Source organism: Gossypium hirsutum, chromosome A01 (assembly GCF_007990345.1).
Source record: "Gossypium hirsutum isolate 1008001.06 chromosome A01, Gossypium_hirsutum_v2.1, whole genome shotgun sequence".
Taxonomy (NCBI): Eukaryota; Viridiplantae; Streptophyta; class Magnoliopsida; order Malvales; family Malvaceae; genus Gossypium; species Gossypium hirsutum.
Genome location: NC_053424.1, coordinates 87,399,504 through 87,471,592, shown reverse-complemented (window position 1 = coordinate 87,471,592; position 72,089 = coordinate 87,399,504). Strand labels below are relative to the sequence as shown.

General features: G+C 36.0%; 1 protein-coding gene and 1 non-coding gene across 2 annotated transcripts; both read left to right on the top strand.

Annotated features, from left to right (window-relative positions):
* The first annotated feature begins 30,771 nt into the window (after nt 1-30,771).
* On the top strand, nt 30,772-32,366 carry LOC121215509 (uncharacterized). Its single transcript, XM_041090222.1, has 3 exons — nt 30,772-31,115; nt 31,424-31,698; nt 31,768-32,366. Exons 1-3 carry the CDS (start codon nt 30,772-30,774, stop codon nt 32,364-32,366), a joined length of 1,218 nt encoding a protein of 405 aa, XP_040946156.1.
* A 14,349-nt stretch (nt 32,367-46,715) lies between these two features.
* LOC121206669 (small nucleolar RNA R71) lies at nt 46,716-46,822 on the top strand. The gene has a single exon (XR_005901775.1). It is a non-coding gene; the product is annotated as a small nucleolar RNA R71 (small nucleolar RNA).
* Nucleotides 46,823-72,089: the final 25,267 nt, after the last annotated feature.

The following is a 72,089-nucleotide window of genomic DNA, read 5'->3' as shown; positions in this document are numbered from 1 at the left end:
GCATAGCAGCCTGCACTTAGTACTATACATGCGACCTAACCATCTGGTACACGTAGTAGTCTGCACTTAGTACTACACACGTGACCTAAAACCATTTTAAACACATAGTAGCCTGCACATAGTACTACACATGTGTTCTCACAACGGATCATTCGTATCTTTTCTATTCCAAAGGTCCAACCTGGAAATTCCTCACTTTTCAACATTTTGCCAATTCATCCATAATCAATTTCAATTCATAATTTACATCAAGTGATCACTCAATATGCAACCCCATCTTATATAATAACAAAATATTATAATATAAATAAAAACGATATATTATTTACATACAAACTTACCTTCCTTTTCACTCTTTCACAAGTTATCCAACTTAATAAAACATCATGTTATATCAAATTCTCAATAGACTCAGCTATCATATAGCAAGCCATCAATAATTGAACCATCCAACATTTTATGTGCTATTAGTCATATATCATTGTTCTTACAATTTTTATATACCATTCTTTCATCACTTTTCAATATATTAAATCATGCCATTCGTGCAATAATAATATAGAATTTTTAATTCAAACATAGCATTGCAATATTATTGACACACGAATTTACCTTGGCACCAAAATAGCAAAAAGGAATCTAACTGTCGATTTTCCATTTTTCACCCAATCTAGGTCCAATCCTCATTTTCCTTGATTTATAATATCACACTTAGTCCAATTATTAGTCACATTATTTAATGTGATCCAAAAATCACATTTTGGTAAAATTACATTTTTTCCCCTAAACTTTGTCAAAATTACACTCTTTCCCCAAGCTTGTAAGGTGATTTTTATTCAATTTTCTCACTCTGTAGGCCTAGCCAAATCATTTTCATAACTATAGCAGCCCTTAATTCCCACTAAACCACACTTTTATGACAAATTTTGTAACTTTTGCAAAACCGTCCTTTTTGACAATTTCACCGAAAATCACTTAGTAAAAGTCATTTATTACACACCAAGCATTCATTTTCTACCATTAGACATCAAAACACATGCATTTCATCCATGGGTAAATTTTTAAACACAAACCCTAGCTCAAAATATGGGTAGAAATGAGTAGATCTTGTTACGAGGATTTCAAAAACGTAAAAATCATTAAAAACGGGGCTAGAAAGGACTTACAATCGAGCTTGAAAGCTTGAAAAACCCTAGCTATGTCTTCTCCATGCAAGTTTCAGCCATGGGGTAGAAGATGGACAAAAATTGGCTTTTAATTTTGTTTTGAATTCATTTTAATTATTAGATTACCAAAATGCCCCTAACTTAAAAATATTCTATTTCACCCATTTCATGTCCAACAAATTATCCAATGGTATAATTACCATTTAAGGGCCTAAAATTTAAAATTTCATAACAATTAGACACCTCTAACATGTAGAACTCAACTTTTGTACTTTTTACAATTTAGTTTTTTTGACCAAATTGAGTGCCCAAACGTCAAAATTTTCGAACGAAATTGTTACAAAATCATCTCGTGAAATTGTAGACCATAAAAATATAATAAAAAGAAATTTTAAAGTGTTAGATTTGTGGTCTTGAAACCACTGTTCCGGCTAGGCCCTAATTTAGGATGTTACAACTCTCCCCCCTTTAGGGATTTTTGTCCTTGAAATTCTTACCAGAAGAGTGGTTCAGTTTTCACATAAACTCCACTATCTCATAATCATTGCTAAATAACTTTTACTCAGGCTATGTTTAATACTTAGCTCTTTAATTTCTTATACTAAAGTCATGAACAATTCCGTGTTATACGACGCATCAATCGAATCTTGACTTCTATCAGAGAACTCATGTATGCAAGGGTTGAACCCATACCATCATATACTATTTGAAGTGCTACAAGAGATAGAATAGTTAAATCTGAGGCACGAACATCGGCAAGGACATATGCTATTCGTGCTAGAGAGGATGCTTCTACACCAGACGTCATTACTGGTACATTTTCTCTTCTTGATACTGATATTACTGCTTTGATTGATCCTGGTTCCACACATTCATACATATGCAAAAATTTAGGGTTTGTTAAAAATTTACCTGTTGAATTCACTAAAGTTATTGTTAAAGTTTCAAACCCTCTAGGCCAGTATGTTATAGTGGATAACATTTATAAAAATTGTCCGTTGATCGAAAAGGCGTATTACTTTACGATTGATTTGATGAATTTGATATAATTCTGGGTATGGATTGGCTAACTCAGTATGATGTAGTTGTAAACTGTAAACAAAAGTACATTGTGTTGAAATGTCAGAATGGTGAGCTACTTCATGTTGAATCTGATAAACTGGATGGGCTATCTAATATGATCTTAGCAATAGCAGCACAGAAATATATTAGAAAGCGGTATGATGCTTATTTTGCATATGTGTTAGATATTAAAGTATCTAAGTCAAAAATTCAGTTAGTGCCAGTTGTTTGTGAATTTCCTGATGTATTTCTGGAGGAATTACCTGATTTACCACTAGTTAGAGAAGTGTAGTTCTCTATAGATCTTGTTTTGGGGACAACACTGATATACATAGCACCTTACAGAATGACTCCTACTAAATTGAAAGAGTTGAAAGCATAGTTGTAAGAATTGATTGACAGAGGCTTTGCTCGACCTAGTTTTTCACCTTGGGGTACACCTGTTCATTTGTAAAGAAGAAAGATGGATCATTGAGATTTGTATAGACTACAGAAAATTAAACAAAGTCATAATAAAGAACAAGTATCCACTACCTCGAATTGATGATTTTTTTTATTAGTTGAATGGTGCCACTGTTTTTTCAAAAATTGATCACCGTTCTTGCTATTATCAGCTATGAGTGAAAGAATCAGATGTTGCAAAGATAGCTTTCGGAACCAAGAATGGGCACTATGAGTTTCTTGTAATGCCTTTTGGTTTGACAATTGCACCTGTAGTATTCATGGATTTAATGAACAAAATTTTCAGACCGTGTCTAGAAAAGTTTTTGGTGGTGTTTATTGATGATATTTTGGTATATTCTCGAGATGAAAATGAGCATGTCAAACATTTAAGGATAGTGTTGCAAACTTTGTGTGAGAAGCAATTGTATGCCAAATTTAGTAAATGTGAATTTTGGCTATGGGAAGTTAGTTTTCTCGGACATATAGTATCTGCAGAAGGTATCCGGGTGGAGCCAAATAAAATTTCAGCCATTGTTAATTGGAAGCCACCAAAGAACGTGTCTGAAGTCAGAAGTTTTCTGGGATTGGCTGGATATTATTGGAAGTTTGTAAAGGGATTTTCAATGATAGCTTCTTCGGTGACTCGTTTGTTTTAAGAAGAGGTAAAATTTAGGTGGATTGATAAATGCCAGTAGAGTTTTGACAGACTAAAAGCTTTATTGATAGAAGCACCTGTGTTAGTTCAACTTGAATCGGGTAAGGAATTTATAATTTATAGTGATGCATCGTTAAATGGTTTAGGTTATGTATTGATGCAAGAAGGTAAAGTAATAGCTTATGCTTCAAGACAACTAAAACCACATGAGAAGAATTACTCGATACATTATCTTGAATTGGAAGCCATTGTATTTGCACTAAAAATCTGGCGGCATTACCTATTTGGTGAAAAATGTCACATCTTTATTGATCATAAAAGTTTGAAATATCGGATGTCGCAGAAATACTTGAACTAGAGACAGCACAGGTGGCTTGAGTTATTGAAAGATTATGATCTGGTTATTGACTATCATCCAGGAAAAGCCAATGTGGTTGCAGATGCTTTGAGCAGAAAGTCTTTTTTTACCTCGAGAGCGATGAATACCCGATTGTCTTTATCTGATGATGGTTTAATTATAGCTAAATTAAAATCTAGACAAATATTATTGCAACAAATCTGTGAAGCACAGAAGAGTGATGATGAATTATAGGCTAAACGAGTATAGAGAGTTGGATTTTGATTCAGAATTTTAGATTGGGTCTGATGGTTGTTTGTTATTCAGAGGTAGGATATTTGTATCGAAGAACTTAGAATTTGTACAGAAGATTTTATATGGAGCTCATAATTGTATTGTACAATGATTTGAAAAAGATGTACTGGTAGCCGGAAATGAAAAGGGATATATTAGAATTTGTATCTAAATGTTTGATATGTCAACAAGTAAAAGCTGAACATCATGTGCCTTTAGGATTATTACAGCTAGTTATGATCCCGGAATGAAAATGGGAAAGAATTACTATGGATTTTGTATCAGGATTACCCTGTCTCCAAAGAAGAAAGATGCCATTTGGGTAATCATCGATCGGTTGACAAAGTTTGCATATTTTATTCAAGTACCTATAGATTTTTCCTTGGATAGATTGGCTGAATTATATATTTCTGAGATTGTTAGATTGTATGGAGTGCCTGTCTCCATTATTTCTGACATAGATCCTCGATTTACATCTCACTTTTGGAGCAAGTTGCAAGAAGCCTTGAGTACACAGTTACATTTTAGTATCGCATTCCATCCTCAGATTGATGGACAATCCAAACGTGTAATACAGATTTTGGAATATATGCTTCGGTGTTGTATTTTGGAATTTGAAGGTAATTGGGAAAAGTATTTTCTTTTGGTTGAATTTGCATACAATAATAGTTATCAGTCTAGTATTAAAATGACATCATATGAAGCTCTGTATGGTCGTAAATGTAGAACTCCATTATATTGGACAGAGCTTAGCGAGAAAAAGATACACAGAGTTGACATGATTCGTGAAACGAAAAAAAAGGTAAAGGTGATTCGAGATAGTTTGAAAGCAGCCTCTGATCGTCAAAAGTCTTATGCCGATCTTAAACGAAAAGAAATAGAATTTTAGGTTGGTGACAAGGTATTTGTAAAAGTACCACCTTGGAAGAAAGTTCTTCTGTTTGGCCGTAAAGGAAAACTGAGTTCACGGTTCATTGGGCCATATGAAATCACAGAAATAATCGGACCTATTGCGTACTGATTAGTATTACCACCAGAGCCTGATAAAATTCACAATATTTTCCATGTGTCCATGTTACGAAGGTATCGATCAGATCCTTCACATCTTATTTCTCTGATAGAAGTTGAAGTCAGCCTGCTATGACTTACAGTGAGGAACCGATTAAAATCCTGGCACGTGAAGCAAAAGAGTTAAGAAATAAAAAGGTAACATTAGTGAGAGTTCTTTGGCAACGACATAGGATTGAAGAAGCTACCTGGGAACCGGAGGATACTATGAGAAAGCAATACCTGAATATTTTTTTGGTAAGATTTTCGAGGACGAAAAATCTTAAGGGGGAAAGTTGTAACATCCCATTTTCAGTGAAATCGGAACAGTGGTTTCGGGATCACAAATCTGAGCCAGAAAGAAAATTTATTTTAATATTATTGCATGATATGCATTATGATAGGATTGTTATATGAAAATTCTGATAAGAAAATTTTACCGATTATGTTTTTAATTATAGAAAGGACCAAATTGCATAAAATGCAAAAGTTGAGTTCTAGTAGCTATAAGTATCAAATATATATGGGATTCAAAACTTGAGGTCCTTATATGGTAATTAGACCATTAAAGAAAAGTTAGTAGATATTTTTGATGAATCATCCATGAGAAATTAGAAAAAGGCAAGGACTAAATTGGAAAGTGGAAAAATTAATGGATGATAAATAATTAAATAGAAATATTATCATCTTATATCTTCTTCATCCCCAAAATAAACATGGAAACCTTAGGAACGAGAAAACAAGCTTTCTTGGCTTAATTGGGTAAGTATTCTTATCTCGCTTTTAGTAATTTTTATATTTTTGAGATCGGGATAGTCTAATCTATCTATTTTGGGGATTAATTTGAAAAGATATCAAAGTAACAAAGTTTTTCCATGGATGAATATGGTGAAATTTTGAAATTTGTGGTATAAAATGAAAGGTTGTTGATAGATAAACAACTTTCACAAAGTGAATTTCGATGAAATTATGATTTAGGGACTAAATTGTAGAGATGTAAAAATTATAGAAAAATTCTGAAATTTTTTGAAATAAATGTGCTATAAATGTTATATGAAAATTTCAATTACGCTTGGAATAAGGATTAAATTTTATGAATTTCATTTTTCGAGCTTAGGGATGAAATTGTCATTTATGAAAAGTATAGGGGCAAAATGGTAATTTTGTCTAGGATGTAAATTGAATCCAATTGAATATAAAATGTGATAAATTGATGATTAAATTCATTTATATAGATCCAGACAACTCAAATTCGAAACTAGATTGAGGAAAAGAAAAAGTTTCGGATTAGTAGATTTTCATACAAAAATAAGTGTCAAAGTAAATTCGTGTAACTTAATAAGTTCGTGTAACTTAATTATAAATATTAATATGTCTGAATCGAATGTTGTATTTGTGTGAATTGCATAAATGTTTAATGTACGAAATTAATCACATGCCCGATATTGCTTGATAAATGATAAGTTTCGTTTGAATAATGAAATGCAATGGATACATTATTTTCTTGTATTGATTATAGTCCTGCATATGTTGCGGACATTATAGCTTGGACGAGCATCCTGTTATAAGCCCTCTCGAGTGTCCTATTATATAGTTCCTGCGAGCATCCTGATCGATAGTGATCCTGCATGTGTTGCGTATTATCGTAGCTCTTTGTGAGCATCCTGTTACACAATTCGATCAGTTGTGATAGCATTTATTGCAGACACAAATGCAGCTCTTTGTGAGTTTCCTGATATAAGCTTTTATGAGCTTCCTGACATGGCTCACTTGAACTCCTTGTTATGCTATCCGGAGCTCCCTGTTAATAACTCTATGAAGTTACCTGTTAAGCTCAATGAGCTTCCTGATTAAAACTCTTATGAGTTTCCTGATTTATCCCAGATACGCTTCGTGTTACATGACTCACATGAGCATCTTGATATATGGCTCGAGAGTGTGCTTCCTGATAATGTGCCCTTATGGGTACCACTGAACATGAGTTGATGGATAATTGATTTGTATACCTCGAGTATACTACCTGGGCATCCATTGACATTTCAATAATTCAACGGCCAATATTTCTTACGTGAGAAAAATATAAGAACTAAAATGGATTATATTTTGGAAATTCCTTAAATACTTGTAAATCTATGTTTAATGAGCTTATTTATGTTTTCTTGAAATTCATTAAATTACATGACTAACTATTTTGATGAGTATATGTGATTAGGCAGTTGGCCAAAATGATTGGATGCATGTTTTGTATGATAATCTTAAATGTAAATACATGGGAAGTTAAATTCGTATTATACGAACGTACTAAAGATTGAATGCTCACTCTATTTTATTTTCTCTATTTTATAGTGCTCGAAAGCTCGCAAAGGTTGGAGATTGGTTGAAGCATCATCACACTATCCATTAGCTCGTTTTGGTAAAAAAATAGTAAACTTATTTTAATATAATGGCATGTATAGGTTAACTTGGCCTATGTTGGCATGTAAATAGTTGTTTGTAACTTAGCCATTGGAATGGCTAAAAATGGATTGTTTTGTTTTGTTATTATAAGGTTATATATCATGTTTAGCTTATATGTATGTGGTTTGGTTAAATTGAATTAGGGTAAAATATAAATCATTACAAGAAGGTAAGTTTGATCATATGAGTATGTGATACTATTTCATACATGTTAATGATATTTACTTGATTTATATGACTTGAATTGGTTGGAAAATGTATGCAAATGTTATTTTAGATTGAAAGTTAAATTTAGGTGAGAAGTAAGGCTAAGAAATGACTTTATTTTATCCACACGGGTAGACACATGGATGTATGTCTTGACCATGTGTGACACACGGCCTAGCACATGGGCATATGGTTTGGCCGTGTGTCCCCTTCATCTTAAAATTAAGAAACAGAATGCTTAAAATTGGACACACGGGCATGTGTCTCAACCGTCCCGTGTCTCTGCCTTATGTGCTACACGACCTAGAACACGGGAGTGTGTCTTAACCGTGTGAAAATTGCACCTAATTTTTGAAAGTTTAATTAACCACACGGCTTAGCACACGGGCGTGTGGCTGGCCGTGTGGCACAAGTCAAAGAGTTAAACTGGTAAGGACACGGGCTGGGACACGGACTGTGTGCCTCACATTGAATGTCCACACAGCTTGAGACATGGGCTTGTCACTTGGCCATGTGATAACACGGCCTAATCATACGGGCATGTGATCCTTGTATTAAAGAAAAATTTTTAAAATTTTGCAAAAAATTCTCTAAGTTCCCGATTTAATCCTGACTTGGTTCAAATGTTTAAATTGGGCCTCGAGGGTCCATTTTAAGGGACAATATGATTAGTTTTGGATATGAATAGTAAATGACATGATTTACATGTGATTATTCTGTAAACTCTGGTAATACTCTGTAACCCTGTTTCGGTGACCGATACCGGTTAGGGGTGTTATAGCCTTGATTCGGTTTGTTCAATTCATGTTTATATTTTTCAGTGCCTCAATTGTTTATGCTTCCAATTAAAATCATTCATGTTGTTCATGCATTAAGATATGTTTGACTGCATTAGAATTAATTGCATAATTCGACCCAGATGGTGATTAATGGACATAATAATTGGAAGATGCATGCTTAGTTTATATCCGATCAAGAATAAATTAAAGGTTCGTAATAATTTTGAAAGAACACTATTAGATTGCATAACTTTCGATTTATGTAATTAAGTTTTTTCAAACCTGACTCGTCCTATTTACTTTTCATAAATTCTAAAGGATCTTTAATTAAACGGTGACATAAAAATATGCACACTTTTTTAGGTGACAAATCTATGATCTCAAAAGAGCTATGATTTAGATTTCAAGTTCATAAATGATCGAGTTGCCATGGAATTTTTCCGAATTGTTTGTTAAGCATGATGATGAATGAATTGAATTAAGAGTTATAATTGTTCTATCTTATTCATGTTATTATTGTTAAAACTTGTGAATTGCTTCTAAATCATTTCATTGCATTTAGTTTATTTCATTACATATTAGTTGTTGATTTAATCTAAACATCCATCACTCTTAATTATTTTATTTTTATAACCAACTTGGTAAAAATTAATTTTACAATTTCTAATTATCGACACAGTCCCTATGGAGACGATACTTCTTTTACTCACTTATTACTTGATAATGATTGTGTATACTTGCACATTTCGTCACGAACCATCGTGTGACCTCCTGTTTTACAAATTTTCCCTATTTTTTGGAATGCTTCAATTCAACCCTTGATTGTTTTCGGGTTGATTTTAGTGCTTTAGTAAGCTTAATTTAAGCTCGAAATTGTATGCAAAACAATGTTGTTTGAATGGTTGTTATATAATGAATGTTTTGATGAATGTTTGAATTAAATTCACATGTTCAAGTTCTGTTTATTACTGTAGCATTCTATAATTCGATTCTAGTGACGGAGACGGGTGAGGAATGTTAGATTTAGTGGTATTAGAGCTACGGTTTATTCGATTCTAAGACTGAACGTAATTTTTTTGGAGTTTAGAAAATACAAGCCACATATAACCTGAGATAGTGTGATTCTTTTAATTTGATGTAACCCTTTTCTTGTATATTTAAAGATGTTTGCTGAATCAAATCACGTTGCCACCGAAGAAGTTGATAGTTGTAACACATGGTTTGTGCAAGTGTACACAGTTGTTATCAAGTAATAAGTAAGTAGAAGAGTTATCATCTCTATAGGGATTGTTTATGTTAATCAACTAATTGTAAAATTAATACTAACAATTTGGTAAGAGAACACAATATTTTTGAGGTGATTGATGATGAAATTAAATTAAATAATCTAGATGCAAAGTGATCCCTAATGCAAATTAACCTAAATGCAATGTATGTAATGGAATCAATGAGTTGGGTTTAGCAAAAAATTCACAAACTTCAATAATTAATAACATGAACAGGCTAAAATCATCACATAATTCAACTTAATTTATTTTCATCATGCTTAATAATGTTTTGGAAAATATTCCATGGCAACTCGATCTTTCATGAGCTTGAAACCAATTTAAAGGCCTTTCAGAATCTTTCACATAGAAAAACATGCATATTACCGTGATCATATTTAACTAAGGGTTTCTTAGAATTCATGTGAAGTAACATGGACGAGTTAGGTTTGAAACAATTTAATCACATAAATCTAAAAGCTATGCAAGGTAATAGAGCTCTCTCGAGTTATTACGAACCTTTAATTTAATCGGGTTAGGATCTAAATTAAGCATGCACCTTTCAATTATTGTGTCAATTAATCTTCATCTGGTTAGGATTTATCAACTAATTCTAATGCATTCAATCACATTTTCATGAATGAAATACATGCTTGAGTTTAATTGAAAGCATGAATGACTGAGGCACAGAACATTATAAACATGATTTAAATGAACTTTATTTAATTGATGCAATTATTCTAGCTAAACAAATTTAAGCTACCACTTTTTATGAAAAAAATAACAAAACAATTTGTGAACAGGATTAATATTAAAAGTAAAACAATGATAAGGAAGAATAAACTTTGATTGATTCGGCAGTTCTCCGAAATCTGATTGTAGCAGCTTCCTCCACTCCTCGTGTTTCTCCTTCGTAAAGTACTCCTCAAAGTGGCCAGCCAAGGGAGTATTTTCTCAAGAATTTGCTAGCTAATGGAGAGGGAAAATGGGGATGGCTATCCATGAAAGGAAGGAAATGTGATGAGAATGAGAAATGAATAATGAATGTTAAGCGAGGGATGATTGATGAGAGATGTATAGGGTAGAATTTATAGTGGATGGATGGCTAGTAGGTTTTCTAAAAATAGCTAAAAATCCCTTAGGTTTCTCTTTCCCATGGCCAGTTATAAATTATGGAGATAGGGGGTTATTTAGTTGCTTGATTCATGCATGAAATCATGATTGAATCAAGCAAGGTGATGGACTATTTCAAGGGTAAAGCTTGTGTGCTAATTTCTGAATTTTTTGCAATTGTAGGGACCTCTATTAAATCTCCCAAAAATGAATTTTGAGCTGCCCAAATGCTCTTGCCGAATTGGGCTTCATTCTCCCTTATTTGGATGGATTGATGACCCAAATGCTTTCCAGAATTGTTCATCAATTGCACCAACTTCAATTGGATCAAATTAATTTCTTCATGACCCATTTTTCCTTGCCTTTGCCGCCCATATAGAGTGAATTTGGCTCATGTCCATATAACTTTAATAAATAAGCTATGCATAAGTCCTTGCTTCAACTGCATCAATTAAATCAAAATTAATATGTAGCATAAAATAATTAAATTATGCACGAATTTAATGCAAAATAGCACAAAATTGCATTCCTAATTAAATCATGCCCATAATCTTAATATGAACAAAATTTACTCAATTAATTATTAAGTACTCATAATTAATATTACTTTTTAAGTAAAAAGGTGCCAAAAACTACTAAAAAAACCTATATAATTTAAAATTTATACACCTCCAAACTTAACTATTGTTCGTCCCGAGTAATTCCAAGCAAAAATTTAGATAAGGCAATCTTGCAATAAGTTTAAATAGTATTATTAAGTAAAATCGAATTTTGCATATAAACATGCATCAATAAGGTCATGCTCACAAACTCTTTTTGCTAACAAGTTGCTCACATGCAAACATTATTTCAAAATTTTATACTAAGTGCGGTAAAATGCTAACACAAGTCATAGAGTGCATGTTTTTCAAGGTCATTCATATCATTCACCATTCAATCGAAGTTTCCTTATCAATTAAATAAAACAATCACAAGGTTTAATTAATGGTCCTCATATGTTGAGATTAGTGATTCCTCTTTCCTAATGTAGTCGACATAATTATCAAAATCAATAGGTGTTTTATAAGGTTTAATGGGGCTAGGTTCAATGTAGGGATAAAGAGAAGTGAATTTCTAGGTTCAATAATCTTACCTTAACTTTGCCTTGGATCTTTTCAAGGTACATCCTTCCTACTAACAGATTTTACCTCCCCCAACTTAATTTGAAGCTTTATGCCCAACAATACTTCTCAATATTTTGAGTATTTATTTTGCTCTTTTTGATTTGACATTAAACAAATATTTTTCTCTTGTTTTTTGGATTCATACATAGAACATATACATCTTTTGAATTTTTCCTCGATCTTTGCTCACCAAGACTAGTATAGTTAAGATTGGTGCAAAAAAAGAAAAGGATAAAACTTAAAAAGATGGTAATATAGCTTATGATGAAGATGAATAAAAATAAAATAGGCTTAAAGGCTCAAACTAAAGTTTCAATGGTCAAATTCATATGGTAGGCTTAAAAGACTCAAACAATCCAAAGAAAATGTGTCTATATCATGTTTCGATTCTTATGCCTCCTAGGACTTCGCCTTAAGAAAGTTATTTAATCAATTCTAAGGACTTAAACCTTCATGCATGTCTATTTCTAAGGAAATTAAATTTTCATGGTAAAAGCTACATAAGACATAAGAACATACAAGCATTCCATACCTTAAGGTAACATAAAAACTTAGATAAAATCAGAAATCATAATTGCATTTGAGCTAACTTATGAACAATTTTTTTTCTAAACATTATTTTATTTCAGCATACTTATGTGTAAACATTGAATCATACTTAAGAAAAAAATTTAAAATTCATGCCAATATTACCTTAACCCCTTTAAAAAGAAGAAATGTTCTCATTGCGGAAACAAAGCAATAAATGAAAACTGAACACCGCGTAGGATAGCAAGAAAAGAGAGGTGTGTCATGAAGACTGCTTAAATACCAAGTCTTTCTTAACAATCTAATCCTAGATATGTTCATTCACATTACCAAACAACTTCGCTTTTTATAATGAAAAGGTATTGAGTTTAATTTATTCATGTTTTCAATTTCCTATTTTTTATGCAAAGCAAAAGATTAACTAAGAAAAAAATATAAATGCTTAAAAATAAATACTTAAGAAAAATAAAGTTCCCCCCTTTTAATTCGTGTATTCATTTATGTCTTTCTCTTTGCCCTTCTTGGTTGCACTTGATTCCATAAGCTCTTCTTGTCATGTCTCGAAGAGATGATTTGGGAACTTAGGAAAAAAAAGTGTTCGAGATATTCTTAAAATGTATTCCATATGGTATCATCTCTAATTTTCGTATATCTCTAGTAAGCTTGTTGTTGGTTATGCATGAATTTCCACATATCCATCATAATTGAAAATTTCAATATCTTCATAGTGTTTGAAGTAGGAATGGTCAAATCATGATTAACACTTGGCTCTACTAGTTCAGCAACATTTGGTTCCACCCTCAGTTCAGGGTTGTTTGGTTCCTCTTCAGTTTCTGCTTCTTCTGTTTCATTTACTGAGTCAACTTCCGATTCAGATTTGGTTGAAAACTCTTCAGATTCAAGTTTATTTGGTTCATCTAGCTCAACTTGGTTCAACAGTTCAACATTCTCCACTAACTGTTCAAGATCATGCTGTAATGCCCCAAAATCTAAGTAAGTATTTTTGTATGTTGTGTGCATAAATACATGTCTACTTCAATGGTTGAGTGTCTTGAGGAGTGTTGAAGAAGTCCTGAGTTCAAGCCTTAGCTTGTACAAAATTCTGTTTTTACTTGAATAAACCCTGTTTCTAGTCAGTAGGCTTCTTTAATATATATGGGTAGTTTATGTCATAAAAAGCTTACTAATCTAGGGGATGAGGGCGTGTGGAGTGTTCTACGGGATCTAAGGCTTGAGTCTTGGCAACGTAAAAGAGTATTTTATTTTGCTATTGACACTGGGGAAGTGTTGTAGTTGGACTGAAATTGGGGTGTTTGAGGAGTGTGGCGATTTGTGGCCAAATTCTAGAGACTTTTTGGAGGGAATTTTGGCTGGTAAGGATGTGGATAGGTGGTAGATGGTTGAGAGATATTAGAAGCGATATGGGGAGAGAAATTAGGATATTTGAAGGGAGTGGAAGAGGGTGTGCCAAATTGGGACTCTCACTCCTTGCAATTTTTAGTTTTTGAGTATTCATTGTGGGTTTGGTCATTTTTCGGTTCTTTCTCCTTGGTGCCGAATTCTTACCTTTTCGTTTTGGCTGTTTCATATTTTTCTTTTGTGGGACGAATTGGTAGTGATCATTCAGGGTTTTTCTCATTTTGGTCTTTTTCGGGTTTGCTCTCCTCTAAAGTTTTTGATGATGGATTGCCTCTGCTCCTCTCACATCTCATAATCAAATCTCTCATTGGCCAAATACATTTGCCTTAGTTGTCAGTTGACTCTTTTCTTCCTCTTCCTTACTCCAACGATTCCCACTTGATCGAGTGCACCTTCTTTTCTTCTCATTCCCTCTTTTCTTTCTCTCTATTCCTTTCCCTTTTAATTTTGGTACCTTGGCCGAACACCCCATCCCACCTTTCTATTTTTCTTTCGGTTAACAAGTGTGTTTTGATCAGTTGGGTTCAGGCGCACGGTTCTCTTCTCTCACTCTAGTGCTTTTGCATTGGCCGAATATTGATAGGTAAGCCTCAACTTCACTTCTTCCCCTTTCGAATTTCCACCTTCTTGAACTATCTTTTTACTTTGTCTCTTATTACCGATTACCCCTCTGTTTACCATTCAGATCAGTCCTTATTCTTGGTTCCGTGTGCGTTACATCATTGGTCTACAATCTGCGCAGTCGTTGTTGGCAAGTGTGGTGCGGTTGTGATGGAATTATACTTCAAGCGGGAGTCTAATATAGAAAGGTGGTGTCATTTGTGTAGGTTGGGGTCAAAGTTGATTGGCACATCCCCTGAGAATCAAGGGTGCGATTATTGTGGGCTTTTGGTAAGAAGATTTTGACTGTTTTGGACTTCGTTAGTTTCCAATTGGATCATGGGTTAAAAAACTGATTAGATGATATATTAATTGTTCTTCAGGTATAAGAGTGTTCAGAGCGGGGGTTAACTCCAAATCGCATTAGGTGTGTAACCACACTGTTATATTCGTAAATCTACAAAAGCTAAAAAATATGACTATTGTAGCTACACGAGTGTGCGTTCGCTCGTGTGGTAATTCGAATGTATAAAACGTGGGCGTTTGATAGTAGAGGCCACCATGAGAAATTTCATGGGCTTAGGCCGTTTTGGGCCACGTTGGGGCGAAATAGACTGTGTGGGCACCACATGGGTAAATCACACAGATGTGTGGAGATTACTAGGCCAGGCTATGTAGTTCACACGACCAAGGTCAATTTTGGGCTTTATGGACCACACGAGCGTGTGGGCCCACATGGGCCGCATTACCCATTTTCACTGTTTGACTGTTAAGGTTGTAGCGGTCGACCGAGACGAGTAATATACCCTTATGATATGTATGATTGTAATCGAGCATGACATGATTTGCATTCATGGATGATATTATGACATGGCATATTGAATGGGGATGGGCTATTATATTTGGAGGAAGTGTACTGTACTGGCAGCTTTGCTGCAAATACTGTTTAGTGCCGCAACCATTGCTATATTTTAGAGTGTAAGGATGGTTGGGTCGATTTTATCCCGACATGGAGTGTAGGGCTGGACGGAGTGGAGTGTAGAGGATGGATGGGTAGGACTTCTAATTGCATTTCTGTTACTGTTATTAAAATAGGCTAAGGCCCATACTGATACTGATGCTGTAATGAGATAAGGCCCTAGCTGTTACTGGACTGTTACTGTAATGGGCTCAGACCCAGATTGTGATTGCGTACTATATGACTGACTGTTGTTAAGGGATTACAAACTAAGTTTCATAAACTCACCCTTTTACTTATCAGCGCAAGTAATCCTTGGGTGGATCGTTGCTGCGAGGGACTAGAAACAGGCCACACATTTGCTCGTGCCTATAAGTTGGGCTTTTAATTTAATAGTAATTTAAATTTTGGTATTTTTATGTAATAAGGCCTCTTTAAATTTTTAACATTTAACTTGGGTTTTTATTTATTTTGATCCATATTTGCTAGTAGCGGGATGAGGGTTTTCAAAAGATAAAAGCTTTTCAAAACACCACGTTTATACTGCATAATTTAAAAGCTTCCGCAATAAATAATGTTTTGAAATGTAATTGTAACACCCCGAACCCGAGACCGTCACCGGAGTCGAACACGAGGTGTTAACAAACTTTAAAAAAAATTTCCAGACACTGCCAATCTGCGTAATAGTCGCTTTAAAAATCATATCTTGAGTTCAGAAACTCGGAATCCAGTTCCGTAAATTTTCCGTGAAACTAGACTCATATGCCCATCTACATATTTTTTCTAGAATTTTTGGTCGGGCCAATTAGTACAGTTTATTAGTAAAAGTCTCCCATGTTACAGGGATCGACTACCCTGGTATTTGCGCATTACGACTTGGATATCTCCCTGTACAGGGCTTCAATACTGATGCCGTTTGTTTCTATAGAAACTAGACTCAGAGAGGAATCTATAAATATATGGATTGACTCCTAATTGTCTCTGGTTAATTTATAATGAATTTCCAAAGTCGGAACAAGAAATCCAGAAACCGTTCTGGCCCTGTCTCACGATAACCTGAATATCTCTTAACATACTGTCCGTATGATTGTTTCGTTACTTTCCTATGAAAATAGATTCATCAAGGTTCGTTTACATAATTTATTCACTATTTAATTCCATTCATACTATTTTTAGTGAATTTCCAAATCTACATCACTGCTGCTGCCAGCATCTACCTTTAAGGTAGACTTTACCTATTTCATAGTTTCCATGATTCAACTAGCCCTTTTTGCATAAGTAGCACAATTTATGATAGTGATTAACCATTCCCATGGCCAATCCTTGTCAAGCATATCCATACCAAATGATTATAACATTATACTCAACATATATATAAGCCATTTTCGCATGGCTATCCAAAATTATACAAGTCCAAAGGGTCCATGACCCACAACAAATGGGTAGTCCTATACATGCCATTTCGAAGTTCAACCAAAATTGTACCAAGAAGGGGGGGGGCTTTGATAGTGTGGGCGACTTTGACTTCAAAATCCCGAGTCCGATAGCTGGAGAACCAAAATCTATAAAACAGAGGATCAAAGAAACGGAGTAAGCAATTTATGCTTAGTAAGTTTTGAGCAAGGAATTCCAGCACAACAAAAGTATAGCATTCATGTAGCTAAACGAATAATTTCATATGCACAATTTTTCAATATCATACTTGCTTCACATTACCAACCCTTATGTACATACACAAAAGATCAACTTAGCCAAAGCCCGGTAGCTCGTTTATCAACTGAGCGAATACTTATTTGTAAGGACTCAACTAAATTCAAGCACATACGAAACATACCTCAATGTTGGGATGTTTCTAGAGTATTTACTGAAATTTTTACAGCAAGATCATTCATTCCCAAATCACGTACCTTCGGAATTTAACCGGATATAGCTACTCGTTCAAATGCCTTCAGGACATAGCCCGGTTATAGTAACTCGCACAATTGCCTTCGGCACTTAACCCGGATTTAGTAACTCGCACAAATGCCTTCGGGCTTAGCCCGGAATTAGTATCTCGCACAAATGCCTTCGGATCTTAGTCCGGATATGGTCGCTTAGCACAAAGCCTTCGGGACTTAGCCCGGACATCATTCAAATAACCATGCACATTTAACAATAAATCATGGCACATTCGTATTTCGTTCTCGTTAGCAAAACTCAAACACAAGACATCTATCATTCTTGCAATTTCGGCTCAATAGCCACACAAAGAGCATGATTTTAATTTGCTTAAAACATGATCTAATCAAATCATAATTTAAGCTCTTTTACTCAAGAACTTACCTCGGATGTTGTCGAACGATTCCGATAGCTATTCGACCACTTTTCCTTCCCTTTATCGGATTTAGTTCCCCTTTTCTCTTGAGCTTAATTAAACAAATAAATTGATTTAATCATTTGAGCATCGAAAAGAGGAACACAAGGCACTTAGCCCATATTTATACATTAGACATTAAAGTCACATATGTACGGAATCATGAATCAAACTCAACATTTTAGCTAATTTTCCCCCTTGGCCGAATTTTCTAAGCCAAGACAAAAGCATCAATATGCTTGCCTCTAACCGAATACATGCAACACCAATCTTCTTCCTATGGCCGAATATGCATGTCTATGTTGAGGCCGATTATATACTTAATACCACACATAAATGACATACATTTTACTAACTAATGCATTGCATATTATACTCAATACGCATCCATCATTTAATCCATAACCGAAGTACCATCATGTGCAATCATATATATATATGTGCAAGAGCCGAATCCCAAATTTTGATTATAACCAAATTTAAACATATATCCAAAACATAAATCTTACCTACCATGCAATAAGCATAAATCACACTCATGGATATACCATGGCCGATACTTCCAACAACACCAAATAAAAATATACTTCATGGATCTAAGGTAGAACCAAGAAAGAAACTCATAATCATCAAGATGTAAGTAACTACCATTTTTCATCTAGATTTAGCATGAAACACAACCATCACCCTTATTAATCTCCATAGCCGAAAACCTTACTTATTCCAAAAATTCAAATCTCAACTTGGTCACGAAAATAACTTGGTATCTCACCGACACAACATCAACACCAAGCAAGAATGATGCATCCATGGCCGAGTGTCATTTCCATCACATAGCAAGATTTAGACCATGGGCTAGGTAGAACTCAAGCTAACAACTAAAACATGCATGCATCTCATGGAACATCATCAAACATACCTTAGCCTAGTTACATGCATGGCCGAACCTCTTCAACCTTTCTTCTTCCTTCCTCCTTAAAATTTTTGGCCAAAGATAAACCAAAGGATGAGCACTTTTTTTTTTTGTTTTTCTTTCTAGTTTCGGCAAAATGGGGGGGGGAGACAACCACACACTTTTTTTTTTGTTTCCATCATATTCCCTTTCATTATTTTATGCCCATTCTCCTTATTTTATTTTTTTCCACCTATGATGCACCAACACAACATGTCTATGACATGTCTTGCCCATCACACTTGGTCTACCATGCTTGTCATGGCCGGCCACTACTAATTAGGGGGGGAAATTTGACATGCAAGTCCCCCCTTTTTATTTCATGCACTAATAGGTCCTTATGCTTCGACCTATCACATTTCAAAAATGTCGCACATAAGTCCTATTGACTAAATTCACATGCAATCGACTAAATCGAAGCTTGAAATTTTCACACATTCATAATTACATATTCTAGACAATAAATATCACATTCAAACATTTCGGTGACTCGGTTTAGCGATCCCGAAACCACTTCCCGACTAGGGTCAATTTTGGGCTGTCACAACTCTCCCCCACTTAAGAAATTTTCGTCCCCGAAAATCTGACCGGTAAATAGGTTTGGGTATCGTTCTTTTATCGAGCTCTCAGTTTCCCAAGTAGCTTCCTCGATCCCGTGTTTGAGCCATAACACCTTAACTAACGAAACCCTTTTGTTTCGCAACTCTTTCACTTCACGAGCTAGGATACGAATCGGTTCTTCTTCATAACTCAAGTCAGATTGAATTTCAACTTCTGAGGGATTAATCACATGTGACGGATCGGATCTATAACGTCGAAGCATCGAAACATGAAAGACATCGTGAATCTTTTCAAGTTCAGGGGGCAAAATCAATCTATACGCAACCGGACCAACTCGTTCGGAGATTTCGTACGACCTAATGAATCTCGGGCTCAACTTGCCCTTACGACCAAATCTGAGTACCTTTTTCCAAGGCGAAACTTTAAGAAACACTTTATCTCCCACCTGATATTCAATGTCTTTTCGTTTCAAATCCGCATACGATTTTTGACGATCTGTGGCTGCTTTCAGACTTTCACGGATTACCTTTACTTTCTGTTCGGCATCCTTAATCAAATCAACTCCGAAAATTTTACTTTCACCGAGCTCAGTCCAAAACAATGGTGTACGGAATTTACGACCGTACAAAGCCTCGTAAGGTGCCATCTTAATACTTGATTGAAAACTATTGTTGTAAGCGAATTCAATCAAAGGTAAATACCGTTCCCAAGAACTACTGAACTCGAGGATGCAACATCTCAACATATCCTCAAGTATCTGAATTATCCGCTCGGATTGACCATCGGTTTGGGGGTGAAAAGCAGTGCTAAAATGCAGCTTGGTACCCAAAGCTTCTTGCAATTTCTTCCAAAATCGCGAGGTGAATCTCGGATCTCTATCCAACATGATAGAAATAGGTACCCCGTGTAATCTCACAATCTGAGAAACATACAATTCGGCTAGTTTATCCAATGAAAAATCCGTACGCACGGGGATAAAGTGAGCCGACTTAGTCAGTCTATCAACAACAACCCAAATCGCATCCTTCTTACTTGCTGACAATGGCAGTCCGGACACAAAGTCCATTGTGACTCGATCCCATTTCCACTCGGGTATCATGATCGGCTGAAGTAATCCTGAAGGCACTTGATGTTCCGCTTTCACTTGTTGACATATTAAACATCTCGAAACAAAGTCGGAGATGTCTCGTTTCATACCATGCCACCAAAACCAACGTTTCAAATCGTTGTACATTTTCGTACTCCCCGGGTGAATTGACATTTGGCTACAATGGGCTTCGTTCAAAATCATCGAAATGAGTTCCGAATTCCTTGGAACGCACAAACGACTTTTGAACCTCAAACAATCATCATCATCAATTTGAAACTCCGATTCCTTGTTCGGAGCACACTCAGCCCGTTTTGCAACCAATTCATCATCAACTTTCTGGGCTTCATGAATTTGATGAATCAATAATGGTTTGGCTTTTAATTCAGCTACTAACACATTGTCGGGTAGAACAGACAAGTGCACATTCATCGCTCGTAAAGCAAACAATGATTTCCGGCTTAAGGCGTCCGCAACCACATTAGCCTTTCCCGGGTGGTAATCAATGACAAGCTCGTAATCTTTCAACAACTCAAGCCAACGTCTTTGTCGCAGATTTAAGTCTCTTTGAGTCATCAAATATTTGAGACTTTTGTGATCCGAAAATACATGGCACTTTTCACCAAATAAGTAATGTCGCCATATTTTTAAAGCAAATACGATGGCAGCTAGTTCAAGATCATGGGTCGGATAATTTTTCTCATGTGGCTTTAACTGTCTCGACGCATAGGCCACCACTCGACCTTCTTGCATCAATACGCAACCCAACCCAAGTAGGGATGCGTCACTATAAATGACAAACTCTTTGCCTGATTCGGGTTGCACTAAAATTGGAGCTTCAGTCAAATAAGTTTTTAGTTGATCAAAACTTTTCTGACATTTCTCCGTCCATTCGAACTTAACATCCTTTTGAAGTAGCTTCGTCATTGGTGTGGCTATCATCGAGAAACCTTTGACAAATCGTCGGTAATAACCGGCGAGCCCCAGAAAGCTCTGAACTTCGGTAATATTTCTTGGAGGCTTCCAGTTAAGTATGGCTGAAATTTTGCTCGGGTCAACTCGAATACCCGATGCGGATACCACATGACCCAAGAAGCTAACCTCCCTTAACCAGAACTCACACTTACTGAACTTAGCATATAACTGCTTATCCCGCAAAATTTGCAACACTAGTCTCAGGTGCTCAGCATGTTCGGTCTCATCTCTTGAATAGACCAAGATGTCATCAATGAACACAACTACGAACCGATCCAAATATGGTCTGAAGATCCGATTCATCAAATCCATAAATACCGCAGGGGCATTAGTGAGCCCAAACGGCATCACTAAGAACTCGTAGTGACCATATCTCGTTCTGAAGGCAGTTTTGGGTATGTCCGAATCTCGAATTCGCAACTGATAATAGCCCGATCTCAAATCTATTTTTGAGAACACTGAGGCTCCCTTCAGTTGGTCGAACAAATCATCGATACGCGGTAACGGATATTTGTTCTTTATCGTCACTTTATTCAGTTGACGATAGTCAATGCACAACCTCATGGTTCCGTCCTTCTTTTTCACGAACAATACTGGTGCACCCCAAGGTGAGAAACTTGGTCGAGCAAAACCTCTATCCGTCAATTCTTGCAACTGAGCTTTCAACTCTTTTAACTTGGTTGGTGCCATACGATACGGAGCCATCGAAATCGGCGTAGTCCCAGGTACAAGCTCAATACCAAACTCTATCTCCCGAACAGGTGGTAAACCCGGTAATTCTTCAGGAAAAACATCCGGGTATTCACAAACCACCGGCACAGATTCGGGTTTCTTTTCTAATTCTTTGTCATCCAGTACATACGCAAGGTATGCTTCGCACCCTTTTCTTACATATTTCTGGGCCAACATTGAGGATATTACAGCTGGCAACCCATCCAAGTCCGTAGACTCAACTCGGATTACTTCGTTATTTGCGCACCTCAATTCAATAGTCTTGCTTTTGCAATTCACAACCGCATCATGCACGGTCAACCAATCCAACCCGAGAATAACATCAAATTCATCAAATGGCAAAAGCATCAAGTCCGCCGGAAAACAGGAACCTCGAATTACTAGGGGACATTCCTTACACACTTTGTCGACAAGCACGTAACGACCCAAGGGATTTGACACCCGAATTACGAACTCAGTAGACTCAATAGGTAAAGTCTTACTGGATGCTAAGGTTTCACATATGTAAGAATGAGTAGAACCGGGGTCAATCAAAGCAATTACATTAGTATCAAAGAGAGTAAAAGTACCGGTAATAACATCAGACGAAGAAACATCCTCGCGGGCACGTATAGCATAAGCTCTAGCGGGCGCACGAGTCTCGGATCTGGTCGTAGCATCTCTAGATCCTCTCTGACCACCACTAGCATTGCCCGTATTTCCAGATGGTCTACCTCGAGCAGTGGTAGCACCCGGTTTCCCACTCTAATTTACATTCTGTTCAGACAACCTCGGGCAATCTTTAATGAAGTGGTCAACTGATCCGCACTTGTAACAGGAGCGGTCAGGGAATCTACAACTCCCCGAATGCCATTTACCGCAATATCGACATTTCGTTCTGTCTCGACGTTCATTCCCAACACTGGCGACCGAAGTGCCTCGTGTACCCACAGGGGGTCGATCACGATCTCGTCTAAAAAGGCCCGAAGTGCCTCTCGACCAGCCCACATCATCTCGAAATTTCTTCGATGCCTGTTGAAGAGACTTTCCCGAAGATCTTTTACGAAACTCTCCAGTTCCCACATCAACTTTTTGTTTTTCTTTTCTAAGCTCTTCGGCTTTACAAGCTCGCTCGACAAGTACTATGAACTCTCGTATTTCAAGAATGCCAACGAACATTTTTATATCTTCATTCAGCCCATCCTCGAAGCGTCTACACATGATAGCCTCGGACGAAACACATTCCCGAGCGTATCTACTAAGTCTAACAAATTTTCGCTCGTAATCAGTAACTGACATAGAACCTTGCTTAAGTTCAAGAAATTCCTTCCGTTTTTGATCAACAAATCTCTGACTGATATACTTTTTTCGAAACTCAGTTTGGAAAAACTCCCAAGTTACTTGCTCTCGAGGCACAACAGAAGTCAGAGTACTCCACCAATAGTAGGCAGAATCACGTAGCAAGGAGATAGTACACTTTAGGCATTCATCGGGTGTACAAGATAGCTCATCGAGTACCCAGATAGTGTTGTCCAACCAAAATTCAGCTTGCTCGGCATCGTCGCTATCCGTAGCTTTAAATTCAGTAGCCCCATGTTTTCGGATTCTGTCAACTGGGGGCTTATTTGACCTTATTTGGTCAGTTACCGGAGGTATTGTAGGTGCGGGGGTGGTATTAGTCGGGAATGGAGGTTGTGGAACAGCCGTATTAGTTCGAATGTATTGGTTGAACCAATCATTCATCACGCTATAGAAAGCTTGTCTAGCTTCATCATTCGGGTTACTAGCATTAGGTTAAGAGTCCGCCGGCGCTGTCCCTTGTGCGGGAGCAGGCGCTATACTCTCAAGATCGTCAGCTACCTCTCGGTCGGGATCGGGATCCATTACTATAAATAAACACATTTACAATTGTCAGAAATCACCACACTATCAAGTAATCACATAAAATGGCATGTATAGCTAGACCCAACGCATTACGGTAGTCCTAGAATCGACTAAACCTGGCTCTGATACCAATCAAATGTAACACCCCGAACCCGAGACCGTCACCGGAGTCGAACACGAGGTGTTAACAAACTTTAAAAAAAATTTCCAGACACTGCCAATCTGCGTAATAGTCGTTTTAAAAATCATATCTTGAGTTCAGAAACTCGGAATCCAGTTCTGTAAATTTTCCATGAAACTAGATTCATATGGCCATCTACATAATTTTTTCTAGAATTTTTGGTTGGGGCAATTAGTACAGTTTATTAGTAAAAGTCTCCCATGTTACAGGGATCGACTACCCTGACCTTTGCGCATTACGACTTGGATATCTCCCTGTACAGGGCTTCAATACTGATGCCGTTTGTTTCTATAGAAACTAGACTCAGAGAGGAATCTATACATATATTGCTTGACTCCTAATTGTCTCTGGTTAATTTATAATGAATTTCCAAAGTCGGAACAGGAAATCCAGAAACCGTTCTGGCCCTGTCTCACAAGAACCTGAATATCTCTTAACATACTGTCCGTATGATTGTTTCGTTACTTTCCTATGAAAATAGATTCATCAAGGTTCGTTTAAATAATTTATTCACTATTTAATTCCATTCCTACTATTTTTAGTGAATTTCCAAATCTACATCACTGCTGCTGTCAGCATCTGCCTTTAAGGTAGACTTTACCTATTTCATAGTTTCCATGATTCAACTAGCCCTTTTTGCATAAGTAGCACAATTTATGATAGTGATTAACCATTCCCATGGCCAATCCTTGTCAAGCATATCCATACCAAATGATTATAACATTATACTCAACATATATATAAGCCATTTTCACATGGCTATCCAAAATTATACAAGTCCAAAGGGTCTATGACCCACAACAAACGGGTAGTCCTATACATGCCATTTCGAAGTTCAACCAAAATTGTACCAAAAAGGGGGGGGGCTTTGACAGTGTGGGCGACTTCGACTTCAAAATCCCGAGTCCGATAGCTGGAGAACCAAAATCTATAAAACAGAGGATCAAAGAAACGGAGTAAGCAATTTATGCTTATTAAGTTTTGAGCAAGGAATTCCAGCACAACAAAAGTATAGCATTCATGTAGCTAAACGGATAATTTCATATGCACAATTTTTCAATATCATACTTGCTTCACATTACCAACCCTTATGTACATACACAAAAGATCAACTTAGCCAAAGCCCGGTAGCTCGTTTATCAACTGAGCGAATACTTATTTGTAAGGGCTCAACTAAATTCAAGCACATACGAAACATACCTCAATGTTGGGATGTTTCTAGAGTATTTACTGAAATTTTTACAGCAAGATCATTCATTCCCAAATCACGTACCTTCGGAATTTAACCGGATATAGCTACTCGTTCAAATGCCTTCGAAACATAGCCCGGTTATAGTAACTCGCACAATTGCCTTCGGCACTTAACCCGGATTTAGTAACTCGCACAAATGCCTTCGGGCTTAGCCCGGAATTAGTATCTCGCACAAATGCCTTCGGATCTTAGTCCGGATATGGTCGCTTAGCACAAAGCCTTCGGGACTTAGCCCGGACATCATTCAAATAACCATGCACATTTAACAATAAATCATGGCACATTCGTATTTCGTTCTCGTTAGCAAAACTCAAACACAAGACATCTATCATTCTTGCAATTTCGGCTCAATAGCCACACAAAGAGCATGATTTTAATTTGCTTAAAACATGATCTAATCAAATCATAATTTAAGCTCTTTTACTCAAGAACTTACCTCGGATGTTGTCAAACGATTCCGATAGCTATTCGACCACTTTTTCCTTCCCTTTATCAGATTTAGTTCCCCTTTGCTCTTGAGCTTAATTAAACAAATAAATTGATTTAATCATTTGAGCATCGAAAAGAGGAACACAAGGCACTTAGCCCATATTTATACATTAGACATTAAAGTCACATATGTACGGAATCATGAATCAAACTCAACATTTTAGCTAATTTTCCCCCTTGGCCGAATTTTCTAAGCCAAGACAAAAGCATCAATATGCTTGCCTCTAACCGAATACATGCAACACCAATCTTCTTCCTATGGCCGAATATGCATGTCTATGTTGAGGCCGATTATATACTTAATACCACACATAAATGACATACATTTTACTAACTAATGCATTGCATATTATACTCAATACGCATCCATCATTTAATCCATAACCGAAGTACCATCATGTGCAATCATATATATATATATGTGCAAGAGCCGAATCCCAAATTTTGATTATAACCAAATTTAAAAATATATCCAAAACATAAATCTTACCTACCATTCAATAAGCATAAATCACACTCATGGATATACCATGGCCGATACTTCCAACAACACCAAATAAAAATATACTTCATGGATCTAAGGTAGAACCAAGAAAGAAACTCATAATCATCAAGATGTATGTAACTACCATTTTTCATCTAGATTTAGCATGAAACACAACCATCACCCTTATTAATCTCCATAGCCGAAAACCTTACTTATTCCAAAAATTCAAATCTCAACTTGGTCACGAAAATAACTTGGTATCTCACCGACACAACATCAACACCAAGCAAGAATGATGCATCCATGGCCGAGTGTCATTTCCATCACATAGCAAGATTTAGACCATGGGCTAGGTAGAACTCAAGCTAACAACTAAAACATGCATGCATCTCATGGAACATCATCAAACATACCTTAGCCTAGTTACATGCATGGCCAAACCTCTTCAACCTTTCTTCTTCCTTCCTCCTTAAAATTTTTGGCCAAAGATGAACCAAAGGATGAGCACTTTTTTTTTTGTTTTTCTTTCTAGTTTCGGCAAAATGGGGGGGGGAGACAACCACACACTTTTTTTTTTTGTTTCCATCATATTCCCTTTCATTATTTTATGCCCATTCTCCTTATTTTATTTTTTTCCACCCATGATGCACCAACACAACATGTCTATGACATGTCTTGCCCATCACACTTGGTCTACCATGCTTGTCATGGCCGGCCACTACTAATTAGGGGGGAAATTTGACATGCAAGTCCCCCCTTTTTATTTCATGCACTAATAGGTCCTTATGCTTCGACCTATCACATTTCAAAAATGTCGCACATAAGTCCTATTGACTAAATTCACATGCAATCGACTAAATCGAAGCTTGAAATTTTCACACATTCATAATTACATATTCTAGACAATAAATATCACATTCAAACATTTCGGTGACTCGGTTTAGCGGTCCCGAAACCACTTCCCGACTAGGGTCAATTTTGGGCTGTCACAGTAATAACAAATTAATATGATTTACCCTTTTTGCTAAACAACATGAGTTTTTACAATGAACAAGACAACCTAAATTTTCGTTAAGATCACCAAGAGGTTTAACATGGAACGGGCTTTCCAACGAAACTACATTTTTCCAAAAAAACACTTCAATGTGACATTGCTAGATTCGACCATAACATCTAGGCCAAGTTTGGGGTGTGACATTTAGTGCTATCAAAGTCAGGTTGCAAAACTCGGTTGTGGATTTGGGTTTCTTTTAAACTTAAATTTCGAAAAAAACTGTTTCAAATGATTTGAAATATCTGGAAATGTTTTACAAAATATGTGGTACATCGAGTCTTCGGCACCGATCCTGTGAGTTCTCTGAAACTACTACTTGTTTCAATTGAAATACTAAGACTACTATAGGTAGTAGGCTGTACTGAAATATTCTGTTTAGGGTAAACTGAAACTGTAGTGAAATTATGATCTGCAAAAACAAAAGCTCTGCATTACTGATGCTGTTTTTCATAAAACATCCGTTAATAAACACTAGAACTGTAAACTGATGCATAAAACTATTAATACAGACAAAGCGTAATCTGATAATGAGCACTAGAGGTACTCGTGGAAGGGGTACAAGAGGCCGCGACGGAGGCTGTGGAGGTACTCGGGCTGGGTCTTTGGCATCGGGCCATATGCCTAATAATGAAGCTAGAAATGTAACACCCTGAATTTGGGCCTAGAAGTTTTGGACCTTGAGCATGGGAGCGGTTGAAGGTAGCTTATAATATTCTGTTGTGCGTGAAAATTTCGTAGTTGAAGGCTTGTTTTAGTGGTTAAGTGTGCTGAGAAGTGTTGAAGAAGTCCTGGGTTCAAACCTAGATCTAGCAAAAATTTTGGTTTAAGGTGAATCAAACCTTGAGTGTAGTAGGTAGGCCTTAAGAATATTGTTGGAGAAATTGTGACACAAAAAGCCTTGTGGCTTAGTGGAAAGTAGCGTGTGGAGCATCTGAGGGGAGGCATGGGTTCGAATCCCATGGCAAGCAAAGAGCATTTATTTTGCTAACAGGAGGCGGCAAGAGTTGGTGTTGAATTTAAACTCTGATGATGGAGGGATCCCACATCGGGAAGCTAACATAAGAGTGGATGCAAAGCTGGCTTTAAATAGAGAGAACCATGAGGAGAGTAAAGGTACCTTTCTTGGCTGATCCCTTTCGCTTTGTGGTGTACTCGGTTGGGTTGGGCGCCGGCTAAGAGTGCTCGGAGCATGGATTAACTCCAGTCTCCAATCAGGTGTGTATTTCTCACTACTCTAAACTGTAGGATGGCTACTTCGGGCCGCGATGGGTCGAAAGGAGCCATGTGGGCCCAATGGGCCTACGGGCCCAATTGGATAAGTTATTTGATTCTGTAGCAAATATTGGACTAGGCTAGGTGAATCTCATATCTGTGGCTAGATTTGGGCTAAAAGGGCCACACGAACATGTGGGCCCATTTGGGCCGAGAAAGGGCTTTAGGCCATTCGTATTGTTATCCCTGTTTAGAATACTTTAGTTTACCAAATTACCAAAATACCCTTGGTTTACAAAATTATCAAAATACCCCTAGTTTGTAAAATTACTAAAATACCCTTTGTTTATAAAATTACCAAAATACCCCTGGTTTGTAAAATTGCCAAAATACCCCTGGTTTGTAAAATTATCAAAATACCCCTAGTTTGTAAAATTACCAAAATACCCCTGATTTGTGAAATTACTGAAATACCCTCGACTTGTAAAATTATTGAAATATCCTCAGCTTGTAAAATTACCAAAGTACCCCTGATTTACAGAATTATCATTTTACCCTCGATTTACAAAATTACCGAAATACCCTTGTAGGGTAGAAATATCGAAATACCCCTATAGGGTAGAAATACCGAAATACCCCTGTAGGGTAGAAATACCGAAATACCCCTGTAGGGTAGAATTATTGAAATACCCCTATAGGGTAGAATTATCGAGATACCCTTGTGGGGTAAAATTACCAATTTACCCCTAGGGTGTTAAATGACTGTTTTGCCCCTGTGGGCAAGTAACTGACTTGGACTGTGTGGTTGACGGGTTTGATTGTGAATATATGTTGGTGATATAAATGACTTGATTGTGATTGTTTGATTCAAATATGGACATGATATTCTGATTCTGTATGTTGCATGCGATGACATGTATATCTGTTGCATGGGATATGGGTTATATTGATGGAGGAAGCGTTCTGGCAGCCTCGCTGCAATCTGGTGGCCTCGCCACATATATCTGTTCTGGTGACTTCGTCATAATATCTGGCAGCCTCGCTGCAATCTGGTGGCTTCGCCATATATATATATATCTATTCTGGTAGCCTAGCCACAATATCTGTATCTGGTGACTTCGTCACAATATCTGGCAGCCTCGCTGCAATTTTTGTGGTGTGTAGTGGTTGGGTGGGTTGAGTAGTCTCTCCACATGGTGTAAGGTTGGTACGGGGGTGTATACCGCTAGATTGGGTTGGGATTGCTTTCACATTCTGATTTTGATTCTGTTACCTGATACTGATTCTGATTCTGACTCTAGTTCTGATAATGTTTCTTATTCTGTAATGGGTTAAAGCCCATCTGGTACTGTCTGTTATAGTGGGCTAAGGCCCAATTGATACTAAAACTATAAGTAAGGCTGGGGCCAGACTTTTAATTCTTTTATATGACTGACTGTTACTTTTTATAATAGGGGATTTCACACTGAGTTTTCATAAACTCACCCCGTTTATTAACCTTTCAGGTAATTTCCAGCCTTAGACAGATCGGAGCTGCGAGGGGCTCAGAGGAAGCCACACAGACTGTTTATTTTATAGTTTTGATTATTACTTTTAAATATTTTATGTGGGTTGTAGTAAAGTCGTTGTAATTTTCTGGATTTCAAATTTGAAATTTTACTTATTGTTCTTATAATTGCTAGTATTAGAACATGGTTTTCCAAAGCAACTACTGTTGTTCAAAACATCATGTATCCGCAATTGTTTTTAAATCAAGCTTCCACAACTGCCAAGATTTTTACAAAGTTGTTAAGAATGTTATTCAGCTGAGGTTTCTAACGAGGTTTAAAAAGGGTATAAGTTTTTAATTATTAAGAAGGGGTTTTAATGGAAACATGGTTTTCGAAAAACACTTCAATGTGACATGCCAGATTTAAGCCAAACTTCCAGGCCATATTTGGGGTGTTACAAGAAAGGCATCGGCTTCACCTGTGAGTGAGACTAGGTCACACGATCGTGCAACTGGGAACGACGCACTTTCCCAAGCTATGTTGGGAATTTTTGAAAGGGTCGCTGGGCTTAATATTGGTACTGTGGGCCATGGGTTGGTTACGGAATGACTCCAGTCTAATGGGGCTGAGATTTTTAAGGGTATTGTTGGAGTTGCCCCTAATGTGGCTGAATATTGGATTGAGGCCACAGGACCTCGACTGCACTCTTGAGCAGAAACTAAAAGGTGCAATGCCGTTGCTACAAGATGAGGCCTATCAGTGGTGGCTTACAGTGAAAGAGGGTAATCAGCCTGACCGGTTGACTTGGGGATTTTTCAAGACTGCATTCCAAGGAAAATATGTGGGCGCTATTTATATGGATGCCCAGAGAAGAGAGCTTCTGAATTTGACCCAGGGGGATAAATCTGTGGCTGAATATGAGTCTGAATTTCTGTGATTAAGACGCTATGCACTTGGGGTGGTGGAAATTAAAGATGAGCACTGTGTTCATTTAGAGGATCGCCCAGGGATAGTTTAAGGATTCTGATAGCTCTACAGAGGGAGTGAGATTTTGCTGCTTTGGTCTATAAGGCGAAGATCACTGAGGATGTGAAGCGCGCTAAGCGCTAGAACCGTGAGAAGGAAAACGGTAGGAACAAGAGGGATTTGGAGCCCTGAAGATCATTTCAGAGGCCTAAGAAAAATGCCAGAGTTGGGCCCTCTGTTGCTGCTTTTGGACCGTAGCCTTGTGTGGATTGTAGGAGACACCATCAGGGCGAATGCTGGAAAAGGTTTGGGGCATGCTTGAGGTGCAGATCTATGAAACACCGTATCAGAGATTGTCCACAGAGCCTCGATCAGATGCAAGCTACTGGTATGGGTACTGTTCAGCCGCTGAGAGGTGTTCAGCAGCTACCGAGAGGCCATGGTCGTGGAGCACTGGGCAGAGGTACTGGTCATACTGAGGCGAGGCAGCCGACATTGGTTTATGCTGCACGTCATCGAGAGGGCAGAGGCACCTCAGATGTTATTACGGGTACGTTCTTTATCCATAATGTACCTTATACTGCATTGATTGATGTTGGGTCTATGCATTCTTCTATAGCATGCACTATGTCTGTGACTTTGGGTATAATGGTTGAGAACACTGCGAGTGAGGTTACGGTGTTGAGTCCATTAGGGCAGTCTGTAAGGGTAAATAAACTGTTTAAGGATGTACCTTTGGAGGTCCAAGGAATGATATTTTTGGCAGATTTAATGGAACTCCCTTTTGGAGGATTCGACTTAATACTAGGCATGGACTGGCTAGTGAAGCACCAAGTGGAGTTGGATTGTACTGCTAAACGGGTGGTACTAAAAACTGTGGAGGATGATGAGGTAGTGGAAATCAAGGAACTTCGAAATTATTTGTCAAATATGATTTCTGCACTTAGGGCCGAAAAATTGGTTCGTAAGGGTTGTGAGGCGTATTTAGCCTACATCAGCATTTCTGATTTTAAGGTTTCATCTATTAAAGATATTAGAACAGTTAAGGACTTTCTGGATGTCTTTCCTGATGAGCTACCGGGGTTACCTCCAAACCATGAAGTTGATTTTGGGATTGAGCTCCTACCTGGTACAGCTCTGGTGTCCATTGCCCCTTACCGAATGGCGCCGAAAGAGCTTGTGGAGCTTAAAGCTCAAATTCAAGAGATACTAGATTGAGCATTCATTCGACCTAGTGTCTCCATGGGGAGTACTAAGATGGAACCATGCGTATGTGCATCGATTATCAGAAATTGTATAAATTGACCATTATGAATAAGTACCCACTATCGAGGATAGATGATTTATTCAACCAGTTCTGAGGAGCTTCAGTCTTCTCTAACATTGATCTCCGATCGGGGTACCATTAACTGAGGGTCAAGGAGACTTTTTTTTACAAGACAGCATTTAGGACTTGTTATGGTCATCATGAGTTCCTAGTGATGCCGTTTGGACTGACGAATACACCAACGGATTTTATGGATTTGATGAATCGAGTGTTCCAGCCCTATCTGGATCGGTTCGTAGTGGTGTTTATATATAATATTCTGGTGTATTCAAGAACTGAAGATGAACATGAAGCACATCTCCGAGTTGTTTTGCAAATTCTGAGGGAGAAACAACTGTACGCTAAATTCAGCAAGTGTGAATTCTAGTTACAAGGGGTAACTTTTCAAGGTCATGTGGTGTTTACTGAGGGGATTAGGGTTGATCCTCAAAAAATTGAAGTTGTTCTGGATTCGATGCAGCCTAAGTCGGTATCTGATGTTCGTAGTTTTCTGGGTCTAGCAGGGTATTATAGACATTTTGTGGAGGAGTTTTCGTTGATTGCTACAGCTCTGACTAAATTGTTGCGTAAGGGTGTATCGTTTAACTGGACTGATAAGCAGCAAGAAAGTTTTGAGAAACTTAAAAAGGTTCTGACTGAGGCCCCTGTTTTAATACAACCAGAGTCTGGGAAAGAATTCACTGTCTACAGGGATGCATCGCATGTTGGTTTAGGATGTGTGTTGATGCAAGAGGGCAAGGTGGTGGCATATGCGTCTCGTCAGCTTAAGATTCATGAGGTGAATTATCCGACGCCTGATTTGGAATTTTTCGCGGTGGTATTCACACTGAAAATTTAGAGGCATTACCTTTACGGTGAGAAGTGTATCATTTACACGGTTCACAAGAGCCTCAAGTATCTCCTCACTCATAAAAAGCTAAGCCTTAGGCAGCATAGATGGATTGAGTTACTTAAGGATTATGACTGTTCGATTGAATACCATCCTGGTAAGACTAATGTAGTGGCCGACGCACTGAGCCATAGGGCTATGATTGATCTGAGGGTGATGTTTGCTCGTCTCAGCTTATTTGATGATGGTAGCTTGTTGGCAGAATTCCAAATTGAACTGAGGTGGATTGAACAGATTAAGGGTAAAAAGTTAGAGGATGAGTCACTGGGTCCTCAATTCCGACAGATAGAGAGTGGGGAAATTTCATATTTTGGGATAAATAGTAAAGGGGTACTCTATTTTCGTGGGAGAGTCTGTGTACAGAAGGATACTGATTTGAGGTAGTCTATACTGCAAGAGGCGTATAGTAGTCCTTATGCTATGCATCCTGAGGGAATAAGATGTACCGAGACCTTCGTAAGTTGTATTGGTGGCCAGGTTTTAAACGTGAAGTTACCGACTTTATGGGTAAATACCTTACTTGTCAGTAGGTTAAGGTTGAAAACCAGTTACCTTCAGGGTTGCTTCAGCCAGTTAAGATCCTGCTGAAGAAGTAGGAGAGAGTAACTATAGACTTTGTTAGTGGGCTACCCCTAACGCCTTCTAAAAAGGATTCAGTATGGGTCATCGTGGATCAATTGACCAAGTCTGCTCATTTTATACCTGTTCATACTGATTACTCATTGCAAAAGCTAGCTAAGCTGTATGTGTAGGAGATAGTAAGACTGCATGGGGTACTGGTTTCCATCATATCTGATAGAGATCCTCGTTTTACGTCTCAGTACTGCGTTCCATCCTCAGACAGATGGTCAGTCGGAGAGGGTGATTCAGATATTGGAGGACATATTAAGGAGTTGTGTGATTGACTTTCGAGGTAGTTGGGAGGGCTATTTGCCATTAGCAGAGTTTGTGTATAACAATAGTTACCAGTCTAGCATACAGATGGCACCATAGGAGGCATTATATGGTCGTAGGTGTCGTACTCCTTCGTGTTGGACTGATTTGGGCGAGCGGCGTGTTCTGGGCCCTGAACTGCTTTCTGATACCGAGGGTAAAGTTAGATTGATTCGGGATTGACTGAAGGCGACATCTACCAGGCAGAAGTCATATGCAGAACTGAAGCATAAAGAGATTGAGTATTCTGTTGGGGACTTAGTTTTTCTCAAGGTCTCGCCATAGAAGGAGGTACTGAGGTTTGGACGGAAGGGCAAGCTAAGCCCTAGGTTCATTGGGCCTTACCGCATATTGAAGTGTGTGGGACCGGCTGCCTATCAACTTGAGTTACCTCCAGAACTAGACTGGATTCACAATGTGTTCCACGTCTCCATATTGAGGCGTTATCGCTCTGATCCCATGCATATTATCTCAACTAAGGAGATTGAGGTTAGGCCGGATCTAACTTTCGAGGAAGAATCGGTCCAGATTCTAGAGTATGATGTAAAAGTATTAACGAAGAAGTCTATCCCACTGGTTAAGGTACTTTGGCGTAATCATAGCGTAGAGGAGGCCACGTGGGAACCCGAGGAGGTGATGCGACAGTGATATCCTCATTTGTTTTGATCAAGTAAATTTCGAGGTTGAAATTTTTTTTAGGGGGTAGAATTGTAACGCCCTAAAATCTAAGTAAATTTTTTTTGTATGTTGTATGCATAAATACATGTCTGCTTAAGTGGTTCCTGAGGAGTATTGGAGAAGTCCTAAGTTCAAGCCTTGGCTTGTACAATTTTTTTTTACTTGAATAAACCTTGTCTCTAGTCAGTAGGCTTCTTTAATAGATATTGGTAGTTTATTTCATAAAAAACCTACTGATCTAGGGGATAGGGCGTGTGGAGTGCTCTAGGGGATCTGAGGTTCAAGGCTTGGCAACGCAAAAGAGTATTTTATTTTGCTACTGACGCTAGGGAAGTGTTGTAGTTGGACTGAAATTGGGGTGTTTGAGGAGTATGGGAAGTTGTTCTCGAATTCTAGGGACTTCTTGGAGGGAATTTTGGCTGGTAGGGATGTGGATAGGTGGGTTTGGTCATTTTTTCGGTTCTTTTCTCCTTGGTGCCTAATTCTTACCTTTTGGTTTTGGCTGTTTCATATTTTTCCTTTGTGGGATGAATTGGTAGTGATCTTTCAGGGTTTTTCTCATTTTGGTCTTTTTCGGGTTTATTCTCCTCTAAAGTCTTTGATGATCGATTACCTCTGCTCCTCTCCCCTCTCATAATCAAGTCTCTCATTGGCTGAATACCTTTGCTTTGGTTGTTAGCCGACTCTTTTCTTCCTCTTCCTTACTCCAACGATTCCCTCATGACCGAATGCACTTTCTTTTCTTCTTCTTCCCTCTTTTCCTTATCCCTATTCCTTTCCCTTTTAATTTTGGTACCTTGGCTGAACACCCCATCTCACCTTTCTATTTTGCTTTCGGTTAACAAGTGTGTTTTGATCAATTGGGTTCAAGCGCATAGTTCTCTTCTCTTACTCTAGTGCTTTTGCGTTGGCCGAATATTGATAGGTAAGCCTCATATTCACTTCTTCCCCTTTCGAATTTTCACCTTGTTGAACTGTCTTTTTACTTTGTCTCTTCTTGCCGATTACCCATCTGTTTACCTTTCAGATCAATCCTTATTCTTGGTTCTCTGTGTGTTACATCATTGGTCTACAATCTGCTCAGTCGTTGTTGGTAAGTGTGGTGCAGTTGTGATGGTATTATACTTCAAGTGCGAGTCTAATATATAAAGGTGGTGTCTTTTGTGTAGGTGGAGGTCAAAGTTGATAGGCACATCCCCTGAGAATCAAGGGTGCGATTATTGTGGGCTTTTGGTAAGATGATTGTATTTGTTTTGGACTTCGTTAGTTTCCAATTGGATCATGGGTTAAAAAACTGATTAGATGATATATTAATTGTTCTTCAGGTATAAGAGTGTTTAGAGCGGGGGTTAACTCCAAATCGCATTAGGTGTGTAACCACACTATTATATTCGTAAATCGAAAAAAGCTGGAAAATATGACTATTAACACTACACGAGCGTGCGTTTGCTCGTGTGGTAATCCGAACCCATAAAACATGGGCGTTTGATAGTAGAGGCCACCATGAGCGATTTCATGGGCTTAGGCCGTTCTAGGCCACGTTGGGGCGAAACGGACTGTGTGGGCCCCACGAACTAGTCGGCCCCACACAGGTAAACCATACAGACGTGTGGAGATTACTGGGCCAGGCTGTGTAGTTCACACGGCCAATGTCAATTTTGGACTTTTGATGAAATGACCGTTATACCCCTATGAGGTAAAATGATTGATATACCCCTATGATATGTATGGCTGTAATCGAGCATGACATTATTTGCATTCTCGGATGATATTATGACATGACATATTACATGGGGATGGACTATTATATTTGGAGGAAGTGTACTGTACTGGCAGCTCTGCTGCAGATACTGTTTAGTGCCGCAACCAGTGCTATATTTTAGAGTGTAGGGATGGGTGGGTCAATTTTATCTCGACATGGAGTGTAAGACTGGACGGAGTGGAGTGTAGAGGATGGATGGGTAGGACTTCTGATTGCATTTCTGTTACTATTATTGAAATAGGCTAAGGCCCACATTGATACTGATACTGTAATGGGCTAGGGCCCTAACTGTTACTAGATTGTTACTATAACGGGCTTAGGCCCAGATTGTGATTGCCTACTGTATGACTGACTGTTGTTAAGGGATTACACATTGAGTTTCATAAACTCACCCTTTTGCTTATCTGCGCAGGTAATCCTTAGGCAGATCGGTGCTGCGAGGGACTTGAAGGTGGCCACACATCTGCTCATGCCTATAAGTTGGGCTTTTAATTTAATAGTAATTTAAATTTTGGAACTTTTATGTAATAATGCCTCTTTAAATTATTAAAATTTAACTTGGGTTTTTATTTAGTTTGATCCATATCTGCTAGTAGCAAGATGCGGGTTTAAAAAGATAAAAACTTTTCAAAACACCACGTTTATACTGCATAATCTAAAAGCTTTTGCAATAAACAATGTTTTGAAATGTAATAACTAATTAATATGATTTACCCCTTTTGCTAAGTGACATGAGTTTTTACAATGAACAAGACAACCTAAATTTTCGTTAAGATCACCAAGAGGTTTAACATGGAACGGGCTTTCCAACGAAACTATATTTTTCGAAAAACACTTCAATGTGGCATTGCCAAATTCGGCCATAATGTCTAGGCCAGGTTTGGGGTGTTACACATGCCTTGTTATGAAACCTTGAACATAATAACCCTTTAGGTTTGCTTTTGATCTTGCTTGGGCCCTCAAGCATGGTGAAGTAATCAATGATGGAAAGTAGGCACTTCTTGCCTTTTTTCTAGTGCAATCTTGAATTCCTTGAGTATAATTCTCCCAACATTAATAGACCTTTCTACCATAATTGCATACAACAAAAGCATTCGTTCCATAGAGATGGTGGAACTATGTGAGATAGGCATGAAGTTATATCGAAAAAATAGAACCATACCTTAGCCTCTGAATTTAAATATTCCGTTCGGCAAGAATGACTGCCATACTTTCTTATAATCCATTGGGATCCCAAATTTGTAACAACATTAAGTACTTGATAAAGAAAATCCCAATTGATATTGCTCATCATGGCAAAGTACTCATCTTCTTCAACATCAGGTAAGTTAAACAAATTATTAATAGATTTAGAAGTAAGTGGTACCTTCTTTTTATGAACAAGAACTTTATTACCATCTGGCATGGTCAAATTTGCATAGAACTCTCATGCTAATTCCTCTTCAGGCATTGATTGTGCATGAAAGAATTGATTCTAATTTAAAGCATCAATTCTTTTTTGAATTGACAAAGGCATAATCATCTTGTCATTGCTCTTTAAATTGAAACCATTTTCTGGCATCATGGGTTGATTTTTGAAGATAGAATCAAATATTTCCCTCGCTTCTTCATCTTGAATCACAATTGGATTTTCAGTAGTAGTTTTGGAATATCTAGTTCTTTGCGAGACATGGTAACTTTTCCCAAAAAATAAAGAAATTTTTGGCTTTTTGAGGTGGAGATTGTGGTTGCGACAAGGTTGCTCCGGCGATAGGCTTGTGGCACCGGAAGGGTTGTAGTGATAATAGATAAGTTTTGCAACAATTACGGGAATTTAGGGGAAAGTTTCGAAAAATTAGGTGGCTAGGGTTAAAGCTATTTGCTTGAATGGTGTGAAAAATATGATGGCAAAGAGGGGTTTATATGGTAGTAAATTAGGGTAAATCTATAGCAAAAATTTAGCTACAAAGGATGCTTGGGTGGCAAGGCATGGAGGGAAGGAAAATGACGGCAAAGATTCGGGTTTTTGGGGTTTATGAATGGAAATTGTATGGGTAATTTCCTCCTCTTCACTGTTTTGGGCCCCGAGCCCAAGCTACACCTATTTGAAAATTTAAACTGAACTAGAGAAATAAGTTGATTCGTACTTGGGCCAAAATTGACCCTTTTATTAAACATAAACAATTAAATTAAAATTTTCAAATAAAGATTAAAATTAATTTTTTTTTGATTACTTAAAAAATTTCTTCTTGGAGAATTACATTAAATTAATATCCTAGGAAAGGTTGGAAGGGTCATAAATGGTTCCACTTAAGTTCCAATCTCCTTAGAAAAATTTAATTTAATATACTAATTTAAGAAAAATAATTTATAAATATGTCATTTATTAAAAATAAAAATATGAAAAATCAAAGGTCTATTAAATTGAACAAGATTTTAATTCACTCAGTTTTACCACACTAATAGTGTTTGAGACGTTGACCATTAACTTTAAACATACATCCATTGTTGTCGTGCAATTCTACGGCTCCATATGGATAAACTTTGTGAATGGTATAAGACCCTTTCCATCGGGATTTGAGTTTTCCCGAAATAATTTTAGCCTCGAATTGAACAACACCACTTTTTGACTTTCTCTAAATTCACAAGGTTGTATACGACTGTCACGCCATCTCTTAATCTTTTCTTTACACATATTAACATTCTCGTATGAAAATAATCTCAACTCGTCAAGCTGTAACATTCTTCTTTCACCGGCTTACTTAAGATCCAAATTCAAACGGCAAATGACATGTCTTTCTAAAGACTAACCGATAATGAGTCATTCCTAACAGTGTCTTAAAAGCAGTTCGATAGGCCCATAGAGTATCATCAAGCCTTCGAGACCAATCTTTTCAATTAGTTCGAACCACCTTTGATCTCATGATTTACCCGTTCAACTTGCCCATTTGACAGTGGATGATAGGTAATGGCAGTTTTGTGTTTCACATCATACTTTTCAAATAACCACTTAAGCCATTTATTTACAAAGTGAGATCCCTCATCGCTAATTATAGCTCTAGGAGTCCCAAACCGCGTAAATACATGCTTATGTAGGAATTGCATGACAACCTTAGCATCATTCGTTGGGTATGCCTCGAATTTAACCCATTTGGATATGTAATCCACAACTATTGAGATATACCTGTTACCATAAGAAGAAGGAAACAGGCCTAGAAAATCAATGCTCCATATGTCAATAATTCTACCTCTAAAATGTTTTTCAAGGGCATTTTATTCCTCAATGATATTGTAACACCTTATACCCGTAATCCACGCCGGGGCGGAGTACAAGGCATTACCTAACTTAATCTCATGTATACCACCAATCTCAAATTACTGAGACTCGGTCCAAACTAAAACATTTCAATTTCTACATTAATCTTCTTATTATCGGCCTACGAGTCCCAAATCAATCGTTGATAGCTATTTGGAGCCATTCCGGGTCCTTAAACCATCCTAAAAAAATTGCCTTTAAAACAGGGCACATGCCCGTGTGGAAGGGTAACATGCCCGTGTGACCATTTTGACATGGTCGTGCTGATGGCCCGTGTGGCTCACATGGCCTAAGCTCCCTGGGACATGCTCATGTCCCATACTCGTGTAGAATTAATTTCTAATTCACACATACAAGGGTTTTCACACAGCCAGACACATGGCCGTGTTAATGGCCCATGTCCCTCACACGGCTACAACATGCCCGTGTCCTAGCTCATGTACAAAAACATGGACATTCTATTTCTGACGTCAGCATGCTCAAGATGTCACACGGCCAAGGCACACGCCCGTGTTCTAGGCTGTGTCTTTCACACTGCTGAGACACACAGTCGTGTCTCTGCCCGTGTATTTATTACCATGCATACTGACTTGAAATTTTTATGTGCAGTGGGCACACAACCAGACTACACGCCCATGGGACAGATTGTGTGTCACACACGGCCTAGACACATGCCCATGTGTCTACCCGTGTAGACAATATAAGGCTATTTACCAAGCCTCATTGTCACCCTTACATACCTAGTTCGTACAAATACCAACCAATACTAAAACAAGCACAATTCATATGACCAAATCAGCCACATTAGACATTCATTCAACCATGAAAACGTATCTTTTATAAACTCAAAATGGATGTTAGCCATAATTCAATGCTTAATACAAAATGAAGGGTTTCCAACCTAAGCTAACACGTTTGGCCAATTATCAAAGGCACAAAATAATAAAGTCTAAGTCCTATACATGCCATATTCAAAAATATAAATCCACCTATACCAAATACTTCGGTTGATAGCGTGATCGATATCTCTGACTTCTGTGATCCTTGAGCTAGTTAGGCGGCACTGTAAGGAACGGAAAGAAAAGGGAGTAAGCATAAAAGCTTAGTAAGTTGCATATAAGTAAATATACAATAACAATATATCAAAAATCAACATGCTCATAATACTAAGGTAGGCATAGACATAACTTACTCATCACTATCCATACAAGTCACATACTATACAATGAGCTCATATCTCATGCATACCAATTAGGTACCTGTGCCACAACAATATGGTTATACCATTGAACCATTCAGAATACTACTGGATATTCATTAAACCTCAAACATGGGTAAGGTGCCGATGCCATGTTCCAGACATAGTCTTACACTGGCTCACATCTCAAGTCGATGCCATATCCCAAACATGGTCTTACACTGACTATCATCTCGTAGTCGATGCATGTCCTAGGCATGTCTTACACTGGCTTACGTCTCGAGGCCGATGCATGTCCCAGACATGTCTTACACTAGCACTCGTCTTAATGCCGATTCCATGTCCCGGACATGGTCTTACACTGGCTCTCATAATGTGGCCGATGCATGTCCCAGACATGTCTTACACTAGTTTACGCAAGTAACCCAACTGTCATGGCATGAATATCTGATTTACTTCCTAAGGTTCCAACGGGAATCTTACTTATCTCAATTTCGATATACATTCTCAATTCCACAATCAAGTAGTTTATTCTATATCGATTTAATAATAATTCAAACACATATGGTAACAATATAGTTGTATTATTTACATACAACTTACCTCGGATTACAAAACGTACATGACTAGTTGGTTTAGTCGATTTGCTTGGCTTTCCCCCGGTCTAGATTCGGATTTGGCAATTTTTGATCTAAAATAGAAAAATGCACTCATTTAATCACTAAGTAAAATTAAGCAATTAAAAATTCACATCTTCGGTAAAATGACCATTTTGCCCCTAGACTTTGGCAAATGACCATTTTACCCTTATGCTTGAAAATCAATTTTTTATCGAATTTCTTTGCATCTTAAGCCTAGCTAAACTCTTTTTACTCTTATGGCAACTCCAAATTCTTTCTATTTCACACATTTATTAACTATTTTACAATTTGTGCAAAATAGTCCCTTTAGGTATTTTCATGGTAACACCTTTTACAAAAGTTGTCTATTACACAACTAAGACTCATTTTCTTCCATAAAATTTCAGAAAACACCCTAAATGCTCTCATGACAAAACCCTAAACCTTCAACCATTTGCAAGATATAGCCCTCATTTGAAAGCTCATGCTTCAAGGGTTTTAAAAATACAAAAATCATCAACAAAGGACATTGAAATCACTTACTTTTAGGGATGATAAGTTGCTGCAAAATTTTGAAGTTCAAAACCCCCAAAAATGGCTGAAAACCAGTTGAGAAAGAAGATGGAAAAGGGATGATATCATCTTTCTTTATTATATTTCCTTTTTAGTCAAATAAGCCACCCAATTCCACCTAATTTTGAAAATTGTCTCATCTTTTCTCATGGTTGGCTATGATATCATAATAAGGTCTAATTTCCCTTTAAATACCCCCAATTTTCCTTCTTTAGCTATTTGACACCTTTAGATATCAATTTAGGACTTTTGTATTTTATGCGATTTAGTCTTTTTTTGTAATTAGGCTCACAAACGTTAAAATTTTCTCTACCAAATTTTTCATGCACTATATTAAACATGCAATGACTCCAAAATAATAATAAAATAATTTATTTGACTCTGAGTTTGTGGTCCCGAGACCACTATTCTTACTAGGCCCTAAATCAAGTTGTTACAGATATGTTTTCGATTTTCTGGCATCTATCACAATTTTTCACATATGCATACGCATCCTTGAACACTGTAGGCCAAAAGAATAATATTTGTTAAATCTCTACAGTACAGGAACCACAAAAATATCCTCTACTCGGAGATGAATGACAGTGGTATAGGATCTCATTATTCTCACTTCCAGCTACACACTTCCTGATTATGTTATATGCACATTTTTTAAACAAAAATGAATCCTCTTAAAAATAATACCGACTATCATTAAATAATTTCTTCCTTTGTTGGTATGTTATTTCTCGAGGTATTATTCCACATGCTAAATAATTCGCATAATCTGCAAACCAAGGTATTTCATGAATTCGACTTACCTTGAAGATATGCTCATTTGGAAAAATCTCATTAATTGGAACAAGTGAATGAGTTACCTCATTTTGTTCCAAGCTTGACAGATGATTAACTACTTGATTTTCAACACATTTTCTATCTTGGATCTCAAGGTCAAATTCTTGGAGTAAAAGTATCCATTGAATTAGCCTTGGTTTAGCATCTTTCTTCGTGAGTAAGTATTTAATGGCCGCATGGTCAGTAAATACTATGACTTTTATACCTATGAGACAAGAACGAAACTTGTCAAAAGCCAAAACTATAGCAAAGAGTTCTTTTTTTAGTTATTGTGTAATTAAGTCGGGCTTCTGTCAAAGTTCTGCTTGCATAGTATATCAAATGAAATACATTGTTTCTTCTTTGACCCATCACAGATCCAACAACAAAATAGTTTGAGTCACACATCAACTCAAATGGTGAGTTCCAATTAGGTGAAAAGATTATTGGGGCTGAGATTAACCGGCTTTTTAATTCTTCAAAAGCTTCCAAACATGCTTTGTTAAAATAAATAATGGTGTCTTTTTTTGAAAGCATACACAAAAGCTTGGAAAATTTTAAAAAATCTTTAATAAACCTTCAATAAAAATTGGCATGGCCTAAAAAACTTCGAACTCGTTTCACACTAATTGGAGGTGGTAAATTTTCAATTACATCCACCTTCACTTTATTGACTTCAATCCTATTTCTGGATATTTTGTGTCCTAAAACAATTCCCTCCTTAACCATGAAATGGCATTTCTCCTAGTTAAGGATAAGATTTGTCTTTTTGCATCTCTTTAGTACCTTAGTCAAATTAATCAAACAAACATCGTAAATATTACCAAAAACAAAAAAATCATCCATGAATACCTCAACAAAATTTTCTACCATATCAGTAAATATTTTCATCATGCATAGTTGAAATTTGGTAAGTGCAAGACATAAATATAAAGGCATTCGCCTAAAAAAAATACAACATATGCGCAAGTAAAATTCATTTTGTGTTGGTCTTTCGGGGATACAACTATTTGGTTATATCTCGCATATCCATCTAAGAAACAATGAAATTCCTTATGTGCCAGTCAGTCCAATCCATAAAAGGTAGCGAAAAATGGTTTTTTCGCGTGGCTTTGTTTAATTTTCTATAGTCAATATAGATTCTCCAACCTATGATTGTTCTTGTTGGGATTAACTCGTTAGTCTCAACAATCATGATTCCACCTTTCTTTGGTACACATTGTACCAAACTTACCCATGAATTATCTGAAATGGGGTAGATAATTCCCGCATCTAACCATTTGATAACTTCCTTTCAAACTACCTATTTAATGATAGGATTGAGTCTCCTTTGCCCATCAATTCTACCTCTTTCGCCCTCCTCTAGAATAATCTTGTGCATATAGAAGACGGGCTTATTCCTCGAATATCAGTTATGGTTCAACCAATCTCCTTTTTAAATTTCTTTAAAACTTCAATCAGCTACTCCTCTTGGTGTTCTATTAGTTCTACTGAAACAATCACAGGAAAAGTAAAACAATTACCCAAATAAACATATTTCAAATGGGAAGAAAGTACCTTAAGTTCAAGTTTAGGCAGTTCTTCGATTGACAACTTCGGTTGCGTGTATTTCTAAACTTTCAACTCTAATAGTTCAAGCAGTACTAGTTGAACATAGTTTCTTGGATTGGCTTCCATCAAAGCCATATTTTCATCACCTTTTTCATCTTCCAATGATTTAGACCCTAACGTGTTCTCCAATGGGTCCTTTACAAGAATTTTCTATCATTCCATAGAAACTAAGGTTTCTAACTCCTCCATCATTGAATATTCCTCTGTCGGATCAGGAAATTTTATTACTTTAAGAACATTAAATGTTACCTGATCATCTTGAACTCTCATGGTGAGTTCACATTTTTGCACCTTTATTAAACTTCTTCCCATCGATAGGAAAGGTCTCCCAGGATGATTGGCACTTCTGTATCTGCTTCAAAATCTAAAACAATGAAATCAGAAGGAAAATATAAACTTATCTACTCTTACCAAAACATCCTCTATCTTTTCTTTTATGTATGCCAAAGATTGATTTTCCAATTGAAGTGTCACAGTCGTGGAACTTACTTCACCTATTGCCAACAACTTGAAAATAGATTTAGGCATCAAGTTGATGCTTGCTCCTAAGTCGCATAAAACTTTACCATTGTAAGATTTTCCAACATTACAAGGTATAGTCTCATACCCTATAGTCATTCAGTTTAGGAGGTAGCTTGTTTTGTAAGAACGCACTATAGTCATTCGTCAAAGTTATAGTCTCATACTCACTAAGCCTCTTCTTCTTAGATAGAATGTGCTTCATGAACTTGACATAGTTGGTTATTTGTTTTGAAGCCTCCACCAGTAGGTTGTTGATGTGAAGTTGCTTTAGAATATCCAAAAACTTCTTCAATTGCACCTATTGTTTCTGCTTATTTGGTTGGAATTTTTAAGGATATAGAGATGTTGAAACTTTGGCTTGAATTGGATAGCTTTTTTGAGGAGGTAAGTCTACATTTAAAGAAGGTGTTATCTTATTAGAATTCACTAGTTTAGATTTATCTTATTAGACTTTGTAAGTTCTGGCTCTTCTGGTGTAGGAACTTCAACTGTTGGTTGACTTTCCTCCTTCTCAATAGGTTCATCTTCAACCACAACTTCCTTGGGTTTTAAAGTCTTACCACTTTGTAAAGCAACTACCTTGCAATGTTTCTTCCCAAATTCCTTGGATTTTCTATATCGTTTGACAAGACTCCTTTCGATTTATTATGAAGCCCCATAGCCAACTGACCTATTTGGTTCTCTAATTTTTTTAGCGTTGTTGCTTGGCTTTAGATTAAGGCGTCATTCTTTGCCATGTATGCCTTCAACAAATTCTCTAAACTGTTAGATGATTCAACTTGGGGTGGTTTGGAACTTGTTGATTAAACCCTTAGTCTTGACTGGGTTTATGCTACATGTAAGTGTTGTTCGGTTTCCTTGGTTATTCCAAGAAAAGTTTAGATGGTTTCGCTATGACGGATTGTAGAAATTAGACTGTGGCCCTTGTCCATTTCTATTTTGGTGTTGATTCCCTACATAATAAATTGACTCGAGATTTGATAGACAATTCTTAAAAGAATGTCCATCCCCACAATATATGTAAGAAACAACATCAAATTAACTTGATGGTTAGGCTGCAAGAGGATTAAAACCATTAGTAGTAAACTATTTCAACATTGAAGAGATAGAAGATACCTGAGCTGAGAGTGAAGTAAGGGTGTCTACTTCATGCATTCCGACTATTCGTCTTCCTGAAGCTGCTCGATTTGTCTGCCACTAGTAATTATTACTGGCTATCCTCTCAATGATCTCATAAGCCTCATTATAAGACTTCAACAAGAGAGCACCATTCGTAGAAGCATCTGCCACCAATCTTGTGTGTGTTAAGACTATTTTAAAACATCTCCAACTGGATGCAATGTGGAATCCCATGGTGAGGGCATCTACATAGTAACTCATTAAATCTTTCTGGCACTTCATCTAGGGACTCATCATCTAATTGCTAGAAATTGGTTATCTTATTCTGCAAGTTAGCATTTTTGTTAGGTGGGAAATACTTTACCAGAAAGCGTTCAGCTAATTCTTGTCATGTTGAAATTGAATGTGGTGGCAACGAATTAAGCCATATTCGTGCTTTGTCTTGTAACGAGTACGGAAACAACTTCAACCTTAATGCATCTTTAGTTACACCACCTCTATGAATAATCAAAGGTGAAAGTGCTGATCTTTTGTGGGCATTCGACTAAACTGGCCCATGGTTTGGAGGATTTGAAACATCATTGGCTTCAATTCAAATTGAGGTGCTCCGATCTTTGGTCTCCTAATTCCTGAATTTAACTCATTAAAAAGGGGTACAACATACTATCTTATGGCTCGATCCATAATAAGGATTGGTTTTCGAACATTAGTGACTCTATTCCTTGAACATCATTTTTATTTCCACAGTCCATTTCGGCTTGTCTCTGGGCTATTCTTTCTTGTTTTCTTTATCTTAATGTCAGCTTGATTTCAAGGTCTACAAGTAATAAATCAATTATTCAATCTATGCTCATAAACACTTGAAAATAAATCACAACAAATTAAAGAATAAAAAATAAAGAATTAATTAGTAAAGTTGGAAATAAAGAGAATAAAATAAAAACCAAGTTGCAAAGAATAATTGCACAAAAAAATTATTAAGGTAATAGTCCCCGGAAATGGCGCCAAAAAACTTGTAATTTGTGGTTTGTGCAACTGTACACAATCATTATCAAGTAATAAGTAAGCAAAAGAATTATCGTCTCTATAGAGACTGTGTACGTTAATCAATATATTGTAAAATTAATGCTAACAGTTTTGTAAGAGCACACAATATTTTTTATGTGATTGATAATGAAATTAAATTAAATAATCTAGATACAAACTGATCCCTAATGCAAATTAACCTAAATACAATGTATGTAATGGAATGAATGAGTTGGGTTTAGTAGAAAATTCACAAACTTCAACAATCAATAGCATGAATAGGCTAGAATAATCACATCATTCAACTTAATTCATTTTTATCATGCTTAATAATGTTTCGAAAAATATTCCATGGCAACTTGATCTCTTATGAGCTTGAAACCAATTTAAAGTCCTTTTGGAATCTTTTACTTAGAAAAGCTAAACAAATTTAAGCTATAATTGTTGATGAAAAAATAACAAAACAAATTGTGAACATGATTAATATTAAAAGTAAAACAACGATAAGAAAGAATAAACTTTGATTGATTCAGTAGTTGTCCAGAATCTGATGGTAACGGCTTCTTCCAATTCTCGTGTTGCTCCTTCGTAAAGTGCTCCTCAAGCTGGCCAGCCAAAAGAATATTTTCTCAAGGATTTGATAGCTAATGGGGATGGGAAATAGGAATGTCTATACATGAAAGGAAGTAAATGTAATGAGAATGAGAAATGAGTAATTAATGTTAAGTAAGGGATGATTGATAAGGGATGTAGAGTGTAGTATTTATAGTGGACGGATGGCTAGTAGGTTTGCTAAAAATAGCTTAAAATCCCTTAGGTTTCTCTTTCCCATGGTCGACCATAAATTGTGGAGATAGGGGTTATTTAGTTGCTTGATTCATGCATGATATCATGCTTCAATCAAGCAAGGTGATGGACTGTTTCAAGGGTAAAGCTTGTGTGTTGATTTCTAATTTATTTGCAACTCTAAGGACTTCTAATAAATCTCCCAAAAGTGAATTTTGAGCTACCTAATGCTCTTGCCAAATTGGGCTTTATTCTCCCTTATTTGGACGGGTTGATGACCAAAATGCTTGCCAGACTTGTTCATCAATTGCACCAACTTCAACTAGATCAAATTAATTTCTTCATGACCCATTTTTCCTTGCCTTTGTCGTTCATATAAAGTGAATTTGGCTCATGTCCATGTATCCTTAATAAATAAGCTATGCATAAGTCCTTGGTTCAACTGCATCAATTAAATCAAAATTAATATGTAGCATAAAATAATTAAATTATGCACAAATTTAATGCAAAATAGCAAAAAATTGCTGTCTTAATTAAATCATGCCCATAATCTTAATATGAACAAAATTTACCCAATTAATTTTTAAATACTCGGAATTAATATTTCTTTTTAAGTAAAAAAGTGCCATAAACTACTAAAAAAACCTTTATAATTTTGAGTTTACAATGGTAACTTCCAATCAGGGAGCAAACACCAGTATGCCAGTTTCGAAAATGTCTGAAAATGAGGCAAAAAACTCATTCTTTAGTCTGATAGGTCAATGGTTTATAGAGTTTATGCGAGCCAACCCTGCAACTTCCCAACCTCCATCCCCTGTTCGTCTTTCCTCAGCAACTCTTGTTCCTTAAAGTTCTAATCCTGTACATGTACATAGACTTTCGATTGATAAAATTTAGAAGTGTGGGGCCGAAGAGTTTAGAGGCAAGACAAATGACGGTCCAACTAGAGCCAAATATTGGTTAGACAATACTCAGAGGGTGTTTGATGAATTGGCATGTACTCTTGATGATAGCTTTAGATGTGTAATATCTTTGTTGAAAGATGAGGCATATCAGGGTTGGTATACTATGTTAGCTGTTGTGCCTAAAAATAAAGTTAATTGGGACTTTTTTTGAACAGAGTTCTGAAATAAGTATATCAACAAGCAGTACTTAGATAAGAAAAATAATAATTTCTTAAGTTGAAGCAAGGAAATAGATCAGTGGCCAAATATGAACGAGATTTTGAGCAACTCAGTAAATATGCTCATGAAATTGTACCGACAGAAGAAGAGATGTGACTTTGAAGATAGGTTGAATGATGAAATCAAAATGTTAGTAGGAGCAATGAAACTACAAGAATTCGTGGTCTTATAGAATCGAGCAAAGAAGATGGAAGAATTTTGTAATAACAAGAAACAGGCCAAACTAAAACATTAGGATATTAGTAAAAGAAGTTCATTTAAATTGTTCCAGACTTCTCCGCCAAAGAAATTCAGAGTTAACTACAGTAGATTTACTTCACCATCAGGGCTTTCGATAAAAGATAAATCGAAACCGATCAATCTGCCATATGTGAATACACTAATTGCCAATGTGGGCAGTGTTTGAAATGTGTACCTAAACCAATCTATGATCATTATGGAAAAAATCACTTTTGTGAATGCCGAGCTAGGATGGGAACTTGTCATCGATGTGGTTCTATGAAACATTTCTTGAAAGATTGCCCGAATAGGCCCAATGTTACTGGAGATCAAACTATAAGGTCTGATATGACTCTGCAAAGAGGTAGACAACCTGAAAACAATAGAAATGTTGGATCGAATCGGATAAAAACTACTGATACTACAAACCGATTAGAAGCCAAAGCACCTGCTAGGGCTTATGCCATTAGAGCTTGCAAGGAAGCTTTTACTCCAAATGTTATCGTTGGTGCTTTCTCTCTTTTTGACGTTAAAGTATATGCATTAATTGACTCTGGGTCAACACATTCCTATATATGCACTACATTAGTAAACAAAAAGAACATACCAGTAGAGTCAACACATTATACTGTCAGAGTAACAAATCCACTAGGACAGTGTGTCTTAACTAATCAGATTTGCAAAATGTGTCCACTAAGAGTTCGAGGTTGTAACTTTCTTACTAATTTGATGCTATAGTAGTTTTATGAATTCAATATCATTCCGGGTATAGACTAGTTAACTGAACATGATGCAATAGTGAATTGTAGATAGAAACAGATTACACTAAAATGTCATAATAGCGAATCTATCTATAATTGAAGCCAGTAGAATAGATAGTGCAATCATTTAATATATGATAAGCCTGTTTTTCAGTAGTATAAAAAATAATGGTTTCAAGGCCCCACTTTTGGCATGTGAGTCTATAAATATTATTTATTTAATATTTACAAAATTATTTAAGTGTCGTATCAAGTTTTGGTATGGTAATTTTGTCGTTTTTCTAGTTATTTAAGGAAAAATAACTAAATCATAAAAGACATAAAACTTAACAACTATTGACTTATATAAGCTAAAAGGCATTATTAAAGATTCTTAAGGGTTTTAAATGGCAATTCTACCATTATTTATTTATGTTGGATGATAAGTGGGATGTGTTTAGTTAAAAAAGTGATATAATTTATAATATAAAATATTATAATATGTTATAATAGTTAAAATTAAGAAAAAAAACATTTCATTCTTTCTTTGGTTCATCATCTTTTTCTCACGAAAAAATAGGGGAGCTAGGGCTTTGCTTTAAAACTTTTTATCCTTGGTTTGGTAAGTCAAATTTAGTCTGTTTCTTGTCATTTTTATATTTTTGGGATCCCTAGAGCTTGATTTAGCTAGCCTAGGAACTATTTCATGAAACTATTAAAGTTGCCATTAATGTTTTCTTGAAGCTTTTGTGGTTATTTGGTTACTTTTGAAGCTTAGATATGTTAGTGGACTATTTTGTAAGGTAAAAGTTGTTAGTTTTGAACTTAGGGACTAAAATGCAATAATTTCAAAATGTGTGCGAATATTCTGAATTTTTGTGTTCTATTGACTATTGGAGGATTTAATTGAGAATGATTTCAACATTGAAACTCAAACGTGAGAATTTTAATAGTTTCAGTTTTAGAGACTAAATTGTTATTAAACACAAAAGTTGAGGAATTTAGATGAAATTGAATTAGAGTATGGTTTTTATATGTTGTTATATTTTATATGGATTGGTTAATTAAATCAATTTATACTTTAGATCAAGAATCTTAACAACTGGAGGATGCAAAAGGAAAAAGAAAAATTACCGACTAGTCCCTGGTAGTTAAACCGTTACGATTTCGAAAGGTAAGTTCATACAGTATAATTTAAATCGTTTATATAATGTATTATATTTGAGTGGTTAATATTGATTGTTGGTGAATTCGAAGTTGTTTTATAATGTGAGATAAGTTCCAATGAACTTAGTGAAATTCTCATATACAAGGTAATGAGTTTTGTCCAGGTTTCGAGTTCTTGCATATGTTGCGGACTTGAGAATATAAGAATAGGTTGTGAGTTCTTACATATTTTACAAACTTGAGAATACAAGAATAGGTTATGAGCTCCTATATATGTTGCAGACTCGAGAATACAAAATTATTAAGCCCTGGCCAAGCTAATTATCGTGTAGATTAACCTCAACGAGTAACAGGCCCTAATATTTTTATCTGGAAACTGAGATTTTCTACAAGGCTTCTTTGGGTAAAAATTGTGATTGAAGTGCAACAAATATACCATTTGAGATTGGCTAAATGACTAGTTGTGTTTTGGCCTTAAGATCTAAATTGGCTTGATTAAAAATGGAAATGATTATGGTTAGTCATGTGATTGAACTGAAAGCTTTGTATATTAATCTTATGGTTTGAATCTTGATAGGTATATTTGTATCATAATGATTTATATGTGAATAGAAATTGAGGTAAGTGAATGTTTATATTGTATGAGCTTATAAAGTATTCTATATACTTATGTTACTACTTTTCAATAGATTATAGACGTTCGAAATGTGTCGATCGGATCAGCGAGAAGCTCACACCTGTTGTCACTTGATTCGATAGACTTTTAAAGTTTGAAATTTGGTTACTTGTGGCATGTATATAGATGTTTACTTTTCAAGTTAATGATCATGTTTTGGTACTTTGGTTGTGAATAAGATTATAAATAACCTTGATGTATTAAATGCTTGGTACCTATTTTATACTTAATAAGTAGGTGATGTTACCCAAAATTTTAATTACATTATGTGTATGTTTAAGTATTAGTATGACTTGATAATGAATGTTGGTAACTGTTTATGTTTGGAATGATTGGTTTGAATATATGAAATGTTTAAAGGAATGAATGAATGAAGCATGCTTAAATTGTAAAAATAGGTACTCATGTTTTAGGTCACTTATTGAGTTTTGCTTATTGATATCTTAGTTAAGGAAATCATAATTGTATGAGTATGTTTAGACATGAAAAATCTTGGCATAAATGGTAATGAATGGTTGTTGTTTCATAATTGAATTATGGTGCCAATTGTACCATATTGGTTAGGCACTTTGGTTGAGTGAATTGAGGTGAATTTGGTATGTTTTGGTGTCTTGTATCATGTTGTTCAAGGGATCTTTAGTCAAATTTGGCTTGTGGTTAAAGGTATTTTAGGCACACACAACATGTGACACAGTTTGCCACACGGTCATGTCCCATACACGGGTGCAAGACATTACTATATGGTTCGTTCAATTTAGGTGTAGGATGGTTCACATGGTCACAGTTTGTTAGACGGCCTAATGACACGGCCATGTGACCTTTTATCACACGACATCATATTATTACACAATTTGAGGACACGAGTGGGTGGCTTTGTACCACATGACCTCAGGCTGTCACACGAGCGTATTGCCATGTTTTTTTTTAATGTTTCAAATTATTCCTTACTTTGTTCCGATTTGTTTTAGGACTTTCGTAAGCTCAACTTTAACCCCGATGGTGTATGAATATTATATTTTTTATTGCATGTTTAGTGAAAAAAATTTATTTTTATTTAAAGGAAATTTGAACTGTGATAGCTCATTTCTGTTCTGTTTTGAATGGTAGCATTCCATAACCCTAATCCAGTGATGGAGATGGGTAAGGAGTGTTACAATATTAGCATTTTTGGCTTATAAATTGATCAGAAAGTTTTGTGAAGCTTATCTCACTTGTATCTTTGATTCATAGGTGTCGGAATAAAAAATTCATCAGGTACCGATAGTTAAAGAATTTGCTGATGTATTCCTAGAAGAATTACTAGGGTTGGCACCAGACAGATAAGTTGAATTTGTGACAAAAGCTGCACTGGGAACAACTTCAAATTCGATTGCCCCATACAGAATGACTCCTAGTGAGTTGAGAGAGTTGAAAGCACAGTTACAAGAGTTGCTAGACCGTAGTTTTATTCAACCGAGCATTTCGCTTTGAGGTGCACCAGTGTTATTTGTGAAAATGAAAGATGGGTCAATGAGATTGTGTATAATTATCAACAATTGAATAAAGTTATGATAAAGAATAAATATTCATTGCCTCGAATTGTCGATTTGTTTGATCAGTTGAAAGGAGCTACGGTATTTTCTAAAATTGATCTTCAATTTGGTTACTATCAGTTGTGAGTTAAAGAGCCGGATGTGCCAAAAACTATATTCAGAACTTGTTACAGTCATTATGAGTTTATAGTAATGTCATTTGGTTTGATCAATGCCCTTACTACATTTGTGGACTTGATGAATCGGGTTTTCCAGCCCTATTTAGATAGATTTGTCAATGTTTTTATCAAAAATATTCTGATATATTCAATGAATGAGTCCGATCATACCTAACATTTGGGAACAGTGTTATAGACTTTGTATGAGAAGCAATTATATGTGGAGTTTAGGAAATGTGAGTTTTGGCTATGAGAGGTTGGATTTTTGGGACATTTGATTTCCACAAACGGTATCCAGGTAAATCCCAACAAAATATCAGTGATCATAAATTGGAAAGCTCTGATAAATGTTACTGAGGTATGTAGCTTTTTGGGCTTAGCCAGGTTTTACCGATGCCTTCTCGATAATAGCATCCTTGATAATGAAGCTACTGCAGAAATATGTTAATTTCATTTGGTATGAAAAATGTGAAAAAGGTTTCGAGCAATTGAAAACCATGTTAACCGAAGCTCTAATTTTGACTCAACTTGAAATCGGGAAAGAGTTTACTATTTATAGTGATGCCTCACTTAACGGTTTGAGCTGTGTTTCAGTGCATAATGGAATGGTAATTTCTTATGCCTCGTGATAGTTAAAACCTTATGAGAAAAACTATCCGACACATTATTTGGAATTGGCAGTATTTGTATTTGCTTTAAAAGTCTAGCAACATTATATGTACAGTGAAAATGTCATGTTACCGATCATAAAAGCCTAAAGTACCTGATGACCCAAAAAGATTTGAATTTACAGCTATGTAGTTGGCTCGAGCTATTAAAATATTATTATTTGGTGATCAATTACCCTCCTTGAAAAGTTAACGTGGTAGCTGACGCTTTAAGCCAAAAGTCTCTATTTGCTTTGAGGGTTATGAATGCAAGTGTGACTTTAGAACATGATGGTTCTATTCTAGCTGAGTTGAAAGTTAAACAAATTTTCTTAGCAAGAATTTGGGATTTATAGAATAATGACTCTGATTTGTTGGCAAAATGAAAACTAGTGAATAATGGACAAACTACTAAATTCAGAGTCGGTTTCTATTATTGCTTGTAGTTCGAGATCGTATATGAATTCCAAGTAACTTAGAGTTGAAGCGGGACTTGTTGAACAAAGCCCACAACAGTGTTTATTCAATTCATCCTAGAAGAAATAAAATGTATAATGATTGAAGAAACTTTACAGGTGGCCGAGAGTGAAATGTAAAATATTTGAAATCGTGTCTAAATGCTTGATATGTCAGTAAGTAAAAGCGAGCACTAGGTTCTGTCAGGTTTGTTATAGCCTGTGATGATTCCTGAGTGGAAATGGGAGTGAGTTACAATGGATTTTGTTTTGGGATTGTCATTTACTCCAAAAAAGAAAGATTCGATCTGGGTAATTATAGACAAATTAACAAAGTTCGCACACTTTATATCGGTCAGAACTGAGTATTCACTTGAGAGATTAGCTGAATTATATGTATATGAGATTGTTCAATTACATGGTGTGTCGTTATCTATTATAACCGATCGTGATCCAAGATTTACCTCCAGATTTTTGGGTAAGTTACACAAGGCTTTGGGTACGATGTTGAATTTTAGTACTACTTTCTATCCGTAAATAGACGACTAGTCTAAATTAGTAATTTAAATCTTGAAAGATATGTTATGGTGCTATGTAATTGAGTTTGAAGGTAGCTGGGAAAAATACTTGTTGTTGGTTGAGTTTGCTTCTAATAATAGCTATCAATCAAGTATAAAAATGGCACCATATGAAGCTTTATACGAACGTAAATGCAGAAGCTTGTTATACAGGTTTGAATTGAATGAAAGAAAGTTAATTGGGATTGATCCAGTCTAAGAAACTGAGGAAAAATTTAGAATTATTCGAGATGATTTGAATGTTGCCTCTAATCATCAAAGATCATACATCAATCTAAAAAGAAAATATATGGAGTTTAACATCGATGAGAAAGTTTTGGAGGAAAAGGAAAAGGAAACTCAGTCTGAGGTTCATTGGGCCGTATAAGGTGTTATGAAAGCGATAGTGATAGTTGTAGAAGCCGACAAGGCATTGGCAAGGGCCCAACAAGAATTAAAAGGAGATAGGTCGTGTAAGAGCTTACCTAACTATGGAAAAGTATTTGAGGATCACAAGCAAGGATCCCTCAAGATCAGCCACAAGGGGTAGCTCAAGATACAGTGGGCGATAGGCAAATCTCATGGAAGGGATAGAAGTGAAGAATTTTCACTTCTAGGATACACATTCTGTTATGAGAATAGAATGTTTGTCAAGACTATACCTCTTTAAGGATAGTCCTTTATGGAAACATTCCAAGAAGCTAGCTCTAGAGGGAGAACTTATGTAAGAGGGAAGGCAGACTAGTATCATCTAATAAGAGATTTCTTACAAGTATGATAAGTCAACTATTCATCATATGTGATAAGTGGAGGTCCTAGGTTAGTCTCATAAGTAAGGCGGATTACTAGAAGTAATCTCATTGCTGTTACCAATAAGAAGGAATGAGAATGGGTAAATTAGAGTAATGAGGTCTGCTAAAGGTCAGAATAATACTAAAATGTCAATGAGACCTTCGAGACTATAAAATAAAAATAGGGTCCATCAAGGACTGTTCGAACAAGGGAAGTCCACCAGGGAAAGGGATGACGTAAGGATCTTTAGGCAACAAGTCAAGATAGTTACCATAGATGCCATCGAACACCCAGTATGGGTGGAGTATGAAAGGAAGGAAAGACAAGAACTAAAGATAGGTCTCATTGATATGGCAAGGTATTTAGGGTATGGTTGAGTGGAGAGCCTAACTAAAAGGAAGTCTTAGAGTGAGCCAAGTAGCTCAAAGGAACGGGTGGAGTCTGCCACCCTGATGAAGAATATTCGCCTTGAGCGAGTAGGGAGTATTTGTGTTTAATTCATTTTACGATTAATACCCTCGTACGATAGGGTTTATTTATGTATAACCTAGTGAATGAATTCACTAAGTTCATTTAACCTTACAATTGATTGTCTTATGTTTATAGGATTTGCGAAGGTTGATTGAGAACTTGGATGAGGGACCAAGTTAGATGGAGAGGATATTGGGTATCAATGTTGGATCAATGTCATGCACATAAAAATGGGGTACCATTGGAGGCTTCACCTCAAGATAAATCATTGTGTAACCAGACGACGTCCTTAGAGTCTGGGTTCTGAATTAGTCAACCTTAAGTTAAGGAAACTTTAAGGGACTCTTTGTATACGGATAGTTTAATTAGAACAGAAATTTGAGGGAATAAACATTCAGTGGTTTAAGGCCTTAATTGTAAGAATTGTTATTTTTAATTTCATTATTAGATAGTTTTATTTTAATACTATTTATTGAAAGTTAAGTTAGCAAAAATTAAGTATAGGTCCATTTGTGGCGCTCCATACCCAAATCCGATGGATGGGTCGGGTGTGGGGTGTTACAATTTGTGTGGTATCAAAGTATAGGTTTAGTCGTTCTTCTAACCTAGAAAATTGCAAAGAAATACCTTTATGTGCATGGCGATCAATCCGACTAAGTCCCTTTGTCCTAAATGTGGGCAAGATATTATATGCAGTACGTGGATATATGTGCTTAGATTGGCAAACAGAGAGGTTAACTCCGGTAAATGAATATGGAAAATGTACGTAGAAAGTATAATTGATAAAATATGGTGGTAGAAATTACAATAAATGCATATTGAAAGGATACAAGAAAAGTAAACAAGGTAGATACATTGATTAAAAAGTACAAGTATTGGAAAAGTAAGGGTATTATTAATACAGAGATATAACAAAGGTAGAATATAGTAGTCTATCGAATGAGTGCCTATGCCTTCTGTTATCTGAGTCCACTTAGAGGATATAGGAATGATCGCAGGTTTGGAACCTGTTAAGGAGTACACTGGAGTCATGGTGAATGGGGATTAGTCAGGTAAGATGAGGAGGAAGGTAAACTTGGAAGGCGGACTTAGTGTCCCATGTACACTCCCCAAGAACTTAGAGACTCCCCATTTTGCAAACGCAACTCGTCAAGGTGCGACCGTTAGAGTTAGCACCTTCTAAACCCTTTTTCTAGTCCTTAAAATGTTTGAGTTTAAACCTCCAAGTGTGAAAAGAATGAGGGTGCAAATCCTAGCCCAAGGGAAAGACAAGGAAAAATGAGTGACATTTGTTGGTCTCTCCCCCAAGATAGACTAGACTCCTTATTAGAAGGAGCTTCATTAAGTAGGGTCGAGGTAAAGAATCCGTATGTAGTAGTTAACTTTTGAAATGAGTCCACCGAATCTATTGTATAAAAAGTGTATGTGAAAGAGAAGGATGACCAATAGAACTCTCTCGGTCCTTGAAACAAACACTTGCCTTGTTCTGGGATGACCGAGAAACAAGGAAAATATGTAGTCCTATATGATAAAATGTTTCCTCTCAAAAAGGGGAAAATAGCCACTAGTAGCATTTAGCTGACTCTCCACTCGAATTTTCATTGAGCACAGAACTAAGATGGGGGAAAAAAATTTCTTGGGGTAATGAATAGCCCACCATGATGTAATCAATAAGTGTGTCTTAGTAGACCGGGAATTAGTATCTTATTTATATTCCTAGATGGGAGTTTAGACATTGGGTAAGTAAGTAAGGCAGAGAATGAATAATTTATTTCGATAAGGTATGTCGGGGGTAATTGGAGGAAACGACACCCCAGTAATGTAATCAAATGAGAAAAAAAAGATAGGAAGAAGCAAAGTGAAAAATAAAGGAAAAAATGATCAAGACAAAGGGTTGTATCTTATGAACTTTCCATTTAGCGTCCTAGTCTATTTATAGCCATGAGAGAGCGTGGGAAGTTATAGAAATTTAATGAGTGATAAGAAGTCATTCAAACCCACCAATGATGATATTATCCTTGTTAACATCAAGAAAAGGAAGCATCTTTTGGCAATCTCAAGATGGGAATAGTTGTTAACTATTATCCAATAGAGTGTAACCTCCCAATAAAGAAGAATCAGTTGTAGGGCTGTTTAGTAACAAATGCTTTGAGTAAGATAGAAAGCCTTTGTTACCATTAGAGTAGGATTTCGGTGTCAAGGTAGTCGCTCTTGTTGGAAAAAAAGGGTTTGAAAAATGTAGGAGAAAATAAATTTAAGGAAAACAAAGTTTTAAATTTTTTTCCAAAAATAAGATCTTGGTTGTGATATCTAAAGTAATAAATGCTTAATTAAAATTGTACCTTTTTGATTCGTACCAATGGGGTAATTTCATAATTTTTCTAAATTTTTGGGTCAAGTTGTGAATTAAAAAAATATCTCTAGGAATTTTCTTAAATAATCTCTTTATAGAATTTTCTCTCTACAACTTTCTCTTGAATTTAAGTGTGTGTAAAATAATGACTCAAGACTCTTTATATAGGAAGAGTTTAGAGAGTTCAACTATTAATAAACTTAATCACTTAATATTAAATCATATTAAAATAATAGAATGTTTATCTATAAGATAAACATTAAATTACATTAAATATTAAGATAATCACTTCATTATTAAATTATTAAAATAAGTATTAAATTAAATTTAATATTGAACTATTAAAATAATATTATTTTTGGAATAATTAGTCTGAAATCAAAGTTTTTGGTAGAGTCCCAGTAGGAGTGTAACTCATCTACTACTCAACCATCGAAGACCAACCATCGTTTGCCACTAGAACGTCGCTATCGCAAACGCCAACATCGTTGTGTCCAGTGATGTAGGTGTGACACCTTTACAACACCCCGAGTCGATTTAGTTATCGTCGGGCCAGTGACAACCTGACCGGTCCAGTCTAGCCACCGGTTGGACTGTCGGCCTGGTTTCACATACTGAGCCCGGTTCAACCAGTTTTTGAGTCTTGGTCTCGATTTTTTTGGGTCTCTCAAGCCCAATTTATGATCTCAGGTCCAATTTTCATGTTCAATTACCCATTGTGTCAATTGTCTTACTTGAAAATTAATTTCCAAAAATATCATATTCGTAACCCCTCAAATTGGACCTAAACGTTACGACCCAATCTAAGCGATTACATCAGCCATGGAGATGGCCAAAACGCGAGTTAAAACCAATTGATCAAATTTTTAAAACACGCACTAATATTTCCTTTAAATATGATATTTTAAAACATAACTTGAGAAGAAATCTTATTTATTATTATTTGTAAATCTTTATGATTAATTTTAAAGAAAATTCAATTTCGATCAAACGAGTTTGTGGAAAGCAGATTTTATTAAGAAAATATTAAAATAATTTATCCATACTAAAACCCATGCAAAATTTTCAATTATCTATAGTTTTTAAATCAAATCATCTATGCCACAGTTCAATAATAAAAGTCCCAAAATAAAAGTTTAAAAGTCCACTAAAGTCCAAAAAATAAAAAATAATCCATAACCATGAAAATCATTTATTTCGGAGAGCCTCTCCAATGTTTGAATCCGAGTTCTAACCACGAGGATTATCTAAAACACATAAATAATGTGGGGGAGCTTTAAAAGGCTCAATGTGAGATCAACTCATAAAGTATATACTTGCATACATATCAACATACATATAATAATCACGATATAATCATACATCATCAAGATCATGGAATTTAACATTAATATCTATGCATGAACATATCAATGCATATTTAAAATCAATGCGCATTTTATAGAATTCATGCCTATCTCTGCTACACATCAATATCGAGTTCCCGAGAACTCGTCCATCTAAAACACCTTTTCTGGACATGCCACCGCTGGTTTGTAGATAAACTGTCGCTGATTTGCAGATAAATTGCCACTGATAACATTGATGTGGACAATCCACCACTAATATGTAGATTTATTGCCACTGATTTAATTATGTGGACAAGTCATCATTGATTTGCAGATATACTGCCACTGCTTCCACCTTTTACAAAATCCCACCCCATACATGTGATATGGCAATTTTCACTTATAACACATGTAGATCACTTATACACTTATGCATGTAAACATGCTCTCATAATCACTTAACACATAATAATCACATTTAACATGTTTAGCATGCTTTTCACAGTAGATTATTGATCTTGATTTATCATATATATATACATAAATTGCACATGTTTAAAGCATCACATGTAACACATAAGCCATATATCACATATCATGAGTGTAAAACCCCTAACCCATCTCTATCACCGGATTAAGGTTACGGATCATTACCAATCAATCATAAAACATTTAACATCATAATGTTAAATAGATTAACCAACCAATCACATGTATTTTGTCCCTAAATCGAGCCTTCGAGGCCACAAAAATAGCTTGGAAACAATTAGAGACTAATTTGAAATAAATCAGAAAATTTTAGGAAAATATGAAAATTTTCAAAAACAAGGGACACACGGTCGTGTGGCAAGAACATGTAGAAAGCTCCAGGCCATGTAACTTTCGACATAGGGACACACAGCCATGTCTCTGCCCATGTAACTCACTAAGTTAGGCCACACGGTCGTGTCACAGGTTATGTGCCAGACCATTAATTGTCTGACTTATGACACATGGTTGTGTCGTAGATCGTATGCTAAGCCGTGTAACAAACTTACTTAATACACACGACCGTGTGTGGCACACGACCAAGTGACATGGGCATGTCCCAAGCCATGTGCACTGAAATGAACCTTAAATGTCAAGTTTACCTTTTCAAGATTTCTTGGACACTAGGTAACACATTTATCAACCTTTAAACCTATTCAAAATGACATTAAACAAGCTCAATTCATGCTATATCAACCGTCCTAAGCGCCTAACCAATGTACCCTCATTGTTACCAAAAGTATACACAATTATACAACAACATGAATCGTCAACCAAAACATGTCAATTCACACAACTTAACATCCAACTAATATGCCTATCATAGACACCTCAAATCACAACATTTCAAGAGAGACCATTTAGTCACACATTAACTACAGGTTAATGTCAAAAACACCTTCCATCATTCATAACTCATAACAAGTCATTAACTAAACATTGGTTAAGTAAATATTATGATCATTGTAGAGATCCTCATATTATCAACTTACATTTAGGCTTACTCTTTATATATATACATACCAAAACAAAAGTAATGATAAAACAAGCCTACTACAAGCGATATAATCCAAAACAAACGTTCAAAATCTATCAAAAACAGATGGATAGTCTGACTTGAGTGCTGATCTGACTGTCCAACCTTCAAAAGCATTTAAAAGAATAGAAATTAACACAAGTAAGGTCATTGAAGCTTAGTAAGTTCGTTGTACAAAAACAATAAATCTTACCGAAGTAAATACAACAATTCAATCAATAATAACTCAACTACAAGTGTTTCCTGCCATCCACAAAGTCAACTAGTGAATTGTACAGTTAAAATCCAAGCTCAACAATAATCTCCGGGAAAATATATATCCATAATAGAATCAATTCTAGATATCATTTACATGTCAAACCATTCCAAGTCATTATATGAGTTATGATACAATAATTTACGATCTGATGAACAACTTACAGATACGAGTACACAAGTAATCCAACTGAAACACGCCAAACACTTATAAAAGCTAATCCAACTGATAACACGCCAAATGCTCATAAGAGCTAATCCAACCGATAACACGCCTAATGCTCATAAGAGCTAATCCAATCGATAACATGTTAAAAATCAACATAGTATAACACAAGAGTTCGCAACAAATGTTGAACGTCAGCATACTTGGGAAAAATATATGAATCACACCATACCAATCTCCACTCCAATCCCCACATAACACGCCGTCATTCAATTATACTCTATCTCGCATTCATCCGATCCAAATATCAAAATTCAATAACATTTCTCAAACAACTTTACACCATCAATAAAATAATTAATATCCATTATATCATATTATATCATCAAAAAAATCATATAGATATTAAATTATAAATCGTGCGAACTTACCTAGACTAAGTTGTAATAGTTGCAGAAGTTTAGGGACTATTACACAATTTTCCCTTTTCCACGTAAATCAACAGGGTCTTGATCTAAAATATAAAATTCCAAATTATTAGCTTACATTCCATATTCCAATTTGCTTTATATAATTTTTTTCAAAATTATATAATTGCCCCTAACTTTTACAACTTTTTCAGTTTAGTCCCTTAAACCGAAATTCATCTAATTAACTATTTTCACAAGTTAAAATTTACAACTGAATATTCAAAGCTTCTAAATTTTCCACAAAACACCTCTTATTCACCATTTAAACCTTAAAATTTTGAGATTTTAACAATTTAATCCTTAAATCAAAATTTGACAAAAATCACTTCACAAAACAACCAAATACCATAATCAAAGCTTCAAACAAATAATTATGATAAAAAAAACATTCAAGATTCATCAATGGTAACTTCTAAAAATTTTAACATATTCAAAAATGAAGGTATAGGCTAGCTGGACCTAGTTGCAACAATCTCAAAAACACAAAATTTATTAAAAATGGGGCTAAAAACTTACTTATGCAAAGGGATAAACTAATCGAACCTCCAAACTACGCTTTCAAGTTGTTTTCGGCAAAGATGAAGAGAGCTGAAGAAGAAAATGTCTTTTACTTCATTTAATTTTTTTTAATTTTATAATATTTACCATTTTGCCATTAAAACATGTATTATTTTATGATTTTCGTCCATAATGCCGTCCAATATTAATACTAGGGACTAATTGCTACATAGGTCCTTCCTAATTTTTAAATTAATCCATTTAATCACTTAAATGTAATAATCACTAAGTTTTGCACCCTTTTTTAATTTAGTCCTTTTTTCTTAAATTAATTACCTAAGCATTAAAATTTTCTAACCAAATTTTAATACGACTCTAATGACTCGGTAAATATTCTATAAATAATATTTATGATTCAACCCGATGGAAATTTGTGGTCTCGAAATCACTATTCTATTACCACTGAAAAACGAGTTGTTACAATGAGCATGAGATCTACATATACATCATAATCACAAACATAAACATATCGATTGTCATGCGTTACATAAAACCACTTGGTTAGAATCACTTACTTGGTATCCATCTCGATAAGTTATACAACTCTTCATGAATATTTAGAGTATTGATATTTTTAATATAATTAAATTATTAATAATAAAATATCGATGTCACACAAATAAATGGTATCGATCCCGCACTTTAGATTGTAGATTCTATTTGCCTCAACCCTTATTAATGGTTTCACTCGATCTATCTCGCAAAACGATCTATCACATAAGTAACATGTATTAGTGTGGATCTTTAAAATGTTGACACTTAAGAGATCTATCACATATAGTCTTAACATCACTTACCGCATGATCTAAGACTCTCGAAAGGAGAATAATTTCCGATGCGAAGTTAGGGGTCTCCCCTACGATTCTTTTTCGGCCTTTCAAATTGATACGAAGTAGTATTAGTACCAAAGTACATAAATAAATAATAAAATATCACTATGACTCATGGAACTATACCATTCGGCCATGTTAAGGAAACACTATGAAAAGGATTTTTACTTACACATGATTAATTCAAATTGATCAATGAAATGAGAAGAAGCATTATCAAAAAAATTGAACAATCTAGAAAGGATCATTACAATGAAAGAAACAATTTGATTCGAATAAAAAAAGAAATGGCACAAAGAGTGGGAAAGGAAAAGAAAGAAAGATTTTTGGTCACCGATGGTGGCGGCGGCAACAGTGGTCCGACGGTGACTCGGCCATGGTCCGACAATGGAGGAGCTATGTTCGATGGTGGCTAAGCAACGGTCCAATGGTGGTAGAGTTATGTGGTATGGCTAAGGAAAGGGGAAGAAAGGAATAGGTGAAGAAAAATAGAATAGAAGTGGAGGAGAAGGACTTGCGGTGGCACACGTCGGCGACCACAACAATGATGGGAGAAGGGAGATGAGAAGAATAGAGATGTGGCAACCACGTGAGGTGGTGATCGATGGAAGGAGGTTTGAGTCATGGTGGATGAAAAAAAGATGATTAAAGAAGTGGTGGTGGTGGTTGGCCAAAATGAAGAGAAAAAGGTGAGAAAAGAAATGAAAAATAGAAGAAAGTGAGAAGGAAAGAGAGTGTGGACAACAATGGAATGGTGGAATGCATGGTCAACCTTGGCCAAGTTCAATGTATCTTGCAAATAGGTAAGATGTGAGGTTATGGCAAGGGAGGGAGACATGGAGTAAAAAAGGGATAATGTACACCTTCAATGAAGGAAACAAATCCTCTTAATTATGGTAATAAAAGTGGATGGTAATGCTCATTAAACATAAGGAAAAATTGTCAAAAAATTTAATTGAAGAATGTGAACAATGAGGCTTAAACTTTAGACCACTAAGATAGATAAGTAGCTACTAAACCACTAGGCCATTATTTCCCTTGTTCTCATTATTACGCACAAAAATAATAAAAATTATAAGGGATGTGACAATACTAATTTTAATTAATTTAATTTTACTTGTTCAAAATTAATTTTCTCTAAAATCACTTAGATTTTCCAAATGAATTTTTCAAGAAAATTCTTTAACCAAATACTCTAGTTGAAAAATTCTGACAACTACCTAATTTAATTCCACATCGAATAAATCAACTCAATTAAATTATTTCCAAAGTCGTAGAATTTTCTTTTGATTCAAATGCAGTCTGATCGAGCTTTTATTGAGCTAATGGAGGGACCAATCAGACATTTATAATTAGAATCTAGTAATTTCAATTATGTTCAGAAACATTGTTCTGGTAATTTGCAATTACTTAATCATGGAGTCAGTCCATAAGAAGTACCATGATTGAAAACTCCTTGTTGTATACTCTTTATGAAAACAATTCTTCCAACTGTTTTGTGTAATGACCTCGTATGATATCCTTGATTCCTTTGAGTTAAATCCATTCACTCAATACAATCCTATTTTATCTTATTGTCACCATTGTGTTTTTTAATGATTAATATGACCACTATCAATAAATGATTATGATAAATTTCTCGTTCGAGAAGAAGCAACCCATGGCCACATTCCATATTTATCAATCCACACAATGCCAATGAAATGATATCATTAAATCTTTAATTGAGCTATGAATTCCACTGTTGTTAGTAAAGTCATACCATACACAAGTCATGTACCCAACATACCGGTTATGAGCTAGATTATCTTTAGAGCATAAGCTTCCATCTATATCAAAGCACATGAGTTGCATACGCATGGTCAGTGCCTAACTCAGAATTTAGGTAAATCACACTATGAACATCACAAGTGAATTAATTCACAAACGGATTCAGAATTAATTCATCTTGGGTCCAATCCAATGTATCATTCTACCAATGAATACATCTATGTCTCTACCCGTGGAGTCCACTACCCCAATAGCCAAGACTAATCGTCTCCTCAATTGGAATTGTAGACGACATAATAATCCTTCTCAGTTTTTAAATCAAATGCTCAATTCGATTCCTTTACGAGGTTACGAACTTATTTAGGTTATCTACTAAAGTAAGTTGTCTTTCTCGCAATGCAAACGTTCTTGCAATGGCACTTATCTTCAGTTTGAACTTAGACACTTAATAAGCTAATAATTGTTTTTCACAATTTCACTATGCATATAAAATATAAAAGACAAAAATACAAAAAACATAATAGTGAAATGTGAAATTAACTTTATTTATTCATCGTTCAAATAAATAAAAAACAATTACATGTGTACTACAACATTTCCTAATAGCTCTAACACTTCGCCAAAATAGTAGCAAAGGATGAGTTATGAGCAAGCTTAATTGCCCCGTGATGTGAAATAATTGACCCACCAGATGGGTGTGGTAAGTGTAAGAGAGAGCCTAAAGGTTTCAAAATACTCCACCAGAAAGAAAGCAAGCGTTAAGTCAAAGTAGTGCTCATCTTCAAAGCATCTGTCAAAGCTAGAGGCTTGAATAAAAAACTATAGACCAGAGTAGTACAGTGGAAGGATTAAAAGCCACCAATGAACTAGCAACTAAGATTCGCCAATGTTAAGGACCAGAAAGATGGGCGGAGTTAGAGCATAAACGAATCTAGGATTTGTGAGGTTGAAGAGTTGGTGGACAGGTGGTGTTCACTAAAAAATGTCCACCAAATTAGGATTATAAAGGGACATTATGGGGCGGAAGGTGCCTGGTGGCAGAATGATTAGGTGACTTTTAAGGAGTCAATACCTATGTTTCAATAGGTATGAACAATCTGCCAATGGGGCAGAGTTGAAAGGAAGTGAGAATGTACAAAAGAAAACTAAGATAAGAGAACTTGTAAGAGAGATATAGGTGAATATTTACGCGAACCTTATGATGGAAAGGATAAAGAAGGGTTTTCTACGTTTGCCTTCGAGGTTGGCATGACCGAAAATTTTAGGGATGAAATTTGTTTTTAGGGGGAGGAGTTGTAACACCTGATTCCCAATTAACCCCAAAAATTTAAAATAATTAAAGGACTAAATTGAAAAATATCACAAGTTGGCGACTTCTATTGGAAGAAACTGGAAAGCTAGAAATTGGATTAGACATAGTTAAGAACCAAACCTGGTTTGGTTAGAATGGAACCAACAGGTTCCTTAGGGAGAGACATAATAATTAGCTATAGATGGTTCTCCTAAGGTTGGTAATGGCGCAGAAAGGGCTATAAAAAGCTGGGAGATGGCTCCTAGGGATGATTTTATTCCCGAATTAGTTTCATTTTCTTTTCTTCACCTTCTTTGGTAGCTTGAAGAATGAATAGCCATGGAAGGTTCTACATAGAGTAGAATTCATGAGGATGGAGATGGAAAAGTATGGAAACCAGCAAGCTGGTAAGGTTCTTAACCCTTATGTGTACGTAGAATAAAGTTATTGATTTTAGAACCATTTTAAGGGTTCTGCATGTTTCTGGAGAAATGTGTTAAATTTAAAATATTGAGTACAAACCATGATTTTGTTGGAATGTTTAGCTGTCAGAAGAATGGAAGCTCTAGCGTTCAAAAGGGGTAAGCTATGAAGACGATGAAGCTTTAGGTGAGTTCCTAAAACTTTATGGATGTTATGATTTATGTTATATGAGTATGTCATGGTTGCATAAACATGAAATATGATGATATGTGCATGTATTGCATGACTGTAGGAAAAACCTGTATGGGATGGACGAAGTTAATATGGGAAATAGGGAGTGACCCTATTAGTTACCGCATCAAGCGAAACTCTTGGCCTTGCGAAGGGAACACTATGGTGTTTGAGCATCAAAGTTAGGTGATGTAAATGAGATATTAGGAGGAGGATTCAGGAAATCAGTATTATGGAAAGGTATTTACTACAACAGCACTATCGATTGGTCCTTCGAGGGGACACCATATTGATGGTATATGGCGCATGACCATAGATGAAAGATTCTATGACAGTCTAGTATAAGGTACATAACATAAGACCATGGATGAAATATGCCATGGTAGCATGGTACAAGGTCTAAGGTATAAGACGTAAGACCATAGATGAAAGATGCTATAATAGCCAAGTATGATCAGTAAGACCATGGATGAAATACTCTATGGCACCATAAGATAGTATGTCATGCTGACGAATCGGTATAAGACCATATATGAAAGAATCTATGGAATCCATAGAGATAGTCTGTTGGGATAGTAAACACATAATATAGATAGTCTGCTAGGACAACAAACACAGAACAGAGATAGCCTTCTAACACAATAAACACAGATAAAGTCTATTAGGACGGTAAACATGGGGTAAGTCTATTAGAACGTGAAAAATCAGGTGAGAGGGATATAAGACCATATCTTGGCTATGATAACCCATAGAGTCCACCTAGACCTCAAGCACAAGATATACTACCAGTGCGTCAAGCAAGAGAAACCACGCAGGTGGAAGAGGAGTTAAAAGAAAGAGTAAGTATTGCAAGCGGATCATCAGGAATCCACTAAAAATGATAGAAGTGATAGAGATAGTTGTAGAAGCCGGTAAGGCATGGGCAATGACCTAACAAGAATTAGAAGTAGATAGGTTGTGCAAGAGTTGGCCTAACTATGGAAAAGTATTCGAGGATAGCAAGTAAGTATTTGTCATGATGAGCCATTAAGGGCAGTTCAATGGAGTAGTATATGAAAGGTAAATATTATGGAAGGGATGGAAGTTTCACTTTGAGGATAAGTATTTTGTCATGGGGATAGAATATCTGTCAAGACTATACCTTTTTGAGGATAGTCCTTTATGGAAACATGCAAGAAGCTATCTCCGAAGGGAGAACTTATATAAGAGGGGACACAGACTAGTAGTATAGTCTGATGAACGATGGCCTACCAGGATGATAAGCCAACTGTTCATCATATGGGATAGGTGGGGGTTCAAGGATAATCTTCTGCATAAGGTGAATTATTGGAAGTAATCCCACCATTGTTACCAATAAGAAGGAACGATAATGGGTTCGCCAGAGTGACGAGGTTTGCTAAAGGTCAAAACAAAATGAAAATTTCAATAAGTCTTTTAATACTATGGTATGTAAAGAGGGAGGCCGCCAAGGACTGGTTTAAACAAGAGAAGTCCACCAAGGAAAGGGATGCCCTAAGGATATGTGGGCAGAAGTCAAGATAGTTACCATAGAGGCCATTCAACACCCTGTATGCGGGGTGTTTGTTGCATGTAAATAACTAAAGCAATTGTGCAAGTGAACACATCATTCAAGTAATAAAGTGATAAGTAAGTATTGTCTCCATAGGATTAGAAATTGGTTAGACATTGAGTAAGGTATTATAATCCTATTGACTATACTGTATAGCAGGAAATACTCTCGAGTTGAATAAGATGTTTGTATAATGAATTAATGAAATGAAATACTAAAAATAAAGAATTTATATGGAAAATAAAATTTTGCGGCAAATTACAGAGAAAAGCAAGAGTATTTCTGTTGTTAAATGAATCAGGCTGGAATTATTCAGGTGAAATGTTCATATCAAAATAATGCCACGAAAAAATATTGTCTAATCAACTACTTAGAGAGTTACTACTGTAACTTGCCTCTTTCAATAGCTAGATCTTAAGCTAGAAATATAAGTTACTATATATCTACATAACTCTGGATTAATAACTACAATGAACGTTCTTCTCTATTCAACTCGCAACATCTATATCTAGAGTGCTACGAATATACTGTCGAGTATTCACTTGCATCAAAGGATTCAAGATCAAGTATATTTAACCTTTTTAGAATTAAAAATACATCTAAGAACATAGCACACAATCAACTATGTCTAGAGCTAGCATGCATGTATTTAAAATAAGCATAAATCGAATGAAAGAGTGACATAGATAATCTAAAATCACAAGCACTAAAGATGCATGTATTTAAAATAAGCATAATTCAAAAGTATAATCTCATAATCTTATCCCCTATTACATACCAAAAAATTTAACATTACAACAATTCACAATTAAACCATCAAATAAGCAATATATACATCATATAACTTACTTAGTAAACACACCATATAGCAACATCTACAAGCTAAAACTCATGGCTAATTTTCACAACACAAAACATACCAAAATGACACTAGCCTATACATGCTATATACCATATATACAACTCTCAAAATGGTACCAAAATAGTTGTCCAATAGTGTGAATGAGTCGCTGACTATCCCCAGACCTGAGCTAGCTTTATAACACTGTAAAACAGAGAACATTTCACACAATAAGCTTCATAGCTTAGTAAGTTCGTACCAAATATAATCAACAATTTGTATAATACGAAACATCAACTAATAAATACTTAATGGTTTACAAATCATCTATCAACTCTATTCCATCACATTTAATACGTTCATACAATTTTATCATGCTTCATACACATAGCATCATCTACCACATAGGTATCGTACATACCTGAACTTTCCCGTATTTATTCATTTCATTCTCACCTCTCTTTCAAACACATTAATTTATTCGGAAGTCTTTCCATGCTTTAAGAATTCACACACTTAGTGCTTTAATAGTTAGCCGAAGCTGTAACAATCCCACACACTTAGTGCCATCTCAAATAATTGAAACTATCTCTGTATCGTACACTTAGTGCCTCATATAGCCGAAGCTATTTCAATTCGCACACTTAATGCTATTTATACTTGAAGCTATTTTGAATTGCACACTTAGTGCCAATGTAGTTGATTTATCATCATGTACAAACCGTAATCAAATATATACAATTTATGCATTATCAAAGCAATTAAATGTAATAGCCCGTTTTTAGGGTTAATCAAAACATTGGTTTCGGGACCACAATCCGACATCAAAAACATTATTTTATTATTATTTTAATATTTTTAGCATGATATTAGAGTTGTGTGAAATTTTCGTAAAGAAATTTTATCATTTAAGTGGTTAATTCGACAAAAAGGACTAAATCGCGTAAAATACAAAAGTTACATTCTATTAGTTAAAGATGTCAAATTGCTTTGGATTTTTTATATGATGGTCTTGAATGGTAATTAAACCATTAAAGAGATAGTGGATTTTCATGGTTTGGCATTTATGTAAATATGAATTTATTTTAATGGCAAAATGGTAAAATGTTAAATAATGTTTAACTTAAATAAAACAAAAGCTATTTTATGCTATCATATTTCTCCATAACCGATTGTAAGAAAGAAAAGAGAGTTTGTAAGCTTGAAATGGTTCGGCCATTGATGTTCATGCATGTAAGTTCTTTTGAGCTCAGTTTTTAATAATTTTTACGTTTTTAGGATCGTTGCTTTGTGTTCTAGCTAGTCCGTATCTCCAATTTCAAAACTGTTAAAGTAATTGAATGTTGCCATTGTTGAATGCATGAGTATTTTGTTAGTTGATGCTGGAAAATAAATCATTATTCTTAAATGTACAAGTTTTGTAAAGTGAATTTTGGTAAAAATGTCAATTTTGGATTAAATTGTGAAATGTGGAAATTTAGTAGGTATTATGTGAAATAAATTGAAAATATGGGCTGATAGTAATATATGGAAAATTTGGA

Bases quoted from the DNA above. Each gene is read 5' to 3' on its own strand.
- LOC121215509 (XM_041090222.1), top strand. From the start codon at position 30,772: ATGGGTTGGTTACGGAATGACTCCAGTCTAATGGGGCTGAGATTTTTA. The intron at 31,116-31,423 runs GTGATTAAGACG...TGTGGATTGTAG, and splicing joins GAATATGAGTCTGAATTTCT to GAGACACCATCAGGGCGAAT. The intron at 31,699-31,767 runs GTACGTTCTTTA...ATTCTTCTATAG, and splicing joins CACCTCAGATGTTATTACGG to CATGCACTATGTCTGTGACT.